The sequence below is a fragment of the Corapipo altera genome, unplaced genomic scaffold (assembly GCF_003945725.1).
Source record: "Corapipo altera isolate COAL_440 unplaced genomic scaffold, ASM394572v1 65, whole genome shotgun sequence".
NCBI classification, from domain to species: Eukaryota; Metazoa; Chordata; class Aves; order Passeriformes; family Pipridae; genus Corapipo; species Corapipo altera.
In genome coordinates this window covers 11,123,973-11,195,094 of record NW_020884891.1, presented here as the reverse complement: position 1 = coordinate 11,195,094, position 71,122 = coordinate 11,123,973, and the positions used below count along the sequence as shown (strand labels likewise).

Sequence of the window (71,122 nt, the reverse complement as noted above, 5' to 3'; positions counted from 1 at the left end):
ATCAGATGGCTTTATGGTCATGAATGGTATCATATATCTCCTACAAAACGTTTTGATCAGAGTTTTAAGTATTTATGACTTGAAGTTAGCTGCTGGCTTGCAAGCCTTATTCCTCAACCCAAATCCAGCTCAAGATCCTCCCCTAGTGGAAAGCTGCTTATGCTGAGTTCCAACCCGTGCTAGAAGGCAGTGCATGCATGGGATGCTCTGTGATACGAACCTTCTGGAGGGGGATCTGCTTTATTACCACTGCCATCTCAAAAAAGATTGTGTTCAGAGTGAGAATACATTTACTGAAGGGCTTGAAAAAATAGTGACACACTGGTTTGCCCTATTAACTTGAGTAGACTTATTGCTCCCCATGTATTTCTTTATTGTCAGGAATCAATTTTTGATATTTTTCTGATCCCCCTCTTTTTCTCGTCAAACATCTAGAAGAGCAAACACTAGTAAACTGAAAGTACATGGACCTGTTGGAGTGAGTCAGAGGGGGGCCATGAAGATTATAAGAGGGCTGGAGCATCTGTCCTGTGAAGACAGGCTGAGAGAGTTGGGGCTGTTCAGCCTGGAGAAGATAAGATTTCTGTAGAGACCTTCGAGCCCCTTCCAGTACCTAATGAGCACTCAGAAAGTCTTTAAAACATCCTCTCTGTTTTATCCCAGTGGTGAATTATGTGGCATTGTTTAGTGTAAGTATTTTATTTTTTAAGAGGAGAAAAAGTAAGGAAAGCAAATATACAATTTTAGAGGCACATTCCTGGGGATTCCTGCACCTTGCATTGCACCTGGGCAGCTGCTGGTTTGTATTTGGAGCTTCCAGTGGCGTGCAGAGTGTTAACTCTGATGCACCACATTGTATGCACCCTCAAAAAGAGGGAGCTGAGTTCCTCCTCCCCAAGCCACTGGCATAGGGATCACTGAGCTACTGTAGCACATGGAAAAAATTGATTCTTGGTCATCACGAGGTCAGAAAATGAATTTACTCTTGTTATGGCAGTTTACCTGCACAGAAGCTGTAGGATCATTTTTCTACCTGATTATGGAAAATGGGAAACTCTTTTATTAGGAAAATTGTATTGAGACAAAGACACCCATTTTGTCTTCAACAGCCAAGTGCACTTTGCTTTTAGATTAGTTTCATTTGAAGGCATCCAGGGCCAAAATTTGCAAAGGAGCATCTACTTTTGCACTTGGGATGATCCTACAGGCTCTGCAGTCTGGGGTGCAGTGTTGGGACACTGCTCTGTTGTTTCTGACCTGTGGAATTACTCACAGATTGCTAGGCTCTATGATGATGTTCGTTTAAGTACCTTGTATATTGAGAGAGCGTGTGAGTGCATTGTGCAAAGCTTGGGACTCAACATGAAAACTTCATAGTGGCCTGTGTAGTAAGATAGTTACCACAGAGTAAACAATATCTAGACTGAAAAACTGGATTTGAAATGGGTTTTGGGTTTTTTTGGGTTTTTTAGTTATGCAGAAGTTCGGGCTGAGAGAAGGCGAGATCTTGGCCTCGAAGAGTCATCAATTGAACTGGCATCCTCTTCTGTAAAGGTACTGTGTCCCTTCACAATTGAGTAAGAAGGTGTTTAAACTAAACCGAGTAATCGCTTACCAATCTTGGGAAAATACGTGTTCTTGCTTCTCCTTTTTCTTTACTCCCATTTTGTTCCAAGCCTTCAGCTGGGTTATGACTCAGGCAGATCCTGAGAAGTTTTCCTCTGCATAGCTCTAAACTGCCCAACTTGGCTCAGGGCAGGCTGGATGAGCTTTGAGCAACCTGGTCTTAGTGGAAGGTGTCCCTGCCCTTAGCAGAGGGATTGGAACTAGATGATCTTTAAGGTCCCTTCCAACTCAGAGCATTCTCTGATTCCATAATAACTGCAAATTCAGCAGTTCAATTTCTCTGTTCTGCTCCCTGTTATCTTCCTGAGACCATTACATAGCTCCACGTCTCTTCCAGGTCATCTCTCTCCATCTCTGCAATGGATAAAACCATTCCCCAGCCAGCCCCTCGGGCTGCCTTCACTCATTTTCCCCTGCCACTACACCCCAGTGTGCCACAGCCAACCAGCTGTGACATTCCTGAAGAAATCCGGCAGAAAGGAGCTGACTATAAAAGCTTATTTCCTTTTGCCCACAGCTCTGTGGGCAGGTAAGCAGGCGGGTGGCACGCTGGAGCACAGGACACAGGCAGCAATCCCCACGGCATTTGCCTGACACGTGGTGTGTCCCTTCCACTGCTGCTCACTGTCATCAGATGGGTGTCCCAGGCTCCACCCCAAGCCAGGGTGCCTCGGGCATAATTCTGAAGGTCGTGTCTACCTGAAGGCTTTAGGGTGAACACAGAGTGAGCGGGATTTGGTGCTGCACACACCCAGCTGGTTGTTTTTCTCTGCAAACAAATGGTCAGGGAGGTGGAGGTCCCCTCCAGTGCCGTCCCCCTCCACTGACGATCTCACTGCTTGTGCTTCTCTCCCCGCAGAGCCACAGCAGCTACCTGGACGTGGGGCAGTGCGGCAGCAGCCAGGACGCCAGCCGGGAGGGAGTGTCACTGTCATCCCACAGCTCCCGGCGCTCCTCGCACACCGCCCTCTCCGACTCCACGTGTAGGTGCCAGCGCGGCCGAGGACAGCCCAGCATGGGGGCAAGGAGTGGGCTGGAGGGCAGAGCAGCCTCCAAAATATTGGGGTTCTGCTGGAGGTGACCGAACCGGGGTGGGAGGGAAATGCTCAGCACTGGGACCAACATACCGTGTAATAAAAAGTTACAGTGCAGCAACAGAGCCACGATGATGTGCTGCCTCCTCCCTCTTAGCCCACTGCTGGTGTGAGAGCAGTTGTCCCCTGGTTTGTCACCAGCTGAGGGTCACGGCTGTTTGCTGTGACTCAGAGGACAGGAGGTGGCTCGCTAGCTTGACTGAGCCCTGAACTTCACTGACAAAAGTTTTATTTTGGGATAATATAATTTTATTATGGGGTGTCTTCTGCTAAATCCCTGCAGAAGGAGCTCAGAAGGATGCCTGCCTCGCTGGCAGCTTCATCCCAGCTCCTGCGAGTGCCACCCCTGCCCTGGGAGTGACAGTGAGGTAACCACAGTGCCCGTGCAGGGAGGGCTGTGTGTAGGAAACTACTGACTCAGGGGCCTTTTCTTGAAATACTTGCCATGGGGAGAGTGGTAATCTCATCTGGAGACACCCATGAAGGACAGACTGAGATGTGGGGTTGGCATCAGAATGGACCCCAATGAGTCAGGCAGGAAGCCAGAGGGACCACAGAGGGGCAGTTTGGGGACCTGCTTTGGCAGCGCTTGGGTCACTGTTCATCTGCATGTGCAGAGCTCAGGCTCAGCCAGGGTACCCAGGCACGGGGCTGCTGTATCATGGTGAACTATCTCTTTTCCAGCCACGTCATCCATGCGGCGCACGGACACCAGCACTCCCACCCGGCCGTCAGTGCCCGGGGGTCAGGCAGAGAAGGCAGCCCTGCGGCTGGCATCAGTCGGAAGCACTCAGGTCAGTGGTCCTGGCAAGGAAAAGCCTTTCTGAGGCTGTTAAAGAAACCTTGATCTCTCCCTCAAAGATGCTGGATCCCCCACTCTGAGTGTGCTGGGATTTCTCAGGGCTGTGGGGAGCAGCACTGGCTGGCAGAGCCAGTGGAGGGATGCCAGAGGCTCCTCTGCTTCCTCCTTTCAGGATTCATTTTGCTCCTCCAGGCTAAATGGCTTCTCACGCCACCAGCCTGTTTTTCCTGGGGTTTGTACTCATGAAATGGCCTTTATCCAAAGTGGATGCTGACACCAAGGACTTGCAATTAGCAGGGGCATGCAGGAGCTTAAATTCTCCCTTCAGAGTGATTCTCAGACCTCCACATGGAGTTGTCTAATTCCCTGCACTTGTTCATCCCTGATATGGGCAGGTACAGCACCAACTCTGTGCTAGAGGTGCTATGGACCTACAGTAAGGCAAAGTTTTCATTTCTAGGCCATAGCCACTCCTCAAGCCCCTGGTGAACACCTCCCTCAGCACCCTGTGGCTCAGCTGGCAGTCCCCTCCCAGCACCCTGTGATGGTACGTGGTTTATCTTTATTAAGTGCAGTGGTGTGACCAGTCACTGGGGCAGCCTTGGTGGCTCTGATTCAGTACCCACCTCCTTGCTTGCTCATCTCAGAGTGGGGACAGTGTTTCTGTGCCCCTTCTGTTGCTGTTACTAAGATTTACCTGCAACCAAATTATTGCAACCACTTATTTCAGTGAGGAGACAGAACAGGTGAGACACCCAAGGAAACAGTGTAGAAGTTTTACACTTGTCAAAAGCATTGGAGGCTGCTGAAGGCTCCTCTCTGAATCTGTAGCAGCTAACTACAGGCTGATACAATGCTGAAGTTTTATTCCCCTGGTAAAGGAAGGGGATGCCATGAAAGATTTGAGTTAGGCCAGGGAAAGAAAAAACAAAAACCGCAAGAAAAATGTGGGAGTCATAAATCATAACAGTGAGATCCGTCCTCACAGAGCTTTGATGTCAGTGTAGTAAATGTTCAGACTATAAAACAGGAATTGAAGATGGCCAGCATAGGTGTGAAGGATGGATCCCAGGTGGGATTGCAGCATAACTTGGGCCTGACATTTGACAAATACCGTTAGCAGCACAACTGAAAACCCAGCCAGGAGGTGTGGCAAGGGTTTGGATGCAGTGGCCCAAAACCAGCAGGGTGTTACAGCAATTTAATAGACCAACACCTGGAGGGAGGTACTGAGTGTGAACCAGCTGTGTTCCTGCTGTGGAACTACAGTGGTACTTTGTTTAAATATGCAATTGACATTTTTTGTCAGCACCATCTTTTCTACGGCAAAAACTGAAAAGCAGTAATTTTTCTGAAGCCAACATCACGTATGAATGTGAGTAGCAGACTGGTCCTACCCTGTGATCCTTTTTAATCTGTTATCTGCAGCCCGTGTACCACTTCCCAACCCAGCTGGGGATGATGCATCAGCTGAAAGAGCAGCTGGAGGAGAGGACTCGCATACTACAAGCTGACATCAAGACTCAGCAAGAAGAACTCCACGTCATCAAGGAGCAGCTCCAGTTAGTGCAGGACTCCAACCTGCAGGTACTTGCTGTCCCAGGGACTCCCAAACTCACCAACCGTTTGCTTTTCCTTTGAGCACACAGATCTGTAACAAAATTGTCTGTGGCAAAAGCATTAGGAAAGGAACTCTGGACAAATTGGTAATTTGGTCTCAGGCATGGGAGTGGTGTCTCCTGAGAGCTGAGTGACGTCAGTACGTGGCTAAGTATTGAATCAGTAATATTCATGATTTACAGAAAAAGAAATCCCAAATTAATCCCAAGTCCTCTCTGTACAAAAAGCTTGGTGCTTCAGTATTTGATCAGTGCTGCTGGATCCCTTGTGCCACTCCTGAAAAACAGAGCAGGCACAATGGATCTGGAACAGTCATGGCTCTGAATAAATATTTAACCCAAGCTAACATCTGATTTTCTGTTACTCATGGTTCACTTTGCCCCTGGATTTAGAGGTGCTGCTGCTGCAGTGTTATTTCTCCCAGGCATTACCACCAACAACTCGTGTGTCTCTTTTACTTAAAGATGCTGATGCAGCAGCCAATCCCTGTCGTCTTTAACAATGTGCAGCACCCAAGCCCCAGGAGGCCACCGCCCCAGGGGACGCCCAGGCAGAGCACAGCCAAGAAGTCACAACAGCCAGGCCTCGTGGGGACAAAGCACTACTGCAGCACCCACCTGCCATCACCGCGCCAGTTCCTCAGGGACCCCCACAGCACGGCCACCCAGGTCACTGCCTGCTTCCTTGTCTTCATCATTCCCATTCCTGGCTTTTAAATATTTGCCTGCCATGTTCCTCCCCCACCGTGGTCCCATACATCCCCTCTGTGTTGGTTTTTCTGCGTTGCTGGCATTACAGAATTTGTGTTGAGAGTCAGTTGTGAATAATGTCGTTCAACAGTAAAGGTAAAAGCCAGGTAGCCGAAAAGCATTTGAACCCAGGGACTGGGACCCTCCTCGTGACCCTGGGGAGGAAGTGAGTGGGAAGTCTGGGCTCTCAGTCACTTGTGTTCATGATTGCAACACAATGCTCCTTTGTAGTCACTGAGAGTTGTGGTTTCATAACAAAGGAACGTAGGCATCATTTGGAAAGATTAGTTTTCCTCTGCCCAAAGAGTCTTGGAAAGCAGGTTTGAAAAACAGTTTTGTCATCACTAGACCTAAATCCACTATTAAGATGGTCACTTCTCCTTGGGAAAGATTTGAGTTCTCCAAAAGCAAAAAAGGCTTTTTGAGCTCTTTTTGCTGGTCTAAAGGACAGATGAGAAGCTTTCCTTGGGGACTTTGGATTTACACTTCCCCTCTTAAGCTGTTCTCCTCCCCCTCAATCCTTTTGTACTCTGATTTCTCAAGGGACTGTCTGTCTCTGCTGCTGGCAATGCCAGCACCTGCCCTGCAGGGACAATAAATGCCAATGGTTTGGCTGTCCTGAAAAGATACACTGTTTCTACTGCTGTGTTCAGGAACAATGTCCTATTGTTCCTTCTCCTTTTTCCACCTGCACACTGTAAGCACTTATTTTAGCCTTCTGTTAGGGAGCTTTAAAACTTACATGGGTATCTCTGTTTCAGGTACAGCAGCAGCAGCAGCACCTAATGAGAGGAAGCCAAGGCCAGCAAACGTGTCTGCCAGGGCAGGCAAGCATTTCAGTGCCCCTCTACAACAACCCCATGGTGTTCTCACAAACACACCCCATTGCAGTGGCTGCACAGATGCCGCCTGACAGCAGCGAGAGGCAACCACAGTCTGAGTACAGCCAGGACAGGACCCTCAGGTACCCACAGCCCTGCCTTCCAAGTAGCTCAGTAAGCTTTGGACATCTGCTGCTGTTAGAGGAGTAAACAGGAAAAACTAGTCTTTCCCAAACCTGTGTCTTGCCTGTTCTGAAACTCTAGAGTGTCTTTTCTCCAGGCAGGACAAGTGCTATGGCAAAGCCTTTTTTTTATACGCTGCTGGAAACGTCATATAAAACATATACAACTGTCCCAAACTATTCAACTGCCTTTCAGAGAGACAGTGCTTGCAAGATCCAGCTGTTCCAAAATATTGTTTAAGGAAACAGGATAAATCATAGAGGTCTCATCATCTATAAAATGTATTTCTCACATGACAAATGTAGCAAATTTCAGCTCACCTCTGCAAGTCCATTAGAATCATATAATCACAGAAAGGTTTGGGTTGGGAGGGATCTTAAAGAGCATGTAGGGACCCTTATGCCATGGCAGGGACACCTTCCACTAGACCAGGTGGCTCAGAGCCCTGTCCAGTCTGGCCTTGAACACTTCCAGGGGTGGGGCAGCCACAGTTTTGCAGGGCTCCACCACTCTCACAGGGAAGAATTTCTTCCTAAGATCTAATCTAACCTTGCCCTTTGTCAATTTAAAGCCATTCTCCCCTTGTCCTGTCACTATATGCCTTTGTAGAAAGCCCCTTCAGGCACTGGAAAGGGCTCAGAAGTCTCCCTGGAACCTTCTCTTCTCCAGGCTGAACAACCCCAACTCTCTCAGCCTGTCTCCATAGGAGAGATGTGATGTGATAAGAAGGATCCTGTTCCATTAGCTAGTTTTCAAGGTGGTGGTTTGCCTGCTTTCATGGAGAATTTTCAGAGATTTGTTTCTAGAGACTGACAGGAGCTTGAACCTCTCCCTTCCCTGACCATCCTCTGTTTTATTCCACTGCAGGATGCTGTTGGATCAATCCATCCAAGCCATGATGCCTGCAGCCAACACCAGTGGCCAGGCTGTGCAGAGCAGTGCCAGCAGGCAGCAAGGAAAGTGAGTCTTTGCTGGCCCTTGTTTTCCTGCAGTGTTTTAGCAGGGCACTTTATGGCACTGAAAATAACTTGGCAAAACTTGTACCTGATCATGCAAACATGAGCAGTCTCAGTCTGAAATGAAGCAAAAGTTCAACTGGTTAGGACAAAAAGTAATGAGAATATTTTTTAACTACAAAGAACTTTATGATAAATAAAGTGCTTTGGAAAAAAAGAATCAACCGTTCTCTGGCTTTTGCAAATCATAAAATGCCTTATCAAGACATGGAGATGTACAGCCTTAAAAACCTTAATTTTCTGCATTTCCAGTCCATGTTTGGTAGGAAGGGGGAAATCTGGGGCCTGTTGTTGCCAGGGTCTGTGTGGTTTGACAATCCCTGCTCCAGTCTGGTTCCTGCACCACCTGGACTCCTCAGTGCCTATTCTAGTGGTGGGTCTGGGTTTGGGTTCTTACACCTGATTTCCCTCCTCGTGGCAGATTCGTTGCGGAGCAGCAGACCCTGCCTCCCCCAGTACAGGTACAGCCAGTCACCTGTAGCACCAGCCGACCTCCAGCCCCATCGCCCATTTTCTCCCCATCTCTGATGATCCCACACACCAGCTTCACATCCCACCAGGCCAACACACCGCTTCATCTGCACCAGTGGCCACAGCAGCAGGTTCCGCAGCACCGTCTCTACCTTCAGGTATTGGAGCACAGGTTTCTGAGGAGGCACAGGGATGGCTTTGGGGTTGGTTGGGGCTTTTTTTTAAGGAATGGGGCTTACTTGCCTGATCAAACTTGATCAGTGCACTTGCACATCCTCCATTCCTGTTGTATCTGCATGTAGCCACGTGCTCAGCCTTTCTAGGCTGACTGCACCTGCTCAAGGCTGTTATTTTCCCACACACTCAGTTATCACCTAAGTGTCCAGGAGAAATATTCAGTTTTTAAAACACAACTTTTCATCCAGAGGAGCTCTGGTGGGAAGCTTACTGTAGACATGAAACATGATAAGAGAGAAGCTCTTTTTAAAACATGCCTCCTACTGTTATGTCTCAACAGAGCAAGGTTTTTACCAGCTGCTGTGATGGCTTTTGTTTTAATAAATGGGTATTTCACAACACAAATCTCTGGAGAAGGTGATTTTGGTTTTTCAACACAGTTTTCATCAGTGCATGCTGAACCAGTGATGCTGCCAAGGAGAGGGGTTGTTGAAACTAGTCATTAATTATTAACACACTCTCCCAGCCTTGCCTGGTTGGCAGAGGTAACTTGCAGTCCTCCAGGCAAAGATGGTAGAAAAGAAAGCAGCAGGAGCTGAAAGCAGCCACACAGCAGGACTGGATTTATAGTAAGAAATGAATTGTTGTTGTCATCAAATGTGGGCATGAGCCATCCCCACTTTGGGTATGTGTCCTCATGGGCTGCACTGAGGTCCAGAGAATCAGCAATAGGGGTGGCAGAATGATGATGCTGGGACAGATAAGTAGCTCCAGGGCAACAGAAAACCAGGCTTTGGTATCACAATGCCTTTCATAGGGGGTTAACCAGTAAGTCCCCATCTTTGGGATACCAGCCACAGGGTGGTACATGGCTGAGGTCACTCTACAACCTCTTCATTGCTTGCCTGAAGGTCCTTCCCATGGAATATGAAAGTTGCACATCCTGCACATTTTACCATGCATCTTAAGTAGCTTTTGAAGGTCTCCATTCCTGCTGGGCCCTCCATGGGGATGGTAGGACAGATGGGTTCTGCTTCCCCTCCATACTCTCTGTCATTGTTAGTTGTACTGACAGCAGCAGCATCCCAAGGGATACAACCCGTACCCTCAGTGGGTAGAGGTTACCTTTAGGACTTGGTACTCACACTCCTGTGTGTGAGTCTCAGCACTGGCCCTGCAGCAAGAGAGGGAGTGGCTGGATGATGGGGCATGTCTGATCTCTCAGATTTGTGTCTCCCAACAGATGCAAGGTCCTGAGCTGGTGCCTGGGGGTCCAACGCAGCGCATCTTCCAGCCACCCCACGCTCCACAGCAGAACCCCCTGAGCTACTTCCTCCACCCACAGCAGCAGAGCCACCACACGCAGGGCCAGCCCTGCAACCTGCCTGACCTGCCTGAGATGCAGCTGCCCTGAATGTTGGCTCTGAGAGGCAGGGACCACGTGGCTGCAGCCGCTCAGCACCCCGGGTGCACACAGGGGAGAGCGCGGTGCCGTCAGAGCACGGGACGGGTGAGGTCGGGCTCCGTGGGAAGGTGGTGGCTGGAGGAACAGTCCCCAATGGGGATGGATGGCTCCAGGAGCACCCCATCTGTTGGGATTTCCATGCAGCCAGTCCGTGATGCTGCTCTGGCAGCTGTTTGTGCCCTGGCCCAGCACCACAGTGCAACTGGAGGCAGTGGCTTTCTGGCTGCAGGGAGGTCAGTTATCAGGTCGCCATGAAGCTTGGTTTGCAATGGAAAAGACCCTTTTCCATTCAGGACTTCAGTGCTGAAAGTCACTGTGAATTTAAGCCCAGCATTTGAAGCACATAGACAGACTGTACCGGTCCACAGGACGCTGTTGGATTACCATGTACATAACTCGTTTTGCTGTAGTAGGTGGATTGTGGATTTTTTGTCCCCTTTTTTCTATACCTCAGTCCCACAGTTTTTTGTTTTCCAGGAGATTGGATAATGCTGCTAATTTACATAACACCACTTTTGCCTGAATTTCTTACTGTTGTTATACCAGCTCACATCGCAGCTAGTACAATATTTGTCATGTTTTATTTTTGGTTAACAAGTGCATAGAAATTTATAGGGTTTTTACTCCCTGTAGCCGAATATTTTTCAGGTTACAGACAAAGAATCCTTACTCCTTCTTTTTCTGGTTTTTTTTGTTTCATTTAGAGTGACGTAGTTGTGTGTGTTTCTATACATAAAAACAAACAAACATGCATAGACTGGCATATGACAGCAAACTTTCTGGTTTTGCTAGGTCATGTTTCAATTTGGCACACCCAAAATGTATGATCAGGACACAAGCGATGTTACAAGCCCGTGGGGTCAGCAATAAATTGTATTTTTGTAAATTGTCACTTTTTAACTATAAGTTTATATTTATGAATTGAAAAACAAGTTTATTCCTCAGTGGGTGTATAGTTAAGTGTCCCTACTGTTTGTGTCTTTCCAAAGGAAAAATGAAAATGTACATTTTTGAGGCGTTAGTAGCTGAGTACTACCTATGGGCGCTGGTAGAGGCCAAAGGCAGGAGATGGGTTTGGCCATTACTTTGCAAAATAATGATTAGTTAGGACCAGGTCCATCTAGCAGTAAAGGTCCACCTGATAGTCAGAGCAAAGTTTAGGGAGGGGTTAGTTTGTAATGTCAAAATCAAGCAAACCGTGCTTTTTTTTTTTTTTTTTGCCTTTTTTTTGGCATTTGTTTCCTTTTTTATCTTGTGCAAGCTGCTTGCTTGGCTCTTTGTAGCACTGCAGCAGGTGGATACTGTGTTACTGGTGTTACTGGTGGAGCAGCCTTTGGCACAAGCAGCCCTGTGTTTCAAGGGGAAAGTGGGAACGTGTCAAAGCAGTAGCTACAGCTAATGGTACCTTGAGCTCTCCAATGCCATAAGCACAGATCTGTCTATAGCTCTATCTATAAATCTGTAGCTGTATCTGTATATCTCTAGCTGGCTCACTTGCTCCCAGCGTTTTCTGTGCTGCAGCACTGGGAGGATTTCGTTAACTTTGGGCCCAGGCTGAGCTTGGGGGGCAGAACAGGATTGTTTCAGCCTGGGTGAACAAGGCTATGGCAGCCAGAGTCTACTGGAGAACTCAGGAGTGAAACAGAAGTGTGACAGCTCTGCCTCAGACAGGATTTTGTCTGCAGCCTCCCTGCTGCCTGGTGGGGTGCAGCAGGGCTCCCCCAGCCTCTGTACACCAGAGGCTGTTCCCCAGCAATTTTTCTTGGGAAGGGAATGTGTTTTTTCTGTGCCACATTGCCTGGGGTGATGATGGTGGGAGGACAGGCTGCTGGAGCAGGGGCCAGCCAGGAGCTTTCAGGGGGCAGGTGCAAGGCACTAACCAGGGTTGTGCCTTGTCAGCTCAGTCCCTGGCTGGGCCCCTGCCCAGCCAGAACATGCAGCCCTGGACACTGGGCAGCAGAGCAGCTGCTCTCAGACACAGCCTGAACCAGCCCCCTCATTTCAAACCACAACAAGAAATTCTGGCTATAGCAGAGCTACAGGCCAGAGCCACGGCACTGCTGGTAATGGGATGTGGAGCACCTGCCTTTGCAGAGCAACCTGGAGCTGAAATAATGACACGTCACCCCTTGGCTCTTAGAGCCCAAGCCCTGGAGAGAGCGTGGGGGATTTCCTGCCCCGGCATTTGTACTGCAACAAGGGCCAGCACAGAACCCTTGGGGTAGATAACTTTTTTTTTTTTTCAAAGCACTATGACTTTTAGGGTCTCCCTCTCCCCAAGACAGTGGGATTGCTCATGAGGCTGTGGGAGTTGTTTGGGGGTTTTTCCCACCATAGCCTTGGAACATAATGTCAGAGGGGAGGCAAACATACATTTGTGTTAGGGGTCCACCACTGTACAGTTTGTGACTCAGGGTGGCTGGCAGGAGGGAAAGGTTGAGCATCTTCCTGACTTGCCCATTAAACCTGCATCATCCCAGTCCACCACCATGGCTGGTGTGCAGTGTCCCATCACTACACAAGAGCCCACCTATGGCAGGTGCCAATCAAGTGTATCTCAGAGGTGGTGGTGGCTGGGGTCAAGGGCTTGGGGAGTGTATTTTTTTAACAATGCTTGGTAGGGAGGCAGCTGAGGCAGAGCAGTTTTCCAGCACTGCTGTGTCTTCGACAGCGAGTGAAAGAAGAGGGTTGGGAAGGGGTTTGGGGGAGGTGGGGGTGGTGGGTGTGCCGGATGGGGCCATGCCATGGGCACAGCCCTTCTGATGGCAGGGAGAGCTGGGGGGGCACTGTGTCCCTGCTTGCAGCCTCTCAGCGAGGAGCAGAGGAGCTTTGTGAGGATGTTTACATGTTAGATCAGCCTTGCTGAAACAAGAGACCTAAAAACGCACTTTATCATGTGCCCCCCCCCTTTTTCCCAGTGCCCACCCCAGCCACTGGCCTCGCTGCTGGTGGGCAGGGGGGCTGCACAGTCCCAGGCACTGCCTCACAGGTAGGGCCTTGTTTTCCAGACATGCTCCAAAGGACAAAATCCCACCATCCCTTTCTGGGGCTTGTTCAGTCCCTGCTCAGTCTGCCTCCAGCTGAGGGAGGGAAGGCTGAGTCAGGGCCATGGGGTTTTTGCCTTATATTGTCACTCACTCTCAAAAAATATATGGATAAATAAATCTCTTTATTCAGGTTGATTTGTATTTGTTTACCTCGGTATTAGCTATGACCTGTGTTTTTAGGACTCATTTGGAATTGAGGGTTGCTGGTGGGTTTGGTTCACACACTCCCAGCTGCAACGAGAAAGCACAAGTGTGACTTGTTGGTGACAAGCAGAGGGCAGGAAAGTGACGGCACCTGCAGTGGGGTCGGGCTCCAGTGTCGGTGTCAACCTATCAGTCATTAATCTTCTGAGGTTTTCTAGTACACAAGTACCTATATACTATATCTCTCTATATATAGATATATGTATTTTTAATATGCATATATATGTATGCACACGTATATCTATATATAAATATATATGGGCCACACAATTCCAGACCTCTGAAAACACAGGCAGCTTTAATTAATAAAGTCTTGCACTTTTAGCGTATTTGTACATATAAGCTAAAGCCTGGTGGGTATAATCAGGCTGGTTTGACAAACACAATGAGAAGTTACTGTACATATTGTATATATTCCATGCAAAAAAAAACAAACAAAAAAAAGAAAATAAGAAAAAGTCTAGAATTGAGTATAAATCTTGGTTTATTTTATATGATGTTGAATATAAATAAATTTATAAATGTTACTATTCTTAAAAGTATTTTGTAATGGGAAAAAGAAAGTGTCTTATGAAGATGAACAGTAAAGATTTTATTCTTGTTTTGAATCTATGTCCCTGCACAGCTCCATTGAATGGGAGCCTGTGCATTTTGACAAGCTTTAAACAGATTGTACATAGTATTTAAAAAAAAAAAAGATAAGAAGAAATAAAATAATACTTGTAAGGCCTCTTACACACTATGTGTTGTTGTTATTCCCTGGGTGCTGTGGGTTCATTGGGGATCAGAATCTGATCCCTGCTGTCCAGGAAAAACAAGAGCAGCAGCGTCATGGATTCATGTGCATGAACTGCTGAAGGGATGGGGCTCAAGAGGGAGACTGGGATTTCCATGACCAGTGCCAGAAGCAATAGGGAGAATGCATCAATTAGAAAGAACAAGGCATCAGGGTCAGTGTGGACACATCTGCACACTGTAAATGTTTCATCTGGATGCAAAAAGCGAGTGACAGTACTGGTCTCACTCACTCACCATCTCAGCACTGAACTCAGCTCAGGCTGTAACAAAGCTTAACTAGTCCCAGACCTCAGAATCTGGGTCTCCATTTTTCCTCCATTGCTGGGAGGCTGGCATCCCAGCTTGGGTTTTGCCTTAGTCCTTGTTTTGGAAAGAACTAAGTGTGGCTTTAACCTGGCCGATCCTCTTGAAGGAACTTCTGCAACAGACCATCACTAGACATAATACTGCCTCAAACACAGATTTGTTTCTTTTTAAAGTGAAACAATACTTTATTTAACACCTCATTTGTCTTACAGTACTTCTTCATACAATACATTGTATAAAAGCCAATCTGTCAACACAAACATGTTGCCTTCTTGGTAAAGTGACAAAGCTATAGCAAAAAAAATAGCCTATTTTTCTGGAAACAAATTGGAATATTTCCTTCTGCTTTAGTCCAGATAACAACTGAAATTGCAATCAAGAACCTTGTATGGTACAACTGGATGAGAAACTTCTAGTAAAATCAACACACAGCTATTTCTTAGTCACTATGGTAGCAAACTCTTCTAAAATTACATTATTATCCAGCCATTAGAGTGATGAACAAGTGGCTTAGTTTAGGAATGGATGGAAACTGAGTAGGCTTTTTGTATCACATGGCAGTGGCCATTTCCATGTCCTGGGAAATGCTACCAGTTGAATTACCATCAGTTCTCCCCCAGGGTGAAAAGAGCTGGTATTTTTATTTGAGCCAATCCCTCCTGTCACGTGCCCAAGCCCTGGGCTCAGTGCACAGTCAGGGCTGCCACCAGTCACCTGGGGCACAGGGAACAGCACCAGGCTCCTGAGCAGCGCATTCCATATTGCAAGACTGAGGGATCATCACAGCCTGCTGGCCATCCCCCTGGGCTGACAACTACATCTGACAGAAGGCATCTTACGTGCACAGCAACAACAGCAACAGCCCAGCCACCAGAAAGGACCGCGCAGCCTCCACTGACAGCCACTGCCAGTGTGTCAGGGTAACCATGACACACACCCTGGTGATGCAAATCTCAAACTGCACAAACAGCACCACTAATTTTAGCAATCTATACCCTACCTACAACTGTCTATTTTGTACTGAATGATGCACCTTCATTTATTCCCTATGACTGAACCAGAAAAATAGAAAGACAGAAAACTTCACAGAAACTTACAGAAAAAAAAAGGAACAGAGATGAGTGAAGTGACGCATCAGAACTCACTTAACCTTGCTGCTTCCTGTTCGTGAATGAACTGTTCAAAGTTCAAACACACACATGAAAATTTCCAAATTACAATTTGAATGGAAAGTCCCCCCTTGGGAAGTAGCTGAGTAATACTGTGTCAGATGCTCTGCAACCACCAGACTCCTCCTGCATAATTCCCAGCTACATGTGGCAGCTGCCCTCCTGCAACACCAATGTGCACACCCCAGCGTCCCCATGTGAGTCTGGGTTCATCTTTGCATCACCAGCTTCATGTGACCAAAAAGCTGTATGGCACAGGGATCTCTGTCCCTGCCTGGGCAGGGCTCTGAAGTCAACGCATCACCCTTTGGGAGTGGAGAGGGAAAGAGCTGCTATTGCTCTAGCTCCACCAAACCCAACTAAACCTGCATTTACTTGTTAGCCAGTCCATCTGGAATAGGGATGGAAGGAGCTAGAACAGGAAAGGGAAGGAAATAAGCTAGACACTAACTCCAGAATTAGTGTCACAAGCAGAGCTCAAGTGTCCCTCAGTATTATGGTGCACTGTGGAAGCAGCCCAGCAAACACACCTCTGGGTCACAATCCTTGGAAATAACTGGCACTTGCTACATCTAGATCTCCCCAAAGGATCAGCCCATGTTCCAGAGATTCCAAAAAGAAGAACCTGCCAGTGGGGCAGCTGCCTGAGTGTTGTCAGCCTGCTGAAAGTGACCTTGCTCCACATGCTCCATCCTGCTGAGACTGGCCACTGTGACTAGTCTTCCTGGATCAGCCTACAGGTTCTCCTGTATTACACAAACAATTTAAAGACATCGCCCTTTGGGGGAAAAATAAAAACAAATTGAACAGAAAATCCATGCAGTTAATAAAAGTTAGTGTTCCCCTACATATCCTAACTTCTTACCTTAAATCTATTTATATATATATGCTGGTAATCTCTCTTTATAGATATAATAGCTGAGAAGAGCTACTGCCTAACTGGCAATGGCTCCACAGTCTCTTGGATTGGCACTAATAGAAAAGGGAATTGTAAAAAGGTGCTCAGTTTGCATAACCAGGTAACAACAGAAGGCTGCTGTACTTTGCAAGTTCCTTCACCGCAGTCTTCTGTACTTGGATCGTAACATCTTGGCTCTCAAACTAAAAAAATGTCCTTGAGTTTTAAGACTTCCATATCTCTGTTACTTTGCTTAGCAAATAGTTCACAGCTTTGACTACTTGGCATAAACAATATCCGTCATAAACCTACAAAAGCTTTTGGGATGGGCAGCTGCATCTGCTTTCATGGGGTTCCACTAATTTTGTCCCCGTTATTTGCAGAATTACTCACTGATCAAAACTTATCTGAGTACATCTTGGACTAGAACTACAGTATCATCTGCTTTGCCTTTCTAAACAACTATGGGAAAAGAGTGAGTAAATGCATTTTAAATTTAGTAACACAGTGTGGCCCTACTTATCCATATCCACATAAATGGATAAATTAGTTCTTATATTTTACGCATAAAAATACAAATCAGCACTATATTTTATCAAGTGCAATTACTTTGTAAAGGTTTTTGAAAAAAGCTTCCTCATTTCTCACATATATGATATAACTTCTGAACTGACTGTTCATTCAATAAAACTTTATTTTACATTAATACCTGAGAGTATGGGAGAGAGTATAGGACAATTCATAAATTCATTTTTCCTGATGAAAACTGTATTTAACACCAATTGTAATGATGGCATTTCACAAAGTGCCTGTAACACAAGCCAGAACTTCATTTTATTCTTCATTCATATTAGTATTGCAAGAAAAGCCTCAGTGAATGATACCATCCCCATTCTGCTTCTTTACAAAAAACATGCACAGTATAAAAATAATGCTGCTCTGCAGAGGAAGATTGTCATACAGGCTTTAGAAATAGACATTTTTAACTAGTTTAGCACAGAATCTCAATTTACTTTGCTGTTGTTTTTAAAAGACAAGCTCTTTCCCTCTTTCTCTAAACCCCTTCTAGCACCAGCTACCAAAGATTCAAGGTCAAATTTCTCACCATTAATGGTGGCAGAGCTTGCCTCCACAGGATTTCTACTATATCATTTTTTATATATTAAAATTTCAAGTCAGATTCAAGGGGATTTTTTTGCTGCCTTGAATCCTGGCTGATGGAAAATATTACAGCAGCAATAATCCAGAGTGCTACAGAAAAGAAATAGTAATTATAAGTTGAGGTATGGACTCAGGGTAGGTAAAGGAGCAATTGCAATCTGTCCCTTCAGCATTCAGCTTAAGATGGTCTGTGCTTGGTCTTTGCAAACACCAGCAAAACTCTATATTTCATCAACATGCTCCTAAGAAGCTCCTCTTGCCAGATAAAGGCATATGGTCAGACTGATTTAGCCACTGCTTTCCCTTGATTTCAACAATCAATATCAGCTTTTGCATCCATGTGCAGTCTGGACGACCAAATAAGATTCCATCCTTTTTACCTGCATTGTAGGAAATGAAATGAAAATGGGAAAGAGAACTCTAGGCTGAGCTAGAAAGCCAGGAAACCAGTTGTTTGTTGCAAAAACAGATGTGGGCTGGGAGAATGCAGTCTGAAAACTGCTGACAAGGGGCTGGAATCTGCAAGAGTCCAGGCCCATGGGTATCATCAAAGCAGAGGAATTGAGAGCAGGGCACTTCCTTCTCTAATCTCATGCTTTTGTGCCTACCACACCCTCTATTTTTAGCCTTCACACTGCTTTGACCCCAGTCCACCTGCAAGTTTGGAAATAACTAATTAAACTAATGTGGATGACAACCTCTAAACTGTTGATACTCCTTTTAAGTGAAAACAGCAGGAAGCCATTCCTCTTATCATAGTAATAGAAATTAACCTGGAAATAGAAATGAACACACTGTAACAGCAGTCATTCAGATAGGTTTGCAACAGGTCACACCCAGTATTTCCAAGCAACATTGCATATTTTACTAACATGGTAAAGACAGTTTATTATCCAGTCCTTTTTTTTTTGGAGTGAAACTTATGAATAATGCAAGAAAGTGATTGTGCTTCAAACTATTTTTATTTACATTACATACCAGTAATCTGATATTTAAAGCTAACTCTGCAAATGTCTTTCTCTATGTAAACACCAGACTTGATTCCCTTAGTGGCAACCTTCATTCGTAAGCGCTTTGTGGTTAATTCAGAGTCAAAGGTAAAGAAAATTACACTCTGGTTCTTGCTTTAAGTTGTAAATTTTTAGCACTCTCTATTTTAACTTTTATGGCATGAGGTTTTTCAAAAAATCTCACAAAGGCTGGCTCATTTAATAAGGATGCCAGAATCTGTTCAAAGGCAAAAGACCATTCATGGTTCCCTCTCAAACTCTGTGCTCTACTGCCTTCAGTCTGCTCAGAGCTGCTTTCCTCCTGCCCTTCCCTGGGGATTTCAGCAGGCACCTCTGTAATGTGAACTGGACTTGGGACTGGTGATGCAGGACTCTGCAGCCTTCTCCCAACTTCTTCCATTTTCAGCAGGAGGCTGGTAACCACCGCAATAGCCCGATATAACAGCTCCTCCTCGGGATCCCCATGGAACAGATTGTACAGAGTTTTTGAGAACTGGATGAACTGAGACTACAGAGAGATATAGAGGAGACTATTCAGAGAACAACAACACAACTGTCCTGTCTGACAGGCTGTGCAATCAGCCCAGTGCCTGCTGCTGCCAGGTACGGCTGCTGCAGTGACAGCACGGGCACGGACCAGCCCTGATAAACCTACCTGGGTCTCAAAGTCCCTCTCTTCATAAGCTACAGCAGTTTTACAAACACATAGTCTAATGATTAATGTGAAGGTCTGAAATTTAAGGGATCCTACAAATCCTTTAGAACTATTGTAACAGGACTTAAAGGATAAACTTTCAAGTCAAAAACAGACTTAAATAAGACTCAGATAGATAGTTTACCTGATTCATTCTTGGCAAATCCTTAATGTTTTCTTCTTTTTTAAGAAGTTCATCTTGCCATTGCTTCAGATATGCCTGAATATCAACCTTCCCCTTTGCTATTTGACAAAAGGGGGAAAAAAAAAGTGAACAAAAAAGAACCAAGAGCTTCCTATGAGGGATGATGAGCAAAAGGAACTGGTATCCTCAATGTCATTCCTTCTCAACAGAGTGGTAAGGCCAAGGACTAAACAGGATCAGAGCTTCCACTACCCTCTCACCCATAGGACATAAAAGTGTATAGAATGTTAGCAGTACACTAAGGACAATGTTACTTAATGTACTTTCTCACCACACACTTTCAATGACTCTACTCCCCCAAAAGACACAGTTACCAAACGTGTCACCAGAATTCTTTACCTTTTTCTGGACTGCTCTTCAAAGAATCACTTCCAAGACTATCCCCAACGGATGAAACTACAGTCGAGGAGAAGAAAAAGAAGAAAGAGTTATTTACTTGATAGAAGAGGACCAGTGGTTCATTTCCTTTATCAAAAATTCCTTCCTTAAGGAGCAAGACCCTCAACAGCCCCTGTGTTCTCAGCATAGATTAGGTCATGAAGAAATCACACGGTAAGATTTGTATGCTTTCAACAAAAATAGAAGCCACTGTGACGTAGGAGATCACGAAAGAAACTGCCATCAGTTATACTAAACAAATAATGTTCATGGTGCACAACTTGAACAGTGATAAGAACAGTACCTGTATATTACAGATAAGGTACTGTGGGTAGATTTCAAAAACCAGAAAGCATCTGTTTTCCAAAGAAGTAAAATCACAGAGTTTTCCAAACAGAGTATTTGAAACAGTATTTTATTAATTCCATAAACTTAGACCCCACAAAACTTTTTTCAGCTCACTTGCTTTAAAATGAAAGCAAAGGAGTTGGAAACACTTGTTTATGTGTCTCAAAATAATTATGGATTTAGGTATTTCATTTCTTGAGGAGGAAAAATATTATCCTTTTATGCCTGGGATGCAAAAGTGAAGGCTGACAAGCTACCCACAAATTCTTTATTAAACTGTAACTACTACAGAAGAACTTTGCAGAGGATTCTGTTAACAGTGATATGATTTACTAGATTTAGCAGTTTTCAGAAGGGAGCTCCCCATTTTTCATGAGATAATTAACAGATTCCTTCTAATATTCTGCAGGCAAAGCCTCACACTCTGGAGCTTACCATTGAGTTGGCTGAAGTGAATCAGTTCATCTTTTGAAAGATCATCCCCTTTGGAAGGGCTTAGAGATTCTATTTCAGTAAAAGCTGCAATAAATAATTGAATAAAGTAGGTTTGGGGCTCCCAAGCATTATTGAAGCAGTGATAAAGACAACAAAGGCCAGAAATAGCTCTCCCCAAATACCACTGCCCCTCACTTACCTGGAGGGATGTGCAACTTAAAAAGAAGCTTGAGTTTGTCAGTGAAGCTTCCATTATACATGGTATCTGTTAGAGGAAAGAGGACAGTGTTCAACTGGACCAAACTTTAAAACACCCTCTTAACCTAAACAAATGCAACCCAGGGAGGTTGGAACTGGACATGTGCCCTACCTTACAGGGAGTATAATTAGAGAGGAAACTTAAGGAAAGCAGTATCACCTGTGCTGAGCCTGGGGTTTGCTGACACTGAGGAAAGGACACTAATAATGTCTATGACTTACTAAAATAAAACCACAGCACCAAAGAAACATAGCACTAATGTCTTCTCAGCATTTCCCTCATATTTTTGTTTCCTGAACAATACCACTTTGAAAGAATGAACAGAACAGAGCAATGAGTCAAGAAAACTTTCAGTTCCCCAGAGATATGAGGCATTGGTCATCTTGCACGATCTGTGTCTGAGATGACTTACTATGAGGAAACATTTATCATCAAGCAAACAAGCTGAGCGATGAGACCACACCATTTCCTAATTTTCAGATTTTGGATGGCAAAGCTGTATTTAAATTTAATCTCGATTGGGATTATTCTGTCACATGATAAAAACAGTGTGTGGAAGATGATACAGCCCAGGACTGCTCCCAAGACAGAGCTCCCCTGTGAATGTGCCAATACACGTGTTGTTCTCGTACCAAGGACACAGGCAAACTGTTTGAAGTTTATAAGGCAATCGGAGCTCTCATCCATCAGTCTGAACGTCCACAGTGCAAGTGAGTCTCTGTTTGCACAGTGTGACCAGGGGCTCAGGAGATGACAGAGAACCCTGAACTGCTGGCAATCAATCCGATACTGCTCAAGATATGGCAGACTGGCATCATGATGTTGCAAGACAGGACTGTTTACGCTCCAGTAACAGGAAAGAAAGTGCTCCTTCTGCAAAGGAAAGACAAAATATTAGTTTTCTAAAACAACAAGTCTCTCTGGATGAAAGATGTGAGAATTTAACTATGTGATTAGATTTAAAGCTGGCACGTAAAACATATGTTGAATCTTTTACCTCAATTTATTAAAATCATTTTACAGTCTACCATTAAGATGGCTATTTGGTATGTGAGGAAAATGGCACATTACCTTGAACAATTCATAAAGCTCTTCAAGATCACTAGGACTGAATCTTACTTCTTGAGACACAACACGTAGCTGAAACAAAATTAAGAAAAAAATTAAAGACTCTTCCCTCTTTGGAATAAGACCATAGAATAAAATTATGGGAGACTTAATGTTATATTAAAAGACACTGTGCACAATCCAGGTTTGGGCATGTCACAATTAGAAGTAAGAACTGCACTTCTTTTTAAAAGCAATCAGAAAATTATAGATCAAAAGAAATAATTTCTCAAAGAAAAAAAGCTAGAAAACTGGTCACATTACTTGCATACATGGAGCCTACACTATGAAACCCAGGAGATAAAACCTCAATTATTTATAATGATATACAGCTTCCTTTAAATGGGCAAATGCATGCTCATCTCTCAACAGTGAAGCTGAATCCTTCTTTTTAAAGCCAAATAAAAAAAAAATTGTTCACAGTTTTTAAAACAAGGCTGCTACAAGAGCAGCTTCCATCTGCATAATATGTATGTTTTGTAAAATGAAATACAACAATTACCATCTTATCATAACCACCAGCATTTAGTATCAGTTGCTACAAGCCACATGTACTACAGAAAGAGGCACTGGTGGTTGAACAGACTAGTATGATCATCAGTTCTTGGAAACAAGCCACTGAAGAGAACAGGCAAACAAAGGAAGCACCTCACAACCTCCACCTTCATTCAGCAGCCTGAACTAAAAAGATGATACAGGCAGATGAAAAGCTGCCACAATGCCAGACATCCACACACATCACAGACAAGAAGTTGAATGTAGTACAATGACCTCTTCAGTGCTGCTTCCCAGAGTAAAAATGCAGGTGAATAATTGTTTTACTGTACAGTGCTCTATGCCTCTAAGAGAAACGCATTTACAATTTAACAACAGCAGATACAAATATCAGACTGTTCCAACCCATGCAAAGTGTGAGAGATACTCCAGCCTTTAGAAGTGGTCAGGGATGGTGTCACTTGCAATGAGACCAGAAGGTCATGCTGTGGCTCAGAGACTGAAAACATCCCAGGCCAAACCTCAGTTAACAGACACCCTGCAGACGGGAGGGGTTTCAGCGTACAAACTTATATATTTGGCCCTGGAAAATGTAGCTCTTTTCAGAACTTTCCGAAAGGGAAGGGTTAAGCTCTTGCAAGTCACTCACCACATTCTGCTTGGTCGTAGCTTCCAAGGTCTGGATCACATAAAGCCTGTTCCTGCAGCGCATGCTCTCAACATCCTCATAGCGAATATCACCGTATCTCTAAGAAGAAAAGCACCATTCCATGCATCAGCTGTTGCTAGACACATCTAGGCAGATGTTTTTGCCTTTCTTGCATCTAAGTACAACACAGGTATGGACACAAAGGAAGATCCCAGAAACTCCAAGAAACAAATAATTTATTAGAGCACTAAGCTTCTCCCTAACCAGTGTAAATTTTAAAAGTGTTTAAAAGGTGTTTCAAACAGTGACAGAGAAACAGGAGAAAAAAAAAAACTGGAGTAGTTCAATGTGTGGGAAGACAAAGGAAGGGATTTTACTGTGTGTTGGCTCTATACCCAACTCTGCTATCACATGGTGACTAATACTGCAGGGCAGCAAAGTCTAAGACGTGCATGTTGTCAGGGTTTGAAGTTCACTCTAATGAAATTTAGAAATAAGCTAAGTAATTTCTGAACTATTCATGGTTGCCTCTGGAATTTCTGAAGTCTGAGCACTAGAGTAGAATAAATACATTTACCGTTAAGAAAAAGTGGGATAGTAGGCAAAAACTAAAAACAAATTCTCAGAGAAATCATGCAACAAATTATTAAAAAATTAAAATCTAAACAGAAACCAATAAATCAAACCAGGCCAATATTCTTTCTCAAGACTTTCACATAATCTCATTTATTTTGTGAACACCCATACAAAGCAACAGTATCACAAAGAATATCTCTGTTCCCTTCTTCATAACTTGTAACTAGACCTATCTGCAGAATGACAACTCTCCATTGCAGCAATCTTCCCATTTTGAAATTTATTTTATTTACATAGTGATATGAAAATAACACCCTTCACCAGACCAGAACTGTGTTGAAATTAACTGTCTGGTCAAAATGGGAAGAAGGAAATTGTCTCTCACTTTGTATCAGCAGTTCTCAAACATGGGGTTGTGGCACTTACCAGCACTGAAGAAACCTAGTTTCACTGAAGATAAAAATTTGCATCTGTAAAAGGGGTTATGAGATAGAAATGGGGATATGGGCCTAAGAACAGGGCTGCCAACTTGGAACTGGGAGATTCAGGTTCAAAGTTCTGCCCAAAACTGTTCAAAAGCCATACCAAATCAGAGACTATTGCTTTGGTGCAGTTCCTTGCCTGCAAATGCAGGGGAAGAAGAAAAGCAGTTTCTTTTGCTTTGTCTGTCAGTCATGATTCCACGCCTGTGAAAGCTTCAGCTTCCACTTCTGAATGCAATACACAGCACTTCATTAGTTACCATCTCTGGTCTCCAATCTGCAAGTATTCATCCTCACTTTGAGAACTCACTATGACAAGAAAGACTCAGAATAGTTTTCAACTTTTCTTTCAAGAATCTTAAAGCGTTTCCCATACATGATTTTCCAGTATAACATTCTTGTAAAACAATACTGACAGCAGAACAGACTTTTATATGATTAGCCCAATGCTAAAAATGCAGTTCAAGTGAAATTGAATTTCTGATTCTTGACACTATTCACCCCATTAAAAGCAATGCCTTCTTCTCAGTAAAAAATCAAAAAAGACAATTTCTAAATTACACAAATTATAGTTAGTTAATCTTTTGTGAGTCAGTCAGGACATTTTTTCAAAAGAAATGAACTGTAGATCTTTTACTAGAAACATATGAATGAGAATCAGAATAGAAAAATTATTATATAGATAAAAGAAACCAGTTAATAGGAAAAAAAATGTGAACAAATCTTTTATCTTGGCTTCCTTCCACTTCCGAGCAGAAGCTCTGGGCTGAGCAGAAACCTATCTACAAACACATTAACACTGACAGAAATCACGCCAAGGGAAAAAATGCCTCATGAAAATCTGGGGAAAAATAGAAGCTAGATGTATTTCCTCCCCAGTTAAGAGCTCCAAAGCTTAACATTGCAGAAACCAAACTTGCAAATTGAAAGAAAGTGCTAAAAGAGCATGACTGGTCTTCTTCACCCAACACATTTCTAAATGGTCATCTAACCCATACAATAAACTACCCAAGTACACAATTTCCTGTACACATTGTTATGTCAAATGTTACCACTGACTGCAATGTGCAGTCTCAAATTAGTAAATACAAAGGTATTTGTATATACCAATAATATACTAACATATATACTAATAATGTCAATGAGGGATGGTAATACATGACCTCTGATGAATACAGGGAACTCCTAGATTCAGGAGGAGACTAAAAAGTACAGACTAGAAAGCACATTCCAAGCAGTTAAAACCCCGAAACAACACAAAACCAAACCTATCCCATAACCTATAAGGTTTTCAGTGAGGTTGAACAAAATACAGAGCCTCTTTTCTACCAATCTAGGCAGATTTTTCTACCCTAGTTTGTACAATGCAGCTGCAGTATTTTTAAAGTTGCCCATGAAACAAACACTGCATGGGATGCAAAAACATACCCACAAGAACACATACTTCATTTGACTCTCGGATCAAATCAGTGATGTCCACTTTGGGGTGGTCACTCTTTGTATCGCTGAGGTTGGAGCCTTGCTGCACAGCTGGAGGCAAAGGACTGTCTTTGTTAGTGACACTGTCAAAAAATCTGCACAAAGCAAACACATGAGAAATCAGCAGGAACCAGTTTATCACCAGATAACAACAGCATTGGCATCTACTGAAGAAAAAGTGTACAGAGAATGGGAAATAGCAAAGAATATGAGAATCAGTAGCAAAAATGTGCTGTAATAGTAACAACGATACACAAACTTGGGAACTGCTCACTCAGAGAAGGTTCCAGCCTTGGGAGGTTTTAGTCAATACATTAGTGATGTATTGGCTGATGTGATCGAGTCTGAGCAGCAACCATTTTTGGAGTGGGAAGTTAAACTAGACTCTTGCCAAAGTCCCTTCCACTCGGCATTTCCCTGGTTCTCTAATCTATCTAGCAGGGTTAAACTATATGACTGGGAGAGAGAAAAAAGCTTGTCCTGAACTGTGAAGGAGGCAATCTTAATTCCCCCAGATGCAAAAGCCAAAGACATGCCTGATCCACGCCTGCTTAGCAGACCTGCATCACCAGCCTAAAGAGATCCATCAGGGAGGCTAGAATTTACAATAAACACCAAGCTGCATGGTCTTTTATATACATCTTTCTCAATGATTCTGTAAATCCCAGACAAACATGTAACATTTAAAAGCCTCACACTTACAGCAGCTGCTACCAGCCCAAAAGAATAACAGTTACACTGATACCTGTTGAGAACAGTGACTGCTTCCGCATCATCCTTACAAGTGAGCAACTTCTCCATGTTGTATTCCAGCACTGCGAGGCCCAGCTGCAAGATTGCCTTTATTCCATCATAGAAGAAACAGTCCACCACATTGACTGCACTTTCAATAGGCAACACACTGATAAAAAGGGTAAGGAACCAGGAGAGAGAGACCGAGGAGAAAAAAGTCATGTCCGTCATGTGGTCTGTCAACTGAGGCAGGTGAACCCTGATGAGCTCCTCAAACACTGCCTGATCTACCAAGGCACCTGCAGGGAAAGGATAACAAAACCACCACCCAAATCTTAATACAGAGAAGTACACTTTACTCAGAGCACCAGCCAGAAATAAAGGCCCTGTCCTAGAGCAGCTCTGTTATAAAAGCACACACAGGCCCAGCAGCACGGAATCACTGGCTCCCTTCCCTCAGCTGGAAGCTGTGCACTCCATGCATGGTCCAGAGCCTTGCTGCATCCTTAAAGGGTGTTAGCACTCCGGTGAGTGCATGGCTGCTTCCAGTGGCTCCTCTGACAGCCAGCACACCCTCTCTGCAATGACAGAGAAACTTCATATCCAACGTGCTTCCAGCATATATACACCTGTAAGAACTGCATAGGAGATCAAAGGCTAAGTCTGGAGCTGGAGTAACTCTCTTTTTCCTTTATTTAAGCTGGCTGAGTTTAAAATAAATAGTACGAATTGCAGTTATAATTCCAAAAGAACAGTATAATAGTCTAATTGACTACTTCCTGAGTAGTTATGCCTAGAGTAATGACAATATCTGAAAATCACATCCACTCTTATTTAAGGAGGAGCCATGGGATGTTCTCTGTAACCTCCATTTCCTACTCCACAATACTGAACCAAATTCAACAGTTTCTCTCCACTGGTCAGTCTTTATCTCATTCCTTACATTTGTTCTTAATGAATGACCATTTACATTCAACTCTAGATAGATAAAAAGACAGATGGATGTTACCAATGATTCGACGATTGAAGTAATCGGGGAGCATCCTTTCACACACAGCAACCAAAAGCCAGAAGGCTTCCTCCTCTTTAGCATACAGCAGAAGCACTGATGTCAGAATATTCATTGCCTGTAGCATTTAAACAGGAAAGGAAACATTTACAAGGAAAGATGGCTAAAACACAACTGTTATCATTAGTCAGAATTTTCTGAAAGCACTTTGCAGCACGTTTTTATAGTGCTGGGAAACCTACAGCCATATCCAGTATAAGACTTTTACTTCTATATTATTAAAAACAGAACATAGTACTTGAACTATGTAAAAATATTTTTAAATGATAAATGGCTAGTTAGAACACAAACACATACATGAAGTGGCCATGACAGCATTTATCAACAAATTCAAGTACAAGTAAAAACCCATGTTACACAGCAAGATGAAATAAGCAAAGTATGTGAACCATTGAGTAAAAAACAATTACACATTTCTATGACTGATTTTATGCAGTTCTACTGTACTGCCATCATGAGCTAATACTTAGACAACCAACACTAAGACTCTCAAAACTGCTGTACCTGACAATATCCAATCTGAGGATTCCTGTATGCATAAGCTGTAAGAACTCTCCTGAGTGCAGAAATTCCTGTGTCACTTTGAAAAGCAGGATGCTCGGGTAAGGAGCGCCGCAAATCCCGTTCTATTTCATCAGTAGCCAAAGTGCACGTTCCTAAGGACTTTTCCACCAACTCAGTGTAATAACCAGGGTTGGATGCCATGTCATTTACAGCACCTGCCAATACACAGGATTGTATGGTATTAGAGAACAATAGTAAAGCAACTGTGTGATTGTCTGCAATTTATATAAAAACTTCTGGTGACTACTGAGGTACCTCATGAATCTCCAGATTTTACTGTAGTAATGTATTAGAGCAATCCTACTGAAATTAATGGAATTACTCTGAAATGAAAACAGAAAAGCTAAATAAAATAAGGCTTGGAGGAAATCTAAGTTACTTTCCATTATAAAGTTGATTCTGACTTACTTTTTTGTTTGTTTGGGGAGGGGGGCTTTCTTTCACCTACAATTTTGCCCGACTTTTCTGAGGAACACAATACCTTTTCATTTGTAGAGCTGAGAACAGATTGGGAAAACCAGGCAAAAGACTAATATTTATCTAATTATGTCAGCACCTCCTAAGGCAGAGATATTGGGCTGGTAACAGGAGTATAAATGCCTGTGTAAACCTCAAAGAACACTGGCAAAGATAGATCCATGTTCACACATGCTCAAAAGGAACAACCATACAGTAGGCTGAATGAGGAGGATAAAATGCATTTGTTACAATAAACAGATCCTCTAGAAAAGGAGAAAGCTCTGCCCAAGAACACACAGTGAGCACAGCTAGCACATAAAGTCCTGGGTGGCTCCTCCAAATCTTCAGTTTGTTTTCTGAATCTGACACAGGCTTCCTGTGTGACCCTGATCAATCCAGTGGCTGCTGCTTTTCTGAGTGTTTCAATGAACAGGAACAGAAGTGCTGCAGAGCAGGGTCTTAATTCCCTGGGCCTCTATTTCCTCAAGTTACATGCTCTGACACAGGTGTGTTCTACAGAAGGAGGTGACAAAAGCACACTCAGAGCTTGGAGAAGAGATCTCATATGTGTAAGACAATCCACACTTCCTGTATATCTCACTCTTTAAACCAAGAAAAAGCACATAGCAAACAGCTGCTTGTAACTGGGGCCAAATTCTCTGCCAGGAAAACATTTTCTGTGTGTCTGGTAACACTATCATCTCCGAAAGCTTAAACCAAAACAACACAGTCCCACAAACATGCTTTTCTTTTTAGCAAGTAAAGAAGCTTTGCTGAAACTGACTGTTCCCTGGAACAGCATGTATTACTATTACTATGTTTCAATGGAGTTTGTTGTAAAATAAGCAAATTCTTGTTCATGATTTTGAAATGTCTTTCTTCAGAAAGATTTGGACAAAATGCCAGAGGTAAGAGCACTTTTTGTTAGACTAGAAGTCAATAACTAGACTATTGTCAGTAACTAGAACATCCATACAGTACAGTTCCAAAAAGAGTCAATTAGACTTGTTATGCAATACCTGAGAAGAGCAGCCAGAGCTCTCCTCTTAAGGCCTCTGGGATCCCTCTTACAACCAGATCTCGAGTCTTCTTTGTTCGAAACATACTGACACCATGTCCCCGCTCGGCAAAGAGGATGTTCCATGACTGTTCCTTCATTTTTTCTTTCAACTGTGAAAAGCAGAAGACAACAAGCATTAAATATACTGGTAGATTCTCCTCAGGTTTCAGAGAAAAAAAGTAAATTTTGCTCCCAGTTTTATTTATATAAACTGGAAATTACAGTGTTAGCATCTGTATTGATGTGTGAAATGATGCTGAAGCAAATCAGAGCAAAATCCAGCCTATGCATAGCACAAGTTTGGCATAAAATGCCATCCCCTACACGACCTATTATTCTTTAAAGTATATGATTACAAGAAAGTCTACACCAGATTGGACAAAAGGTAAATCTAATCCTGCCACAAACCAACAACTGCCACAGCACAGTAAGGTCAAACAAACATTTCTCTGAAGTAAAGCAACTGTTGATAAGGTGCTCCAGCTCATGAGAGGCTCCAGGGCTGAGAGAGGGTGAACATTTCTGTGCATGCAGCACTAAGATTTAACATTGTTAAAACAATTTAAGTTGCCAAAAAGGAAAAGTAGATTTTGTCCACTTTTGCTCAAAATACCATAAAAAGCAGAATTTTAAAATCTGGACTCCCTTTTGTCCTGGCCAAAGGACAGGACATTTATTTTCTGATATTTCTAATATAAAAAAAAATTCATATCTTAGTTTACCCAGTTCTGCTGAAAGACTTATTTTCAAATAAAATCTGTCTTCTTGCATACACTATGGAGAAGCAAAAATTGGATGTCTTACAGCAAAAACAATTAAATAAACATTCTCCAGAGCATAACTTTGTTAGACAGCAGTGCAAAAGAATCAAGCAAGGAAGAAATTAATTCAATTTTTTATAACATGTTCCTTGCTCCCAAAGAGTTTGTAGTGACTTTGTATCGTGACAATTCAGATAGAAATGAAACATGCTCACTATCATAAAACAAACAGCCAACTCTTCCCTGAGGGGTGGAAGAGCAGGAGAAATTAGCTCCATGAAGATAAGGCACATCATTATTACACAAGAGGAGTAGAAAATCGAATGGAGCCATGAAGAAGCACCCTGTGGACTCCAAATACAGAAAATGAAGATGAAAGAAGACTGGCAAAGCCCCAGAGGAAATCAGCAGCCTTGCTGGAATACATTTTGATAAACCTCAGTCCTTTGCAATGAGATTCCCCAAACTGTTGGCCATTTTATCCCTTACCATTTTAGAGTCAAGATTCTCAGCATCCTGAGGATGGTAGACAGTCATTAAAGCTTCTGTACCAACTGTTTTGCTGTTATCTCTCTGACCCATCTTTGATGGTCCTGCATCAAAATCCTTCGTATGATCAGAGGCAGAACCAGCAACCTTGAAAAAAATTTAGCAGTGGTAGTTACATACTGCAAATATAATAAATCATGCTTCTTAGGGATGTGTTGTCATTGGTTTCTTATTTTTCATGCCTGAAACCACACATACAGACTTCTTTGTATCTAGAAACAACCTTACAATCATTCTTCAACTTCCTCAGTCAAATAAGAGGCTGACAAAAACTGACAGAGCTACACGTAATTTTACATCACACTGGTGGAATTTTGTTTTAATGTAAATGGTCTGAAGGCAAGAGATGGGAACACGTATTTTCAAAAGAGAAAATTAAAAAAATTTAGACAACATGAAATCTAGAGGTACAGTAGACACTGTATTATCTTGTGTCTAGAGTCAGGCTTAACTATAAGAATATTGCATTACACAGCAAAGCACTGACAATGATACATAAACTCTTAGTAAGACCACACCACCTGATTCCTAGAAACAGGTTTTAAGAAATTAGAATTAGCAGAGCAGTTACCTCTGTAGTTATCATGTGCTGTGGACTTGAAGTTGCATTGCATTTCATTCTGAGCTTTGCCACAAGCTGTTCGAAATCTCTAAGCTCTGTGAAACGAAAAGCTGTTTTTCCTTTGGTACTAATGCTGACTCCTCTGCTGGCGGGATCTGCCTTATCCACCCCTGTGACCTACGGAACCAAGGACACATAAATTAGGCAAGATATTTTACCAGCTTACTTCTAAAAGAGCAAACTAGTTAAAAATACACATGTAAACGAAACAGTAGGTATGAAGCACCACACAAACAGATTAGTAACACAAGTTTCAAGTTGAAAGGTTAGTGGCCTGGAGCTATTTTAGCACAAGGTACTAAGAATTATGCAATAGATTTTTGTCAGAGTACTAGAAATCTTAAAAAAGGTTTTCCCAGTTGCGAGTTCTCAGTTTGAAAATCTTGTCTCCTTACACCTGCTGAAGCTGTTGCCTTTTTTCTACCCTCCAAAAGCAGACAAAACATGACTTTTGCAAGTAATCAAATGAAACAAGTTTTACAAGACTGAATTTCTGCTGGGAATACCCTGTCAAAGACAGCTGTCATAACACATGACAGCAGGAGCTGACTTTAATTGCCATGATGGAACAGTCACAGATTAGAGCAGTTAATACACTTTAATCATGCAAGTACAAGTATGACAATCATGAAGATCTAGGCTGACTGGCATCGCTGATGCATTCACATTGTTAAAGGTAAAGCATGGAAAACCACTGAAATGAGGTAACTCTGCAGTACTGTAGAACAAACAGTGAGGGACTGACAGTCCACAAGAATAAATTTAGAGTCAGCTCCTCTAAAGCAGCCTCTTCTTGTTTTTCACAGCTTATGAAAGTCTTTATTGTTTGCAGGACTATTTACAGATAATCAAAAAAATTGCTTTATCTAGGTGGGAAACACGAAGTGTTGCTGAAATTAGTACAGCTCACCCTCTATTTCAGGTGTTTTATGTCAGGCAGTGTGTGCACAGAGCATGTAAAGCAATTACAGAGCAATTATAGAACCTGGTTAATTTGTAGGCTATTGTAATCTGGATGTTGATGAAAAGCTTTTAACAGTGGAAGACTGAAATGGGCCACTGCCCCAGACCACATGAAGTCAAGACAGTGATGGAGAGTTGTTTGGTTTTTTTCTCCCAAGTCATTCTGCAGTCTGCTATAGTACTCTATAGAAATACCAATGCTGTGTCCTTCACTATATGGTCCTTATTCAGGCTGGTGAGACTATCAGCTGTAATGGCATTGCTACTTGCTCACTTGACAGCTGGATTTTCCTACTGACTTTTGAAGAGACAGCACTGCTCAACTGCTGCAAAAAGAACTGCACTACTGAGCCAAGAAACACAGCACAGTGATTATTAATCTTCAAGATCCTCTACCCTCTACAATTCTTTACTTTTTATCTCAAGAATTAATTTATCTCTCATTAACTCAACTTCAAGAACTAAGTAATTTTTTTTAAAGTATTAAAAAATTTGGATTCTGTGCCCAGCAAAACTGCCGGTGTAACTGGCAGACTTGCAGTTCACATTACCTCTCTTAGTGGAATGATTACACTGCACAGGCTGCCATCCTGGCTAGCAAAGCAGATGTAGTTTTCTGAAATGCACATTTTTCCATGAGTATTGTAATGAATGAAAGGAACCCATAAGAAGCACTCATGAACTTCCTTCAAGGTCTCTTCTTTAGGTAGCCTGAAGAATGCAGTAAACTGCTCACTGTGGGCACGGCTCTCTAGGCCTCTGGATTAAAACAAAACAGAACGGCAGGAAAGAGAAAAGAAAAATTAAATGAGTTTTAAATGCCTTCACAAATACAAAAGTAAAAAATATCTTGGGAAAAGATACTAAAACATCATGCTTTCCCATAATCCATGGGGTCAGTCTGGAGGGTTCAATGTTTTGCTGAAAGAGGCAACAAAGGGTTGGACCACATCTACCTGTACAGCCACTTAACAAAATACTTAAATACGTCACTGAACAGGAATAAATTCAATCATGTCCTTCCACAGTAAAGCACTGTGCTGAATCAGGGCCTATAGGTAGTGCAGAAGAAGATACTAATAGGCTAATCTGCTCTATCTCTCCACACATCAGAGTAATCTCTTTAAAACAAGTTTTGGCTTGACAGAGGGTTAATTAGGTAGAAATGCAGCACATGTTGTAAACATCTGCGATACCCTAATTCTCTACAGATAACTGCAGCCAGAAACAATGTTTTGGTTGTAGAGCAACATCCCTCTCCAGCACTGCTACCAAATTTAGAGATCAATTACCCAGGAAATATAAACTAAACCAGGCTTTATTACTTGTGTATTATAAACCAAAATAGCTTTTTTTTTTCTTAAGTCATGGGTGCATGCAGCTTTAAGTAGAAACATTTCTTAGAAAAATGCTTTATCATAATTTCTAAATTGCAGATAGGTAACATTTTTCCAACAGAGTCCCCTTCCATTTTCTAATTTAGTCCCTTTACGTGACTTAAAATCACCTAACAACAGACTTTCTTTTCCTGGTTACTTTTCACAATAAATAGTGTGGTCCACAGATCAAACCCAGAACATTTGAGCGAGAATTTGAACAGCTCTTTGAGAAAAGGCAGTATTTTCTTCAACAGAAACCAGAACTGAAAAGAAACCATAAAATTACTACAAGGAATAATTACACACCTTTCTCGAGAAGGAAGGACCCTGACCATCAGCTTACTTACATTCACGGGTTTCCTACAGCCCAAAATGCTCTTGCAAATAAGGAAAGCCATGAATCCACCTGCAACTCATCAGTTTTATCACCCACCTCCAGGGGCAGAAAAGCCATGCAGTTATCATTTACATGTTTATTAAATGATTTCTTCTCCACCTTATCCTTCCTCATCAGGTCTCTCTGGAGACGGTATAGCTCCATTTTGAATTTTCTAATTCTAAATGCTGCAAGAACATCTTTTCAAAATTCAAACTACTATAAAAATTATAGTTGGAAGAACAGCTCTCAAGGTTTGATCACCTGCTGTCTTCATACAGACTTTGGATCCTGCAAAGTAACAATAAATTACAATGCCTCACATGGCTTTGGTCCTACATTTTAATGAGACACTTGGTTAAGAGAACACCACCTTTGCTGACATTTACAGATCTCCTGGAGACAAGGATTCTCTTCTCCTTTGCCTAAACAAGTACTGGGCCCTGAGCAGAGAAACTCTAAGTAATAAATTACCTCTTGGTGATTTGCAGAGGGTCATGAAGGACTAGATCATTCTCAAATGTTTCCTTGTCAAAAAGTCTCCTAACAGCATAGTTTGCCAGCTGCTCCATAAGAAGGAATGTTTCACTAATGTGCAAAAACATGGAAAAATAATGATCTTCCCCACGGGAGCATACATGAATGCTCTCTGTCAGAATCACATTGGAAGTCTTCTCAAGTCTTGATATTTCATCCCAGGAGATAATAAGTTTTACTGAAAATACAAATATAAGGAGATATGAGTCACTTCTCAGCAGCTACTACCCTTGTATTAAAAAAAGCAAAGCAGTAGTCAGCAGCACTAATAAATTATAATTAAGCAACATAGTTAAATGATAGCACACTTGGAAAGGGTTACAAACTAACAAGCATAAAACCCATTCTCCTCACATTTCCTAAAACATAATTCGATAAGAAAGAGTTTTATAGAAAGAAAAACCTTAAAAGACACACCATGTATGACAACACAAGCTTACACCACCTTTTCTTTGCTCCTATGTGAAACTACAAATGGCAAACACACACCATCATATGAGCCAAACCCCTTCAACAGCTCACCAACAGGGCTGCTTAAATTAAATCAACCATGTATTGGCATGCAGAGGAATTGTGACCATTAGCTATGGCATTTCCCAGTACAGATAAAAACTAGCTTTGAAAGCATCCTCTTTTTTTCATGCTTTCCATTTTTCACATAAATACAGTTACAGTTCACACTATTTGAGGCATTTGTTTGGGCATTTCAAGCTAATGTTTGAAAACAGGAAAAAAAAAGGTATGTGCAATTATCACCAATGTGTAGTGCACCCATGTGACAAATTAAGCCTGTGTGTGAAGACATAACTGTAATCCTCACAGACTGAGTTAATAATGCACATGAACTAAAGATGAGGGACAGCTTTTAGCTACAGTCAACTGCAACTGTCTGTCTTCTTTCTGAAGTTTGTATGGAGGAAGCAAACTAATGAATATTGTGTAGTAAGTTACACAAATGTATTCATTTCCATAAATTATGTTATGTTGGCAGTTTTTTCTCTCCTGTGTAGACATCTGCTCACATGGCAAAATAGCTCCCTTGGGAAAAATTCTTCTTAATCTGAAAGACAGCAGTAAAGCATGAAGGGACTAGGCTTAGCATCCAGACTAACTTACCTTCTGCTCCAAGCAAAAATGAGTAAAAGCTAAGGAAGTTGGTACTAAGATAAAGCCATCCTTGACAGGGCACTCTGCCCTTCCAGTAACTGCACGAGTAATAAGTTATCAACTTCTCCTGCTCTGGCAATCCAAAACACTTCTCAAACTTCATAAGACCTTCACGAAACTTCTCAGGATCATCTTCTTTTACAAAAGAACTTTTTCCTTCTTCAGCAATCAAACCCTAAAACAAAAAAATCCTGTTAGTTTATATATGCATCTATGTGAGTGGGTGTCATATATGCACCTGCCTACACACAAAACAGCATTCTCTGAAGAGGAAAGTAAGTTTCACAACAGGAAGAATAGTCTGAGGATCAAAACACAGGTCACAAATCAAATGTGCTATTTCAAACTCATCCACCAAGCTTCCCACACAACTAAGGCAAGACACACATTCCTGGGTCTCCTCTTCTGAAACAAACATATTTTCCTCACTTAATCCCAAGAGTTTCTGGGTTAAATATTTAGCATATACAGAGTAAACTGTTGCACTTTCACAAAGAGAGACCATACACTTCCCAGGCACTGTTAAAATTATGATGAAATAATTTATCAACAGTTTTAGACCACTGTCTAAAGGCACTGATCATTTACCAAGAGAAGTTTATGTCAAACAACCTTGTAGGGCAGAGAAACATGAACAATGGAGTGTGTTGAAGTTAACAGTCACATATTATTCAACCAGAATTAGGCAGCATTACAATACTGTACTTGGATATTCTACAGAGGACATATTATGCATGTATAGTTAGAGGAAAAAAATACTTAGCTTAGTCATGTGCCTGTTACTTACTCTTATCTTTCCCTGGACAAAGCTCGTAATATCTTCATTTGAATCAAACACAGATAAAGTCTTCATAACATTGTGTTCTAACCACTCCCAGTGTTCTGTTATTTCTTCTCTGCTGGATCCTGATTAAAAGAGAAAGTTAGTATTGCTTAAAATCAGAAGAGACTTTCACTAAAAGTATTAATCAAGAGAATACTTAGCAAATTCCTGATTTGCAGAGTACTTTAGTTACACAAGTCCAAATCATAAGTCTCAAATTTCTTGTTACCTCTTGTGTACACTGCAAAGGTACTCAGTGTACATTAAACATGTGCAATGCTGTGGTTTTATCTTTCAAGCCCTTTATGCAGCTCTATTTCTGGCCTTTAGATCCAGAAGCATCACAGCTTTGTCAGCATTGTGTGGGCTCGGTGCTAAAGCCTGACTTGGACTGACAGTTCCTTCCTCTCTGCAGCACCTCCCCAGCACAGACTCAGCATTGCCACAACACTCCCACTCTAATAGTCTAGAATGTGGGAAATGTGAGACCAAACACATGAGGCTCAGAAGAAAATGAAATCTAGGCCTTTGATATCCTCAGCTCTTTGATCACTGGCCCATAACAGCTTCCAAAGCAGAACTCCAAGACTGGGACCTGCTGTGCAAACCCCCTTCTAACATGTGAGGACATAAAGCAAACATCACCAGGAGGCAGCAAAGATTGAGATGACACGAGTGAAACAGTAGAGTTCCAGCAAATTCACTACTGAGTTAGTGCTTTAAAGGCAGGTGACTCCCCAGCACATGCTGGGGGACAGGGAGAGGGAAAGAGAGAGAGAGAGAATTCATATAGGTTTGAATAAAGGCATTCTAGAATATAAATTAATTGGCAGCTCCATCCTCTAGAAGAATGCTCACAAATCAAATCAGTCAGTGTAATTACATACTTCCAGTACCCCCAAGCAAGAACACACCTTTAACAACTGCTTTTTTCTCAGCTTACTTTGTAAAGGCTAATTAAAAAACTTTCAACTGACTCCACAGAATTAATTAAAGCAGCCTTGGGAATGAACAGAAATTGCCCTAAATACAGTTAAATAGTCAGACTGTATTACACTGGGTAGATTTGCAACATCACTTAAAAAATTATATCAAGAGTAATTAACATAGCAATTAAAGAGCAAAAGTAATTCTTTTTCTCAGACTACACATGTAGACCAATTATTTGAGTCACAGTGTAAATCAGAAGCACAGAAGGGAAACAGTAAAGATGAAACTGTTTAAAAATTGTTTAAATGGTTTAGGAGCACTGTTTCAGACCCTTAATATATAAAGCAAGAACAAAGTGTCATCCCATCAATTTCTTCACGGGAACAAACTGTTTTCTAGTAAAAAGTACAACTACATATGTAGCCTTTTGGTGTAAATTATGTTTGTGCAGCATAGAATTTATATAAATTTAGCCCTAAAATGAAGACTATCCTTTGTATTTTCCCAAGGGCTGACCTGATGGCAGTAGGATTCCCCAGGGTATACTTCCAACAGATGTATCCAAGTACCTTTTAGACAGCCTGTCACCACCAGTTCTGATGATGTCAGAAGTGGTCCTGAAATGTATTTACTGCCAATTCACAGACTGTTCAAATTCCATCCACTTTATAAGGCTGCCCTTTTCAAGTGACATGCAACAAATTACATCAAATTAAAGCTACAAGAACAAATCTGTATTTCCAAAACAGCTAACTGCATAGAGAAGACAGCAAGAGGCACAAGTTTTCATTTAAGGTGATGCACTGCAAATTCCTAATAAAGAGAGAACTGCAAAAGCCAATGTAACAACAGTGTAACAGTTCCTGGGGCAATTACTCGTGCAGGTGTGTTTGCAAAATGGTAGATTTCCTGAAAAGCTCATCTTTTGCCACAGGCAACAAAAAGGAAGGCTGAGAGCCCAGAGAAGTCTAGATGGAGTCCTGCTTCCTTAAAGAACACTATTAATTAAAATACATCAAAGCAAGGAAAATTAACTAAAATACATGATTCTCTTTCCCTGTACTATAGATGCATTCAGAGTTTTCAAAAAAACTAAGAAATAGATTAATTCCACAACAATGACTCTTTAGCATTAAACCAGATGACAATATTAATTGATTTCAATATGAAGACAAGACTGTGCCTCAGAAGAAAAAACAATGATGCATGCAAAGAATAACAGGCTCCTCTCAGCTTTGGGGATGGAGGCCTCTTTGGACACCCAGTAATTAAGTAGCCTGTATAAAGCGATTAAGACTTCATTTTCAGGAGAAGCTACAAAACTTAAAGTGAAAATAAAAAACTTAAAAAAAAAAAGAAACCAAAACAACCAACCAACCCCTCCCTCAAAAAACACAACAAAATAAACCCTGTCTGCCACTCTATCAAAAAACATGGTCTAGGAAAAAACCACATACTCTACCCTTAAGGTTAATTTACTTTCCTATTCCTACTGATTAATAACACAACACGAGAAAGAGAGAGAACCTTTTATACTATGAGAGCAACAGATATGAGGAATAATTCAGCTCTGACCATGACTGGGAACCTGGCTTGTTTTAACATGCAAAGACAAACCAGATAAAAGTATTAGGATAAGCAGCTACTGTTATTCCTATCTACAGCACACTTCAGGATAAGTTGACCCTTAGGAGTCCATCCTGAACTGTGTCAAGTTATACCTGCAGCTTACAGAAGAAAAGACTGTGCCTCTGTCACTCAATGAGCACCCAAAGGCCTTGGTACCTGATGGACCCCTGCAGAAGGCAGGAGATCAGAAGGTGTAATAGGAAGAGCCCAGAGACCTACTCCGAACAGCTGGAACCACTGCTGTCAATCTCAGGTTCACAAATGATTTTAAAACAATTAGAGGTGATGAGAATGAATAATGATAAAAGAGGACTAATCCAAAAATGGACCCCATACTTTGCACCCTCCTTTTTTTCCCTGTGTAAGCCCAGGACGTACCGCACGCGATGGACCAGTAGACCTGAGAGTCTGGAGTCTGGTGCAGGATGCGAAACGGGGCCACTTTTGATGTAGAGTCCAGCACTGCATCTAATGTTCCCACGAGAAGACCTGTTGGGTTCAAGAAAACGTACACAGCACAGTGAAACTGAAGTTTGGAAATGTACACTCCCCTCTGTCTCTTTTCTTAAGGAACAGGAATGCTGCCCAAGTGAGGACTATTGAACTCTGAGAAAACACAAAGCACAACTGAGCACAAAATACTCCCAGAGGAACTTCTTTGGGAGGTGATCATGTTTAGATCCAGTAAAAGCCATTACAGACACACAATGAGGGTGAAGAAGTTTTTTGATATGACCCCATGGAAGAGACAGCCATGCAGTGTGGGAAACCAGGGGACAACTGGAAACGTAACAGGGCAGCAGCTCCCAGCCTTCAGTGAGCACAAGCAGTCATTGAACAATCTCTTAATTAGTCATTGACTGTTGTTCTGTTTTCCAGTCACAGGAAAGAGCCCTTGGAAGACCGTAATTGGCTATGTCACCTCCCTGCCACTAAGTGTTGAATTAGCTTCCATTAAACAGAATACAGAACACAATACACTAATTTCATTAAGGAGATAATTTCATCTCTCCAGAACTGGGAGTAAAATTTTTCCTGGGAAAATTAGTGTGTATTTTATATTGGCCAGCAAACTCTCTCGCTGCACAGTAATAAAAATATTAGCCCAGATATCTTAACAGTTCCTTTAAAATCTAAGAATCAGGGAATTCTAAAAGAAAAATCCATGCTGAAGAAAAAAACACAAGTTTTTAGTTCCTGATGCACAATAAAACCTTTTCTTGTTACAACACAAACAAAAATACAAGCAACAGGATCTTATGCTTCTTTCCTGTATTTCCTGTGTTTGCACCCTTCTAGCATGGTCACAGAATCAGAAAGTTCAACTGAAGCAAAGCTAATGAAGCAAGCACACAAGGCTCTTATTCTCCTACCAAAGAACAGCAAAACAAGAGATGACATTACCCAAAAAAGCAAGATACAACTACCCAGAGATGCTGTAAAGTCTGTTCCACAAATCTGCTGAGGTCACGGATGCAAGGTATTCCCCCAAAGTGCTATCTGGGGAGAGAGCTGGCATGTAAAGTTAATATACCCCTTACAGAACCTTTAAATCTTTAAATACTCTTCCCTGTTTAATGGAAAATGATCTTTTGGTTCTGGCTTTTAATATACTATAGAAGCACTAGATTTAGACAATTTCAAATGCATCCCTGAAAAGTTATTTCAGAAATTTTAGGTTGGCTTCTTGTACTTTGTGTTCCACTTTCTTTCCATTAACCCCTCTCGAATTCTGAAAAATAGTAACTGTAAAAGAATACAAGAAAGTAAAATATGGCAAAATTGAGACGTCTAGACACTCATCCTCAGAGCATGCATTTCCTAAGGATACACCTTCGGCATAGAGCCTGTGGGACTATCTTACTGTGATTATTCAAGTTCCAGAATGCTTTTGCTTCTCTTCAAAAACATGGAAGTAAATAAATACAAAAAACACACACACAAACCCAAACAAAGAAACAAAAACAACAACAAACCAAAACAGACCAGTACTTTACATCAAACAAAAACACTCTCTGCTCTCTCTGCAATTCATAGATTGAAAGTTGCTGTTGGAAAGTAAAATTATTTTGTAGTTCCTGACGGAAGAAAGACATTGAATAAGTAACAACACTTATGTCTGTTTAAAGAGCTTTGGCTTACTGAATGAGTCATGACACTGAGTTGATCTCAAAGTTGGCTTTGCTTCAGCATTATTTCATTCACAATTCTCCTAATAACATTTTCTGTTATAATATACAGTGCAAGAACATTATTGAGCATTTATAAGGCTAATGCAACTCGGCTTGAGCCAAGGGTTACCACAGCACACTAGAAAGCAGCACTCCTCAAAATGCCATCACAGCTTCCACCTGCTTGGAAGGACATTAGATTTTAGACACACTAAACTGTACCAGGTCACTTCAGCAGTCCCACCAGTCAGTGCTGCTGTGTCCAGGAATGGTATCTTGGACTACAGGTTTGTGCTTAAGCCAATCAACACTCCCTTAGGACAGTACAAACTAATTCCACGGCTATGGTCACTGGCACGACTGTGAGGAACATGCAAGAATCACTCACCTTCTTACCCTAGTCCTGAAAGTGCTCCATGAGCTGCCAATGTTTGGAATACTTTATTATTAGTCAGGGTTTCTGTACCCTCAAGTTCTTGGGGGATTCTCAGAAAGCACTCTGTTGGATTGCTATTTCCCAAAGGGAACCAATTTTAGGGACAACCTACAGAGGGTCACCTACTTTCATCTCTGCTCAAAGTGAGACCCCACAGTCTCTCCTGGGGATTCCACCTAAATCATCCTCCTGCCTTGCTCAGGGAATGACTTCAGCTGTACCTACAGAAGGTGACACACATTTATGGAGAAAGGGTTCTGCTTTCAGAAAACATTTCCAGTTTCACAGCTGCCTGAGTAAAACTACCAGGAAATATCTTAGATACTTCAGTAAAAGGGGTAAAATACCCTAGAAAAAAAAAATAGAGGGGATTCAGAATAGGTTTGAAATACAGATGTGTTCTTCACAGGAGTTTATAAAAGCCTTGGTTAGCAAAATACCAACATTAGCTCAGAGACATGCCCCAAAAACATATTAGCAATGAATTTTGCTCTCAGTGGTGGTAAGTTAGGGCAATAAAGTCAGTATGTTACACATCAATAACTGCCCAGCATTTTGCCATTTGGAAGTAACACCACTTTGTTCTTCAATATTTATTTCACCAAGTACACCCAGAGAGTACTAATACTGGCAGAGTTTGGGGTCCTTTTCAACCCACAATCTCAAAGATTTCTTTCTCCTGAAATAGCATCAGTTACAGCTTTTTTATTGCTAAGGGTCTGCTTTATTTACAGCAATTTGATTCCTTCCTATCCTTTGTGGGAGTAGTGTAATGCAAACACTAATATCAGTTTCCTTTTACTGATGAAGAATCAGAAGCAAACATGCTTCTGTCTTTTTTTTAAAAGAGCACTGTTCTTCTGAAGCAAAGTTAGCACAGGCCTGGTCTCTCCTCTAATGAATAACAGTGCCTTTGAGGTCAGTAATTAATTAAAGTAAAAATCAAGGGTTTTCCCTACCTTTCTAAGCACAGCACATGCAACAAGCATGGAAGACTAGTTCCATCAATATATATCACTTTTAAGTTTTTCTGCTCTCACAGTTGCATTTTACTTGTCTTTCTCAAGCAGAAAGAGGCAAATTGAAACTGTGGAAGCAGAAAACAATTTGTTTGCTCACATTGCAGTAAAAGACTGCAATTTTATGACACCAAATGCTCATTCACATCATTACTCCTGAAATACCCATCTCCTAATCAAGGTCCTGCCTACACTAGAACCAAACCAAGAGCTTTGTGGCCAGCATGCTTAATCTCACTAGACTTTGGTTACAGCACATGCATTCATGACTGTATTCTTTGCCACACACTCTGGAAAACCTGAGCACCTCTCCCAGAGTGGCCCTGCAGAAGGCAGAACAAGCAGAGGACACAGTCACACAGTTGCACTGCCAGACACACAGCCACACTTTGGGACAGCCCATCATATGATAATTATCCAGTGGAGAACCAGTCAGACAGGTTACAGCACCTGTATCCTTAGGGGAGGTCTAAAATGGAAAGACAATGAAATGTAAAGTTAAGCAGGTGCACATCTGCAGGAAGAGAGCTGAGGCTGAGCACAACCAGTACAAGGTGTTACTGTTCAGTGTTACCCACAGGAGCCAACTCAGCACTGTGCTGGGTGTGCACACAGGCCACAACAGCTCCCTGTATCACCTACAGATTACAAACTGGCCCTGCTGTAACTGTCAGTCCAAAGGGGTCAACCAAACAAATCCAACTGCAGCCTTCATTCTACACCTAGGGCTGCACCAGAATTCCCTGCCTTCCTTCAGGTAAGTGTCTCTGCTGTCATTTATCTTTTGCTCCTTGGTCTGTACCTTTCTCCAGGTACTGTCTACTTCCTCAAAACTCAAATCTCCCCTCCTTAAAGCCTGTCTAGCCAAGTGCATCCCTGCATTTTTGCAAATCTTTTGCTGCTGCCTCCCCAGTCAGTCCCCATTACTGCTATTCAAACCTTGCAGCACTGCCCATCCTTCTCCCCATTCCTGTCTTGAGGCATTGCACCTCTCTTCCCTCACAACAGTCTTGCACTGCTGCCTGCCTCCTTCACTCATAACCCCCCACTCCCTCAGTGCTGCCAGTCACCTCCAGCCTTGTCTCACCAGCTGCAAAATGCTCTTCAGGACAGCAAGATTTTACTGGTACATTTGTGATGAGTTCCTTAGACAACAGCTGTGTTTTTCTTTTTCCTAAAGGAAGCTCTAATTTTCTTGAGTGACACACAGCAACACCAAGTTAAACTTAGGCATAGCAAATCATGCTGGCTTATATCTAGCAAGTTTGAATATTTCAAAACCTGCAAACACAAATGTAACTGCATTTTTATCCAACTGTCCTGTTAATCTTAAGAATACCTCACTCTTTTGGTTTCTGTCCAGTGAAAAACTTAACTTGCTCAGATTAAATCTATTGAGAGTCTATAAGAAAAGCTAGAGCAATAAAACATGCAATGTCAACACAAAAAAAAAGCACAGTACAGCAACTACCCCATCCAATTGTTTTCCCACACTATGAAGAGCCATCAAGGATAGGAGAGCAGTGATAGAAGCCTCACCTTCACCAAAATCCAAAGGGCACCAGGAAGGCCCAGCTGTCTGCCAGCTGTGAGCCTATGAAGAGGTTTTCAGGTGAACAACTATTTCCAGTTTTCGTTGTTTCATTTCAATTACAGTCCTTAAATGAATTTTATCAAACAAAAAGACAACCTTCATACCAAATCCATTTCCTTGGCTTCCAAATATATCAAGGCAGAGAAGAGGCCATCGAGCCTGATCCTCACAAGACTTCCAAGCCTGCAATATATCATCCTTGGTCCTAAGCCAAAGCCTGACATTAGCTATCTATCTATAATACTATTATATGCCAAGAAGACAACCTCAGGTTTTGGGATGCTTTCTTTTCACACATTCCATGCGCCCTGCCAGTGGTTCAGATGCCAGTGAAGAACGTCCCACCTCCAGCTGTGAGGGCCATTTCTACATCTGAATGTCATCAGCCAGAAGTTTGGACTTTGTGGTTTCATCCAGCAGAACTGATAAATGTTTCCACGGGACAACATGTCTCATGTTTAACATAGCTTGCTTTAGGATGACACAATTAGAGAGAGCCTCGAGAGATGCAAAACACTCGAGAACCACATCCCACCGCAGAAAAATTTTGGGCTGATTCCCTGCAGCTCTTTTCTCCTTGACGGGGTCAATGGCAGACACCACCAGACTATGAAGGAGTCGGTTCTAGTCAGAATAGTCACCACCACCGACACCGAGGTCTCAGCAGTAGCTGGGGCCCCTGCAGTGCCCAAAGATACAAACAGACAAGAATTGGAAACTCGGCTCCATACCTCGAAGTTCTCGTGGAATAAAGTTTATTATACAGTGGTCAATGCCCTGTCACTTTCCTGACCCACCCTTTCCAACAAGCTCCATCAAATCACAATCTTTGCTTTTAAAATAAGAGACCAGAAATGCCTGAGCAGGAGCTCATCTCAAGCAGCCCCAGATGCACACAGGAAAAGGGCTTTAGAAATGAGCATTTTGCCAAAGCAAGCCCGATCCGTCCTTCTCCAGCCGTGTCCCCTTCCACCGAGCTGCCCGTGGAGCGGCGCGGGGCTGCGCTGGGGCAGAGGCTGCTCGGAGCCCCGGCCCTGCCCGGTGCCCGTCCCCGCCGGGCTCTGCTGCACCTGGGGCCGAAAGGAGGGACAGAAGAGCCCCGGGAGAAACCCACGAAGCTCCAGGACTCTCGAACTCGGACGGGCGCCCTGCCTGCCCCGCTGGCCGGGGGTCCCGGGGCCGGCAGACCGCCCTCCTCCCGCCCCAGCCCTGCCCCTGGCAGTACCTGCCAGCCCGCCTCCGCCCTCCTCGCCGTAGCCCCGCCGCCTCTGCAGCACGAAGTACTGGTTGGAGCGCTCCTGCACCCACAGCTTGAGGGCATTTTTCAGCAGCACCTCCTCGGGCTTCAGCCACATCGCGCAGCCCCTCACGGCGCTTCTCCCCGGCCCCGGCCCCGCTCCGCGCTCGCAGCTGCGGTGCCAGGCAGGGGAGACCGGGGGGGGCTGTGGGAGGGGGCCGCCCCCAGGCACGATGGGAGCTGTAGTCCTCGCCGCCGAAAGGGCTTCTCAGCGCTGCTGCCTCAGGACTACAGCTCCCGTCGGGCCCTGCGCGGCCGGGGACGCGTGGCGGCACTGCCGGTGCGGGGGGGCCCCGCTCGCAGCCCCCACGGCCCGCTGGGGATCGGGGGGTCCCGGCACTGCTGTGCCCCGGGCGTAGGGAGAAGCTCTTGTGCCGCTCCCGCACACGGCCCCTCCCCTGCTCCTGCCCCGGGCGGGGCGGAGGTTGCTGTGGCCGCTCTGCCCGTGGCACAAGTCCCGTGTTCAGTTCTGGCCCAGCCCGCAGGACGGACAGACAGACAGACGTCACCACGGGCGGTGTTTGGCTCCCAGGTGTGTGTTCCTGGCAGCGCTCAGCCTTGCGCTGCCGCGGAGGCTGGGGCAAGGAGAGAAACGGGGAAAACCCGCAGCCGGCAGGGATCTGTGAGCACCACCCAGCACGGCACCCCAGACCCCCCAGCTCCAGGAGCAGACATATGGTCGGCGTTGCCTGTTTACCTTCCACATTACATAACGACAATCTGCCTCACTGCTTCCATCACACAGCACAATTCAATGCTAATTTGCCTTAACAGCAGCTTGACTCGTGGTCTCAGTGTTTTCATGATTTGCCTGCAAGACTTTTCAGCATTTGTCCTCAGCGACTGGCTCTTCAGATTATCTGCAGACTGACTTTACCAGTTGTTCTGCACTAGAATAAATCAATTTATCATGTTAAGGAACAAGACAGTGGCTTTCATACTCGTCAGGACTGCACTTGCATATCAGCTCTTACTACAGTCCTCTGTATTGGTGTCTTCTCTTGATTTCACTGAATCATCATAAAATGGTTTAGAGTAGAAGGGACCTTAAAGATCATCCAGTTCCAAACCCCCTGCCATGGGCAGGGACACCTCCCAGTAGACCAAGTTGCTCAGAGCCCCATCCAGCCTGGTCCCAAACACTTCCAGGGATGGGGCATCCACAGCTTCTCTGGGCAACCTGTGCCAGTGCCTCACCACCCTCACCAAGAAGAGTTTCTTCTTAGTATCTAATGTATATCTGCTCTCTGTCAGTTTAAAGCCATTCCCCCTTGTCCTTTAAGAAGTTCCTCTTCACCTTTCTTGTAGGCTCCCTTCAAGTACTGGAAGGCCCCAGTTATGTCACCCTGAAGCCAGGCTGAACCAGTTTTTTCAGCCCTTCCTTCTAGGAGAGGTGCTCTGTCCCTCTAATCATCTTGCTGGCCTCCTCCTCCAGCAGGTCAATGTCCTTCCTGTGCTGGAGATCCCAGGGCTGCAGCACTCCAGGTGGGGTCTCACCAGAGCAGAGTAGAGGGGCAGAACCCCTGCCTTGACCTGCTGCCCACAGTGCTTTGGATGCAGCCCAGGACAGATTTGGCTTTCTGAGCTCCAAGTGCACATTGCTGGATCATGTCCAGCCACTCATCCACCAGCAAAAAGAGCAGATTTAAAGAGTAGTTCCCTCACATCCTGGTTTCAAAAAATCAGGTGCTAGGACTATTCTGCCATACATACCTGGCAGCCAAGGACTTCCCAAGGCTGTGGGATGACCTCAGGACTTGCTTTGTATGGACACTGGTCAGCACAGCATAATCCCCAAAAAGTCAGGATCACAACCATGCAGCTGCTCAGTCTGCCTGTCACTGAGCCCCTGCTCTTGCTGGTTCTTCTCCAACCTCTTCACTATGTCCCACGGAGCTCCAAATGTCTCCCTGCAGGCTTACACTTGAAAGCACTATACTTCCTAAATAGTATCTTTTGGAGCTGACAAAAAGCACAAACAAAAGCTTTGCAGGGGTGGAAGCCCCACTGTCTCCTCTGACCCAGGTTGCTGATGCTGGACACTTCCCAGAGTTATTGTCTTTTCCTACCTCCATGCAAGATTCACTCCTGGTCCTGACAGAACCTGTCATTTGCTACAACTGAATTGAGTAGATCTTCCTGTTTCCCAGGAACTTCCCTGCAGTTTCCTTCCCTTAGCACTCTCTTTCCAGCATAATTGACCTTCCTAAGATTTCAAGGATAGTGCCTTATTGATTGTGTATCATACAAAAAATCCAGCACACAATTGTTTAAACTCAGCCTTAAATTTGAGCTCTTTCTAAAAAAAATTGTGCACATCATGCACGAACTACATGTTGCAATCTTGGCACTTTTGCTTTATCCTGCCTTCCTTCATGCCTTTCAATAGTACTTCACTACCAAAACAGCTGGTGCCAGCACTGGTCTGTTTGTGAGCACAGGCACAGCAAGGTTTTGCCAGGCACTCACAGAAACTGTTTGGCAATGCCTGTCCAGTTCCAGCTGTGTAACAACCACCTACTCAAAGGCCCCAGTGTGAAAGCAGACCTGAGCGTGCAGCTACATTTAACTCATGGGGAGGCTTCAAAACTGGGTGAATTGTACTGGCATGAAACTTTTTTTTCTTTTCTTCCAATCACTCATTGCATCACAGCAAGAAAAGCTGTAGTATTAAAAAGTTTCACCTTTGAGACTGAATGTAGGTTTAGCTAATACTGTTCTCTTACCTGTTTTTGTAACAGAATAGGAAGCTACAAATTTCTGGTGCTCTACCTTTACTAGAAAGGAAAAATTAAATAGAAGTCATTAGCCAGCATGTGGTAACTAACACAGATCAAACATTAATGAGACAAGGCAAACAACTCCCACATGTACTGGCACACAGCTCTTGGTGAGGCAGTTTCTTCCATCCCCCACCTGAGTAACAGACATTGCTGCAGATTTACCAGCTGAACCAACAGAACAGTTCCTGCCCAGATCCTGCTCTTCTAAGAGCATTCTCAGAGAGAGTGTTTACCATTTCATTGTCCACAATTAGACAAGCCCTTGGATATAAGAAATTAAGGACTTAACACAGATTTTTCTGAGATGCCCTTGGCATTTCCTACCCTTTTAGCTTGCCTTTTGGTGACTCGCACATGTTGGACATGTTAGGACATACACTGCTTGCTTATGTAAGACTCAAACTTTGTTAACTGGATAAATATTTAACAGTAAAATGCTACTGCTTGGAAAATGCCTGTTTTGTTTTCCTCTCCTTGTTTCAAGGTCTTGGATGTCTTCCTTTTTTCCATTCCCTCAGGCATTTGATTCTTAATCAAATAGTGCTAAGATGCAAAGAGTGCCCTTCTATCAGCTTGGAGGAATTTATTTATAGCCACTTGAAAACTTTCTTAATCAGTGCATAATCATGCTACAGTCTAATCAATGCATTCTACAGCAACAAAGATCCATTTAGTACTGCAGAATTTTTATTTCACTTATTAAAGACCTCCTAGAAATTGTAAATTACTTCCCTCAAATAACCATAGTCAAGATCATATAAATAAATAGCTATATAAATAAGTGTTGGCTGCATTCTGCATATTTAACAGTTGAACAACCAGTGCATGAATGCTACAATTTAGTTTCAAGTTTCTCTTGAAACCAAAATTAAATTGCCAAAGCCAGTAGATTTTCTTTGGTCTCTTCCAACCTGCCAGCCATTACACTGCTGCAGGAGTGCAACCTCATTCAAATCTGCACAGGAAAAACACCAGTTTAGACCTGGGTGAAAAGACAGGGCTACCTTCTGTGCTGGTGTGTGTTAAACATGCAAGGATATTACGTTAAATCACACAGCCGAGGTATCCTGTCCAACTGTTACTAAGTCACTTGAGACAGACTAAGCCTCTCCATTTTATGGGAAGAGTCCAACTGCCCTTGTGACTCAAACTGCTTTTATTGTTTGCAGCCCCATCATAAGTCCTGCATTTTCCCTTAAGCAATAATCTCAGCTGAAACTATATTTCTATAGGCCTGAAAGTTTTCCTCAATATTAGAAATTGGTATTATTTTGCTTTGGGATTTAAAATGAAGTCCTGCTGTTGTAAAGCCTGGTTTACAAGACAGCACAGTAATCCAACCCCAGGTGACAAAGCTTCCACTCCTGCAGGGATAAAAAAAAAAATCTTTCCCAGCCCTCCTTTGAGAGCATACAAATGTTCAAGTGGAGTGTCTAGATCAGAGCTTTCCTGGGGGAAGAGAGGTGACAGCAGTGAGTAAACACTTCTAGATGATGCTGGAGCCTGTTCGGTTTGCTCTTTGGGGGCAGAAGAATTGACATGTCTGTGTGACTCAACAGGAATATTAACTGAGTCAACAGGCTGACATTTTAGCAACTGTTAAAACTCAAAGGTACATAATTTCCATTATCTTACACACAAAGTTAGTGTATCTGTAGCAAACCCCAAAACTACTGCACAATAACAACAGGTTTGTACTGCATTTCAGGAACCCTCAGGCACATTCCTGTTGGCCTCTTGCTTAGAGGAAAGAGTCTGTTGTGGGACAGTGCTCATATATATGTATATATACATAACCCAGAGCCATTCAAGCCATTCAAGCCCGTAGCATCACCAAAAACAAATGAAAAATCTGCTGCACAGCCCCCTAAGTGGGGTCAGAAAGACAGCTGCTATCCATGGAAACTTGGAAGTACAAAGTGGGAGTGGAGCTTTGAAATTTCTTTAAAGCAGCCTGACAGCAACAGACCCAAGGTCAGTATCACAGATGGTGTTCATGAAAGTTACACTTTCATTTTTAAACAAAGCCCCTTGCATAGCTACTAGTTACAAACAAATCTGCACAGATAAGAACATGGCAGACTCACAAGTTGAGCTGCAAAACTAGAGAACCATTAAGTTCTGCCTAGTTCAAATACAGATACAAATGCTGCATTTGTTCCTTTAGCAGTAGGTCACATTTGATATAAGAGTCTCTGAAAATCAGCATAAGTGCCCTGAGCTCCAAGCAAGCCCATGTCTTGACGGAACACATACACATCATCTGATCCTACAGCAGTACAGGTTCATCAATGCGAGCTGCTGCAGCCCCTACTACTCCACTAGAGCATTCCTTGTGCATCCACATTACCCTTAGAAATACGAGCACTGGGAAAAAGGCAAGTTTGTTGCTCTTAAAAGACAGTAAATATAAAGCTTGAATTACATAAACGAAGCAACACAAATGATTGGAACAAAACAAAAAAAGTGCCTTTCAATGCACTGAATTTATCTGAATTCCCTCCCCCCTTTTTTTTCTTGAACATCAAATCTTGCCCCCAGTTGAACATAAGACTGGCATGAACACATGGCAAGTGTATCCTCATGAGATTCTACTACATTACAGCATACACACCACAATAAATTTATAGAAACTTTGTGAAAATGAAATTAAGTGCTCAGGGGTTGCACATTTACTGCTTGGCTGTTGCTTTCTCTGCTCTGCACTTCAGAGGGAGAATAGAAAGGCAAATTACAGCTTCAGAGTGGAGTCTGACTATAGTCAGCTTTGCAATTAGAGTTTTCTAGACTAGACTTAGAACTGAGCTACAAAGAAACACAAGACTTAATTGCTACCAAAATCGGCCAGGAGAGCGACAAGCCTTTACTACATCTCATAGTACAGCACAGAACAAAGGACGTGTAGTAATTTTTAAAATGCTCTTTCTTCAAAGCAAGCATAGCCTGTGGAGTAAGGAAGGGATGCTGAGCAACCTGACAGAGGAAAAGTGAGATGCAGCCTGTCTGATCTGAAGAGTTCACGGCAGACTGCCTCGTGCTGAACATGCCTCCAAGAACAATTCAGAGGTACATCAAGCAGCTCACTGAACACACCTTAAACTGCTTGGCTTTCTTTTATATTGAGTACAGTTACTAGCTTTGAGCTCTCAACACAATTTCAATCCATGTAACAGTAGCATCCTGCACATAATTAGCACTCCTTAGTCCAATTACTTTGAGCAAACACTGCTGATTTTTGAGTTTCAGGGTTGTGGGACAGGGAAAATTCAACATCTGCTTCCATATGAGAGTTGGTAATATTTCAAGTCAGTCAGGATCATCAAAAATAGAGTTTTATTTACATTTTCATATTCAAATTCAATACAAATTATGAAATATTTACAACCATTTAATTTGTACTATAACTAATAAAATGCATTGCTTTTCCCCTCCAGATTCTGAAGTTCTTTACTGCAGGCTTTAAGGCAAAGTCCTGCTAATATTAGAAACTAGTCAGAGAGACAGAGGTAAAAAAATAAAGTGCATTTGTAAGACGTCCTTAGTTACCTTTGCTGGGCAAGGCCAAGTCACTTACTATTGAGGCACCCAGTGTTCCTCCTTGACCCCATCCCAACTCCACACAGGTGGCAGACAGCTTCTCCAACCCTCTGTCACACTCACAGGACGTCAGCTCTCCCTGCAGCTTGTGCACTTGAGCAAGACAACACACAGCAACAGTGCAGCATCTTTCAGAGGCTGCATCACTTTCTGAACAAAACACAGCAGATCCTTTGGGAAGAATCTATCGTTTCATCTTCAGTTTACTCTTTCTGAAGTCATCCCAGATTCCCACAAAGCCAGGACTCTGGCATATTGCTGGTGCTAGAGATGGTTATAACTCCCCAAGTCACTTGAGGATCTTTCAGACTGTTTAACAAGGCTTGAAAAGTTCCTGCAGTTGTTCCCTTTACGGTACTGTGCAAGTCAGATTTGGCCTGTCAGCTTGCAGCTTTCTTTTCTTCCCCTTTAGGAATGTGTGGTTGGCAGGTTGGAGTTGAGAGGTAGAGAATCAGTTGGTTTCCTAGAGAACCAAAAGACACTGTGGACGAAATCCAGTTTTACAAGCATTAGTTCGCACTTTTCTCCTATCAAATTAGTGCACTGAAACATTAAATACAGTGTTGTTCAAAAAAACCTCGTGTGTTGTAAATAAGCATTACACCAGATCAAAAATTAATTTGTTTACAATGAAAATCCACTTGAATTAAAACAAGAAACAACAAAAAAACCCCAACTCAAAACGATTCCCAGTAGAGACAGCTACAACATAAAGAATCTTCTCATTTAAACAACTCAAACACTGAAGAGAAGCTTTGTTGAAGATGGAACTTTTGTTTTAGTGTTAGAATCTGCTGGTTTTCTTTATATTTAAGACAGCTTTATCTGAAGAGTGCTAAAACTCACGTGGGAAATGCAGTTTTAAGAAAGGCAAACCATACAATTGTGATTTGAACAAGTCTATTTATCTAAACATTGCCAACGCAGTATTTTCTGCAGCAGTCTTGCAATTTTTGGTATATATGGAATGGCAGTAGGCAGCTCCTTGCAGAAGGCTTGCACCATGTTGCTGGGCACGTCCTTAGAGCGTGACTTCACAAACGACCCTGCCCTCAGAAGCTGGCGTTTCATCTCCCTCAAAACCTGGGTTGTCACCCTGCGACAGGGCAGTCACAGTGGAGGGCTGGGATTCTTCATTTACAGGAGGTGTGTTGTCATCTGTCCAGAACAAAACCAAGTCAAGACAAGTTAAGAAGTGTCACAGGCCAGCTTTACTACCATAAAGAGAACTGTGCTCACTTGATTTCCAGAAGCTCACTGCAGTGGTCCTTTCCCCAGCACTTCTCCTGCAGATTTGGAAATCCAAGGCCATGCTCCAACTACCACTCTTCTGTTGCCCCTCCTTAGTTTGTGAGCCCATTCTTGACACCACCTGTCATTTCTAGAGATACTTGTTCAGCTCAGTAGTGCTGAGCAAGCAGAGGCTGTGTGCTCAAGCCACAGAAGGCCCTATGAGGCTATGAAATCCAACTAGGAGATCGTCCGTTCTTGTATCTTTAGGGCTGCTGAAGGCATCAGGACCAACTCCTAGAGACCAGGTTCAGGATGAACTGTGGGGGCCACATTGGTTCATAGAGGATGGCCTTCTCCCTACAGATTGACCTTGTTCAGGTGATGTTCCTGTGTGTCCTTCCCACTCCAAGTGAGGATACACGAGAGCCTGAGTCATGTAACTAATCCAGCATCACTCTAATTGCCTGTAGGGATGCAATTTCAACTTCTGGTGCTTAGCTCATAGCAAGTGTCCTCTGCTCTACTGAGGTGCTGAACAGGGCACTCCCATACACACATCACTTGCTATATAACACATCAACACAGGAGGCAGGGAGCAAATGCCATTTTCCTATCAAGTAGGCTTCCCCCAGGAAAGAGAGCATCCCTTTCACCTCCAAAAGCTTGCCCCTTACTCCTCTTCCCTACACCATGCCACAGTCCAGGGGATAGCTACTTTTGTTTGTTTACCTGGAAGCTTTCCATTTTTAACACCAACAGCAACACTGAGCATGTGTTGGCAAAGTTAAGCACATAAAAGACATTTTCAATTAGTTTGCTATTGTTCAAAAAGATTAAGTATTTAGAAAAGCTGACAGTCTTTTCAAATTAACTGAATTTCAAATTCTCTGAAAGTGTTCAAGGATGACTCAGCCCTGGTAAAATCTGAAATTTAGTTGAAGTACCTGTCATCTCTCTCCTGCACCATCTAAACTAGAGCAGGACAGACTCCCCATAAGTTTTCTGTAAATAAGTAACTACTTAAAGCAGATAGATCTGGTGGCAAAGCAACACTCACTCATCCAAATGAAATCTCCACAAAGAGATGAGGGACATCTTTGGAAAAATCTCTTTGCCCTTGAAGCAGTAAGCCTCTGATTTTTTAACTACTCTTTTCACAGGCTCCGTCTTTTAATTCACGCTAAGGTTGTGTTTCATTTGAAAACAAAGATCAAGTGTCAGATCGAGTGTAAAACAAAAGGGAAGATCAAGCCCTGTGAGATGTTATTATGGCAAACCCCCCTAATTCACAGCCTAAGCAACTAAGTGCAGTGCAGTCCAGCAAGACAGAAGAAAAAGTAGACATACTTTCTGATGGTGCATGTGCTTCCTGAGCAGATTCCTCTGGGCCCTGTACGGAATCATATCCAGATGACGCTGTCTCGCTGAGATTATCATCTTCATTAACCATAGTGACAGTGGATAGAGGTCTTTGCCCACTGGATCCTGAGGCTTGCACAGACTCAGACCGTGTTTCTACATCCATCTTTGTGGAAAAAAAAAAGAGAAAATGGTTTAAGTTACAACTTGATAGGAGGCTGCATCTTTCCAGGAGACCAATACTTGCAAGGACTGAGTCCAGGGCACTTTTACCCAGAGATAAAAAAAATAAAATGTCATCAAAGTTCTGCTGTTAACCTCCAACATCATAGGGGAAAACCAGTTATAGATAGCCTAATTGAGTGGGAAGTTCAGACATAGCTTCTGCATTCTTCACTCATTTACTGCCCAGTACCACAAAAAGAGAGTCTTCCTTCCACTCAATGCAGATATGACTCCCCCAGGCAAATTCTGGCATACATTTTAGCTGGTCCGGGCAGTGTCAGGCATTGGCAAAAGCAGTTTCCCCTGGCACTTGCAGCAATGAGCAATTAAAGAACACAGAACACATCAGAAATTCCTGATGTATCCTAGGAAATCACGTGGCTCCAGGAATGATGTCCATGCTAACACATTCACTTTTCAAGGACTCTGGGTACTGAGGAACTGAACAGAGGTTTCAGGGACAGTATGAGCTGTTGAAGTCTTCCTGAAGCTTTGATAAACACCCTTAGCTGCAAGCACAAGAGTTAAGAGCGATTCTTCCATGCATGATAGTCAGCTTTGGCTGACGTTCTGCCCAAGGCTTTAGGTGATACCAACTCAGACCAGGTCAGCTGCAGGTTTCCCTAAAAGGGACACAGCAGTCCTGTAGCATCTGGCCACTGACATGGCAACACCTGGGCTTACCACCAGTGCTCTAGAGGCAGCAAGAAATAGCTCAAGATGTTGTTACATCAGTGTAGTGCTGACAATGGCAGCTGCCACTGTGACAGAATGCTGGCTTACCTCAACACCCAAAACTTTGAGGATGTCACATTTGCACAGTGGACACGTCCCGTGTTCCAGAAGCCAGGGGTCAATACAGGTCTTGTGGAAGACATGGCTGGTGGAAGAAGGCAGCCAACAGGTTAGGTTTCATACCAGGAAGACTGCTTATATGCCACCTGTGAAGAACTCTTTGGTAACACTGAGAATTTATTCCTTTTAGAGTGGACGACCTTATTTTGCCTCAAGTTTCAGTTGAAAGTTATGGATAGTTGATCTCTCAGCCTGTAGCTGGTTTGTGCTTATTAGTATCTTGATATAACTTGCTAGAAAATTCAGCATTATCATTTTTGTTACACCAATCTAAAGCTTTTGTTCTTCCAAATGCATTTTCAAATACATTCCCAGCTGATAATTTAACTAAATACGATTACTGACGTCTCAGCCTCAGCTTTAAGGTTAACCTCTGTCCTGCAGATGCAGATGACTAAATAGCACTTATTTCTGTTAGAACTACATAGACAAATCATCTCACAGAGTAATGTCCTCGAGATAAACTGTACTCCCACCCATTTGCTTTGTCTATGCAATCACTGTGTATTCCAAGTGGATATTTGGCAGGCTGTGCACCCAAGAAAGTAAATATAGTTCAGCCACCACAGATGCAAATGTGTGCTTCTATTAAGACATTCACTTCCACAATGGGTCTAAATTAGGCCACAGATTTAGGAGGATGACTTGAAATCCTGTAATCTGCCTGTTCCCTCAGCCTGAATAGAAACAGCAAGGCAGACAGGCACTGCTCAATACTAATCAGCTCTATTATGAGACAAGTGCAGAGATCACCACATCCAGTGCTCAGTAGCCCATGGCCCAGTAGGATCCAAGGATTCTCCAGTTCAGCCCACATCACCAGCACTTCCTTCCAGCTTAATGTTTAGAGTACAACCTGAAACTTCCTGGATGCCTGACTATTTTAAGTCCTTGGATTTACCACTGGTTTTGTGTATCTGCAACTATAAATGCCTTCAGTTTGACTCTCTGGACAAGAATGCCCTTGGCAAACACCCACACCCCAGGGACTCAGATACCACCAGTGTGACTCATTTGATTGCTTGCTTCTTTCATAAATACAGTTAAATGCTTTCAACAAGTAAAGTCTCAGTGTTGAGGTCAACCATCAAAATCAAGTGTGTTCTTGCAGTAAATATCAGTTTATCTCTCATGTGAGAGAGAATTTAATATGGCTGATACTGGCAGAGATCACCACTGGTGAAGATTACTAAGTCCATCCAGTCATCTTAAGCATGTGCCTCATAGAGCTGCATTTGGGCCCAGGAGGAATGAAACATCACAAATGTATGGAAAGCAATCTCAGAGCAAAGCATAATGCAGCAAAGTTCAGAAGAAGTTACTCCACTCTTACCTCAATAAGTAATGCTTTGTTTGCAAGTTCATATCAAGATTATCAGGGTTTATAGGGAAATAATGAGAAGTCAGGTCTCCTATCAGCCAGAAGTATCTGGAGCTTGTCTAAAAGTTTCTGTACTCATGGCACTTAGTTCATTACTAAGCAAGACTACTCATGAGCATAAACGTGACAAGACAACTGATTAAGCATTCATCCATGCCTGAAAGCTCATTCAGTTTTGGTTTTTTCTAAAGTATTAAGCATTAGATCAAGGAATTTGGTTGATAACATCCTAGCAGCCCAACTTTGTGTTATAAAACAGCTTAAGAGGTCCTACTGCTTGGGAGCAGAGAAAGCCTTTGCAAAACTGTAACCTGGTGCAAAGGGAACTCCAGCTCAGATTTGACAGTGTTTGACAGATAGCACTGCTCACCACACACCAGCTACAGATTTTGCTATTCTACAGAACTTTTCGTACATCAAAATTTTTCCAAGTGCTTTTTGTAACCCTCCCCAAAGGTTATGAAACCTCTTCCAGTACACAATTTGTGCAATTCACATGACAGCTTTTAGATGCTTGGCCAGAGCAGTCCTATTCAGCAGGCACAGGGGGAGTCCCACAGAATAAGTTTCCTTAAGTCCTGAAGGAGCTTAATTCCTCACCTTAGGAGTAATCCCAGTCTTTGTGCTACACTATTGGGCTTCCACAGCAGTAAGATACAACAGGGGAGAATTCTAGAAAAATAAACTGCTATAGTTCTATTTTGGTCTCTATTTCAGAGGATGCATACAAGAAGAGAAATGCCTTCTTCTAAACTACAAAAGTCAGTATGGTTTAACAAGTTCAGCAGAAGCACAACCCCCTTAGTAAGCAGTAAATTAAGGGACAAGAAATGGGCAACGTTTTGCCAGTTACTCACAATTTAGTGGTAACATACTTATATATCAGCAAGAGAATAAATCTTTTAGAAGCCCTGGCATGCCCTTGAGGGGCACTGTGGTCTGCCAAGTGATGCCTCTCAGTCCACTCATGGGGAAGTTACGAACACAGGCCATTGGGGCACACTAAAAGAGCATATTTACACAGTTTCTGTTGTTCAAAACATTGTTTTGACAGATTCAAGAATGCTTGCTGTGTAACTACTTGATTAAAGTTTGATGAGCTTTGTTAACACAGCAGAAGGAACAGCCAAGTAACAGCCACGCTTACAGATTTTGGGTAAAGGGGCAGTTTGGAAGACAACTTACTTGCAAGTCAGAACACGCATTACGTCATTTGGCTTGTACTGTTCAAAGCACACAACACAGGAATCCCCATCTGGACCAGTCTCCTAAAACAGTGAAATGAATTTATACCATTAACAGACTTTGAAAGCTTCCTCTGAACTCCAGTCAGATTTACTGCAGACAAAGGGGTCTAGCTAAAGTCATCCAAGATGCTCCCACATATAATCTTATATAAACATTGTGTGGATTACTCACAGTCAAGCTGACACTTCAACAGAAGCATTTAAAGTTTAAACCCATGGTTTACAATTTCAGCTTGGATTACTGGAGGCAGTACTGTAGAGGTTTAGAAACTGCTAGCTCCAGTTTTAGTTTCAAACAGAAAAGCCAGGGAAGCTGATTAGATATACTAGTTTACCTTTAAGCATCCATGCCAGCAAAATTAGGACCTCTCACCTCAGCAAGACTACAAGCAAGCAGCTAACAAAATAACCTGACTCATAAGAATATAAGGAAGTCTTGCAGCCTGGAAAAGGACATGGTCTGAAAGAGGAACTGTCTTTGCCACCAACAGTTACGGGCTCAAAGAAACTTCTGCATCCTGCTCCAGTACTGTGGACCACTCTCCAGGCTCTGTGCAAAGGCTGTGCCATAACAAACATGAGGTCATAGGATCAGTCCTACCTTGTCCCCTTCCTTCAAGGTGCGCAGCTGCATCTCTTCAATGGCCTTCTTAGCCCTGGCCCGTAGTCGTCGCTGTGACAGAAAGCAGCCCTGGTTAATTAAACACGGTCATTTTTCTATTAAGTTACTAATACTTACCCGGGTGCCTACCAGCAAGCAGGCAACAGTTTTAGAACCCAGATGTTATCACAACAAGCCAAGTAAGCATGACCATGCTATTTCAAGACACCATGAAACAGAGTTTCAGGACATACTGATGTGGTTATTGACTAGATGATTCACCAACAAGGCACTAGCATCTGCTTTGCTTTTACCCAACCTTTTCACAAACACAGGAATTCCAAGGGTTTCTTCTTGATCAGATTAGACCCAACCAAAACAAACAGAAGCCTTCAAACTGACTTGGTACAGAAGACCGAACACTGAGTCCAACAGTCAATAGTTTTACTCACTTTATGGCACTTTCCTGCCACACACTCAGGTCCTGATGAACAGTGAGAGATTCTGCACCGATCAGCCCACTCACCTCCAACGCACCCTCAACTACTCCTCTGTCCCCACCGATTTACAGCTTGCCTGGCAACTGTTGGTGTCCAGCTGTGAATGCAGCACTGGAATTAGCCCAGGAGCCAACTCCTCTGCTTAAAGGTCACAGGTTGCGGCTGTTCCACCAACACAAAGAATAGGACTGTCCTCTCCCTCGCCGGTGCACTTACTGCCTCAGGACACGGAGGCATATCAGGCAGCTCTGAAAGTGCTGTCCCAGCACAACACCTACCTCAGGGACAGACCAGTCTTCAGTTTTGCAGCTAACCAAAAAGCCTCTTTCCAATACAGCTGCTCTGTGCAGGAGCCCCGCACTGTTAGCTTTCCAGCATTCCATCTCCTTAGGCATTTTAGCCCAGTCACATGAATCTTTTCCAAGTGCAGTGCTGGTGGCACAAGTACAAAAGGACAAGTGGGTGGAAGGCTGCTGCTGACACGTAATAAACTCACAAGGACTGGCTATTCAAGTCTGCACAAGATTCCCTGTGCTGAAGCACTTAATGGCAAACAACTTGATTTATACGGTCACCTGAGAGACTGTCAAGCAATCTTGGTGCAAAATGAGCTATTTGTGTATCAGTATTATTTTGGTGACCTAGGATAGAGCATCCATGTGCAGGTTTTTGAGAGTTTAACAGCTGATAATTATTAACAACTATCAAGGAAGAGACAGATAGAATCCAAAGGTAGAGGATGCAAACACATTTTCAGGCAGATTTTTGTAGGAACAAGAAGTAGATGAGTTTTCTTGGAAGCTTTTGCTGAAGACATGAATGTATGTTTCCGTATGTCACTTATGGTTAACTTTGGAATGATGTTCCCCTTGTCAGTGTTTGAGAGAGCAGCCATGTACTGCTTTTTACTGAGGCCCCTAGAAGTCTGAGCAGCAAATGTGGTAAAAATCAACATGTGGTAACATCAACAGAGGAAGAATGCAGCAATATTAGTCCTTCTCATACATAGCCAGAACTGTCGCCACTACTTGTTATTAAATGAAAACTGAACTTTCTAGGAATGTACTCCCTCATTTGGTATCTCATCTACACATCTCGTGTCAGGCCAAGCATATTAGACAGGACCCAACTGGCTGCATTGTTAATAATTTACCGAAACAATATTTTAAGTTTTGCATAGGCACCAGTTTAATTGCTCTTCATTAAATGCACCAATGGCAAAGTCACCTTTAACATTGATTTTGGCAAGTACAGCAGAACACCCCTCCAGGGGATGGAGAAAGGAAGCAAGAGGAAGATTTTTATTGAATAGTCTACCAGGATACTTGAGCTTGGAATGTCAAAGCATTTTGCAAAGCCAAGTTTTTCAAGCAAATGTTAAATGTTAATTATGTGAGAAGTCTAAAAGTCCCAACCCAGCAACTCTAGAAAAAAAGAGCTAAGTTGAGGAAAAAGAATCAAGACATTACAAAACAGGTCAGGTCCCAGCTCCTATCCAGGCTCTGGTATGTTGAAGTAGTGAGGTACCTAACTGGGAAAATTAGGTTTGCAGTCGCTTAGTCCTCAGCCTTCCCCACTCCAACACTGCTGATTTTACCTCCAGCCCTTTCTGAATAAAGGGGGCAGAGTGCCTTCCTGGCACCCTGTGAGCATGGTCATAGCAACGCAGACAAGAAAGATCTAAGGAAGTCAGGAACTCCTGCTTTTCTCCTGTAAGCTAAGGAAGTTCTTCCCCACAGGTAGCTACTGCCATGGACACAGTTTTGAACTGTGGAAAGTTGAGCAACTCACCTCCTCCAAAGCCATTAGTTAGGTAATTTCTCAGCTGCAACATCTAATCTTTATGAAATCAATGGAAGCAAAGATTTGAGCTGAAATTAGAAACCAGGTCACTGATAATATCATGGGCCATTTTGCATTATTAAGAAAGGTTACTATATTGAGGAACTGAATTTGTCAGTACTCTGCTGACTAAAAAGGTAGCAAGCCATCCTACCACACTTGTCTTTGCTCACTAACCACATGATGTAGCAAGAGACTGCAGAGCTGGGGACTTAAATTTCAAGCCCAGAAGAAAAGATGCATTCAAGAAGGAACTAGCAGGTTGCAAACAGTTTACCTAGGTAGCTCATGAGGAAAGAGCCACTCTGTTTTAACTAACTGTGGTAGGGACACATGTGCTACTAAACTTATCTTTTTGCTTGGACCAGAAGACAATGTGACTGGTTCTTCTCAATAGTCACTCAATTTTTAAAGAAACCCTTCACAAGCTGCAGCACATCATTATCACATATCACTGTTAGCTCATTGTACCACTCCAGAGAGTCATTCAAAAGTGTTTCTTTGGTTCCAGTGGTTGACTGACCCTTTAAAAGATTCCTCACACAACAGCAAGACAATCCAACAGGGAAGGTCATAAAAGCAGACAGAGACTTTGAAGAGCAGTAAAGGGATGCATTCAGAGCAACACTGAAGTGCTGAAACAACATGATTTTCAGTGCACTTTGAAAAGAGGGAGAATCTGTAACACTTCATTATCAATACACTTGACTGTTCCCTAAAGACACTTCCCAAAAGAACATGTAACCCTTCCACATGTGTGCAAGAAAGGAGACAAAACACACTCTTTTACTCCACCAACTAACAGACTGAAATCCAGGCAATCTGAGTTTCCAAAGGGCTGAATGATGACAGGAAAGCTACCCACGTACCATGGAAGCTGGTAAATTGAAGCTGGTAAATTGTTTGACTAACATGCAGTACTTCCTGGAGCCAAAGCAGCTAAAAGTCTCAAACTTTGGTCTACACTGAAAATCCAATCAGCTGGCTAGCAGGGCACACTGTAGCACCACCTTTTAGTAGTTCACCTTCACTAACAAGCACTTTCTTATTACTTTTTGCTTAGCTGTGAGGTCAGTCTGAGATACCAGGGCATAAAAACAATTGAAAACAATTCTGGATTGTCTATGAGTTTCACTTTGATAGAATAGTACATTTTCACCCCCAACAGCAGACAAGCTTTCTCCTATTCTTACACTTTTTATAAAGCACTTCCTAAGGCTCCCTGATTTCAGTTCAGCTGAAATCATGTGGAACTGGCATGTCATTTATCAATGTTATTTTTCAATCTACAGTAAATTCTTTCTGCACACGAAGCCCAAGACTGAAATAGTTTGTGAAGGTGCTAGGCAAGCAGACTGGATTTTCCCAGTAGCAGCTACCACTGAGGCATTAATAACATCTGTAGCTTCTTGAAAGCCCGATAGCTCAGAATAAAGCTGGGCTTCCACAACTGCACTGTAAAATACCTTCAAAGGAGGAAACATTTCAACTGGATTTAATAAAGAGTGTGTAGGGCACCCAGTTTTCCCTGGCCAGCTTCGTTTAGCATTAAACTTTGAAGACAAAGCTATGAGCTTTAGTCCTACGAGCTGATCATATTATTGGACAGAAGAAAGTTACTTGGATACATAACATTAGCATCTCCCTTCCATGAGTTTAAAGAGTACTTTAACAGTGCTTTTTTTTAACTTTTCTTTGAGGTTGTTACTGCAATTCTCAGAAAGCTTTCAGTCAGAAAGCAGCTTTCAACAGGCAGCAGTCTCCCAACCTGTGGCCAAAGTCATGCCCCATTTTGCAGACACACTTCCATCATGTTTCTTGTTATAGCAGGCACATGGGCAGTGCTATGTGGGAAGAGTGAGGGTCAGCTAAGAGCAGTTTAGCTCTCTCACAGCCTCCAATACATCAGCATTAGGGCTGCACTGCAGTTCAGGGCATAAGATTTGTAGAAGACACAGTTAACTAGTCAACTGTTTTCTCCAGACAGTTTACTTTTTGCTGTTCTTCAGGAAAGTTTTAAGCTGCTCAAAGGTGTATCTCTTAGTATTTTAAAGATCACATGCCTTCCTGTGGAACAAATTCAGTCGTTTTGGAGCTTAACCAGCATTTTGCCCTTAAGATGCACACCACGTAGGCCTGGGGGTATAAAAAAGTGATGGCACTGACTCACCTGCTCCCTGGACTGGGCCCTTGCAACAATGAGTCTCCGAGCAGAGTAAGACACATAGCAGCCCAAGGTTGCTGCTGCAACAACGAAAAACGACACCGAGATGAAGAGGATGGTGAAGATATTCATGGAGAGGCTGCGCTTCTTCCCCACTTCGATGACCATTGTCACTTTCATGCCGCTCTGAATGCGCCGCAGGATCTCCATGCCCTTCAGGTTGCCAATCATAATTGCAACAATCTTTTCAGCACCTGCAAAGGAGAAGGGGAATCCATGTACAGTTATCAGGTGTTATATCAGTGTCTTAGATGTTCCAGTTCAAGTAAAGACTGTGGGAAGTTTCTAATTGGTATTTGTACATTCAGCATGAGCTGATGGAGCAAGTGTCATCACCATATGCTTGGCCAGTTGAAAGGTATGTCCAGTTACCTGTGAGCTGCATATTTAGAGCATATTTAGAGTATGTTTAGAATTCACTCATCTCCATAGCACTCCTCACTCATATATAGGACACTCACTGTCCTATTTAGACACAACACTTTGGTGATTTACATTTTAACATGCCTTTGAACTACACGAAGTTAAAAATAATCCTCTACAGACTGAGGTCACTGAGGATTGCAGTATCTGTGTGGGAATTGCTTCCTGTAATGAATCCGACTCCCTTCCTGTTCCATTGTCAATTCTTAACACCTCTTTTCTAAATTTAACAGTACTGTTGAGTACTTCCCCAGACACTGAGCAGTCAAAGCCATAGATCAGCCTTTGCTTCTGTATTCTCAGCAGCAGTTGAGAAATGATTTGAGTGAAATTTGGTTGTGAACTATAAATGTTTTTGTGAATTTCTAATGCAAATTCAGAGGGAAGCAAATATGGAGGGAGGTATGCTCAGCTTTTAAACAGTTGGTGGCAAGATGGCAAACACCATCCTGATTTTAACAACAGGTTTTATTCACTCAGTTTAACACCATAACAAATCAAAGGAACAAAAAGTTCTATGGTAGGAAGAAATTTCAACCAACTCCAGTCCCCAAGCACAGACCAGAAGAAACTGCTTTCCTTTCAGTGACATGCAAGGACTTGAGGACATTTGATACCATTTGCAGGAACTTCAGACAGTCCCAATATAACAGAGAGGCTCTTAAGAGGTAAAGATAAAAAACAAACAAACAAACAAAAAAGAACATGGAGAAAGGGAGATGAGTAAATTACCACCGGTATCTCTCTAAACTAAATACAAGAAAAATAGATTTGAAGACCAGCTGATCAGGAGTCCTGCTGCATTAAACCATCACCTGCACAATATTCATAATAGACATTGCATGGTGGAGGAACAAAAGACTGTTACAGAAGTGCTATTTTTACGTAACCTCCCAGCCAAACACTTTTATGGGGAGACCAATTGTTTGTCCCTCTCCTAAGAGAAACCTTATGCAACTTTCAGATACCAAAAAATTAGAACTGGTGCTAAATCACAAAGGCTGTCATTGGAGAAAGCGCTCATTAGTTTTCCAGCTTGTTCACATGTCTGTGATCCAGCATGGCAAGCAACCCTCTTTAGTGGGACTAAACTTTAATGAGAAGGACATCACACAGAAAAGAGGAAAAAGTAATTTAAAAAATAAAAACCAGCCAAGCTGCAACTACTGTCCTTTAGGATTAACTAGGGCTTATACATCAGTTAGAAAATGAGCCGGAGTCAGGTGTTAGGAGCAAGCAAAGAATTAAGCATGGGTCAAGTCAGATGCTGAGACATGCTTTCATAAGCATGGAAGAAAGTGTGAAAGAGCAGGCTACAACCATGAGAAAATAAAAAGCCTACCAAAAAAAAAAATAAAAATCAAAAAAGGCTTGTTCTGCCTTATGTCCCTTTGCTTCTGCACGTCTCACAGCAAATATAGCTTGTGGTTATGCACAACACAAGATGCAGTGTGGGGACTCCTGTTAACGAAACGTCACCATCAGCCTGCAAAAAACCACTCCAGCTACTAAGCCATCTGCTGTGGATGAGTTTTACCCTTAAAGAAAAAAACATCTTCCATTTAAGTCTCAAGCTGATCAGTTCACAAAGATGTCTTTAGATGACAGCTTTAATTCCTCCTGACTCTTTTCACCCCCAGAGATTTCTCTTGCAATTTCAGCTCTGCTTTGGATAAGCACATGCAAGCACCAGCTGGTGGCTTTGACACTGGCTCAACAAGGGCAGAAGAGTGGCCATTTCCATCAGCACCACGTTTTGGACAACTGCTGTGCTTCTAGAATAAAAGCATAAGGATCACCCCCACCCAACACTCCCTGAGCTGCTGGGTGGGTCCCACCTTGATAGGTACTGAAACGTGTTACAGTGGCCTTGAAACAAGGACCTGGACAGAGACTCAAGCATCACACTGGAAACAAGGTATTTGAGGGGACATCTGCAGAGGTGTCTCAAACACAGCAGTTGCCCTCAACTGTCAGCTTTCTAACCGCCCAGACTGCAGCAAAGCAAAAGAAAAGTCAGTTAGTTGTGCATGGCAAAAACCTCACAGAAACCCAAGTTCATCACCCAGATGTTCTCAGCTTTTGTGGTTCAGGTAAAGTTTCTCTAACAGGTTTAAAGGACACTAGAAGGTGAAATTAAGCTGCTGGTGTTTAGCTAATAATGGGTTCACTGCTAAACAGAAGCAAGACCTGTTTAGTTAAACATTTCCCATCCTCCTTCCTTTCCCATTCCTTGTGAAACTGGAGAGGGAAAGTTATTCAAGTCTTTAGAGAAACACAGCCTGCCTCTAGATTTGGAGTTTTGCAGGAGGTACCTGCTGGTCAAAATCTGGAGGAAATGGGTTAGCACAGATGAAGCACAAGAACCTCAATGGTGCATTGTGGCAGGGAAGAGCTGGGGCACAAGCAGATTGGGCACACAAGGACAGTGCATGACTGGGATCAAAGTCTTACCTTCCTGTATCAGGTTGACTTAAATGCAGACTGGAGTTTGCACCTATTTATACCAATATCAATACCTATATTAAACACTGCCCTGCAAAGACTTCACTTGTTCTGCCATTACACTTCTGCTCCCTGTAAACATGAAGCTGGGGGTTTGGCAATTCAGGAGAGAAATGCGATGTGTAAGGGTAGCATAGAGCTGGGAGCATTAACTTTTGCATAGTAAACACCTGTCTTTTCATATTCATTTAGGAAGATTATTATAATCCAGTACTAATCTTGTGTGTGCTACAGATAAATCTATCATGAACCAAGAAAATTCTAGGTCCTGGAGAACATTCACCCCACAATATTCAGCAGACTGCAGTGGAACCTAATCCATGCTTAAGAGCAGTCACTTTTAGCAATAAAAATCACAATCTGCTCATGCATTAAAGCACATCAAGGCAAGGTTCAGATCTCAGGGCCAAAAAATCCCCTGACCAAAGACAACTCAAGGACTCCAGCTCTAAGTCAGCTCCTCTACCCCAACTCAAAAGTAGTTTCTCAGCTTGTTCAGGCATTGGAACCATTTTGCATTGTTTAAACCAAGTAAATTCTGCTTCAATTAAGACATGAAAGACCCCTTCATTTTGCTTTAAAGGCTTCAGTGTAGCTTTGAGCAAATTCCATAGACTGTTCTTTTCTTGGATAGCAAAAGCCAAACCCCTATAATGTCTCTATCACCATTTACAATGAACAGGATGTAATATTGTTATAGGACCTTTTCCTCTTTGGGAGCAGACCAAGCTGCAACACTGGTGAAAACATTTGAGGAAGGCAACAATTCTGAGGGCATTTTTAAGAAAGAAGGTATAAAAGATGATAAGTTGGCAAGTTATTTCAGAACAAGGAAAAGCTAGCATGCCATACACAAACTCCAACGTTTTTGATTCTGTAATTTCCCCCCCCCCTTTCTGAAATTCCAAAGTTTTGCATCATCTTTAAGTGGAGTGAAATTAAGTTTTGCCAGTATTCTTTCACTTTGTCCAGAGAGTGCCTGTGCCTCTGCCGTGGTACAGCTGTGTTGTTTCTCTCCAGAACCAAAGCAGCTCACCCCAACACTTCACTCAGGAATACCCCCACACAGCCCTCGGTCCTGTGGAACCTGCAATCCATTTCAACAGCCCCAGCTGACCACCATGTGAGCCACTCACTCAGAAAGTGTAGAATGGAAGAAATTACTTCTGATTTTGAATGTTCACATAAAAAAAAAAAAAAAAAAGGCAAAAAGCAGACTTTGGAGTTTGAATTCTCAAAGAAAGGTCAGGTTCTCCTTAACCAGAGCAGAATCAATATCTGAAGGCTCTTTCAAGAGATTAAATACAAACTCTCAACTTGATGGCTGTATCTTTGCTTTTATCTACATGATATGGTACTTTCAGCACACAAAATCAGCACTCGCTGTGTCTTCAACCTTAGTCAAAGAGGTAGAGGTATTCCCCTGGTACCCCTCCAACTCCAGCATCAGCAGAAAGGCATTAGGAGATCAAGTCATCTCCTGTACTTTAACATGAAAGATACTGTCAGTTGACACTCCAACCATTTCCCACCAGATCAGCACACCTGACTCCTCAGGCATGTAAGAGGAGTATCTGATATACCGGCTTCAGGTTTAAAAAAAAAAAAAAAAAAGAAAAACACATCTTAAATATTGCTTATCTCACTGTACTGGGATTTCTGGTGGTTATCAAACAGGTCTGTACAAGCTTAATGTTATCTGTTACAGTAGGAAGGAAAATAAACTATCATTGTACACAGACTGATCTGGTATTACTGACATGATGTAATTCACCTCAGGTGACAGGCGAGCACTGCACACAGAAGCCATCGTGTCTCAGCACTACACCACTCCAGGGACAGGAGGGCTCTCCCTCAGACACTAGGAAACCAGAGCCTGCAGGCCAGCTCTGTTCTCATCCATGGTACACTGTGGACAAAAAAGGGTGCTGACTGCTCTCATCCAGACGCACAAGGCAAAATCTCATCAGGAATGTGCCCATCCCCACAATCATCCTCCATCGCAGACACTGTCAGAGGAAACGCCTTTATTGCCCTGCAATAAGCTCTCCCCTTTGCAAGAGGGGAGGGTGACTGAACTCAGTTCAGGAACAACTTAAGCCTGGATAAGCTGACATGTTCATAGGCTTGTCCCTTCTCCTTCCCCTGCTCTGCCTGTTCTCCACTCCAAACATTACCTGCCACCAAGATAAAAGAATTGCTCACTTCCAGGCTATTTTGCAGTTATTTAAAGTAACAGCCCCTTGTGCCCTCAGCTTTTTGATTAAACTGTCTTCTTCCTCACACTATCTCCTAGGCTTAATTAAATCTACTTTCAGCTTGCTTTACTTGACAGATGGCACTATGCCTGATCTCTTCCTCCTCAACACACAAGCCTTTCAGCACACAGAAGTAAACATTCACACAAAATCATGGAATGGCTGGGGTGGGAAACAACCTCTGGAAATCACCTAGTCCAACCCCCCTGTTAAAGCAGGTTCACCCAGAACGGGTTGCACAGGATCACATCCAGACAACTTTTGAATATCTCCAGTGAGAGAGACTCCACAACCTCTCTGGGCAGCCTGTTCCAGTGTTGTCACCCTCACAGTAGTTTTTCTTCCTATTCAGGTGGAACTTTCTGTGTTTCAGTTTCTGCCTGTTACCCCTTGTTCTGTCACTGGGCACCACTGAAGAGACTTTGGTCCCATCCTCTTGACACCCACCCTTAACATATTTTTTGTTGATAATAAAACATATTTTATTGATGAGGTCCCTCAGTCTTCTCCAGGCTGAACAGGCCCTGCTCCCTCAGCTTTCCTCACAGGAGAAATACTCCAGTCCCTCATCATCTTCGTAGCCCTTCCCTGGGCTCAGTCCAGGCCCTCCATGTCTGTCCTGAACTGAGGAGCTCAGAACTGGACTCAGCACTCCTGGTGAGACACTACATGTTAGTCTAAGGAGACTCCTCGGAGAGGATGGCCTCCAGCTGGGCCACCCTATGTTACTGTGGAGAAGGAAGATTTCCACACTAGGAAGTGCAGGGAAACTTTACCAAACAGGCTGAGTGTCTGAAGGAGCACATCAAGACCAAAGGTAGTTTTACATGATGTGAGTTTCCAGTGGTCCACAGGGGATACTGGAGGTGGAAACAAACCTGCACTCTATTTAGTTTAGACAGTGTTATTATTTGTCGAGTGAATCCAACAATTACTAGCCTTTTTCTTCTCTCCCTCTCCCCTTTCTGAGCCTTTAAGACCTATGTAAATGCTCCCAGGCCCTAAGTCTTAGAATATTTATAACATGAAATCATTGTTTAAAACAGCATCCAAAACAGTAACACTTATTAAGGGCACAGAGATTAATGAGACCTGTAGGATGGCTCTCTTCACGTGCTCTTTGGTCAGTGGCACTTGCAAGAGTAAAATATCACCTTTCAATCTAGCAAACAGCATCTAATACCTCCTGAAGAAACAGAGAGCAACATTCCCTAATGAAAATTCTTCGCTGAATTTACTCAACAGCTTTCAGCAGTTTTGATTTAGTAAATACATTGCTCACCCTCTTTGAATGAGATTGAGCTCACCGCTAAATATCCCTTGCTCTCCACATGCTGGTGGCAGCTAAGTGCTTACTGGGAACAAGTGAGTTTGAGAAAGCTAATGGTAAAATGATGTAAGTCAGCACAGTGTAAGCCAGAAGGCATCTGTCTGTGGAAAGATGACAGCTCACACTGGATACAGTGGGGAACCGTGCTGAGCTGATCACTGTGTGCTCACCAGCACATTCAGGACTGGAGGCAAACAAGCACTGTCATTGTTTTAAGGACATGATGTCCCACACAATGAAGCCTCTGCTACCACAGCTGTCACTTAGGATTTTAATTCATCCTTTCACATTTCAACAGCCCAGTAAACTCAAAGAGCAAGGGCACTTCACAGACCTATTTCAGGCTATCTAAAGGGTGATGCCTTTTCCTGCGGTTTTCCATGGCACAGAGGTACCTAAATTATATCACAAGGAGCAATGGCAGGGATCAGAAGTTGTCAATAGCACTAGTTAGTCTATCCAGCTTCTCAGTGGTCTCCTGCTTGCTCACAGACCTTTGTGCTGTGGGCAGCCCCAACTCACTGTCACACAGTCACACCCCACCTTACCCTGCAGGAGGGCAGATCAGGGTCACCAGCCAGACCCACGTACCAGGGCTGGTTGTCTGAATGCCTCTACAGCTGTGACATTAATTTACTCTAAACCAGGCAGCCAGGAGAACCAAACTGAGCACATAAAGACAAATTTGCAACACATACAAATGGAAGAGTTAATTCTCAGATGCAAAGAGCTATAAACTCCAGACACTACAGACTGCAAATACCATTGAGGCACAGCAGATGCATTCAAGGTCCTTCTCAAAAAGGAGTGCTGGTAGGAAGGGCTAAATAATCTTCAGAGTCTCACCTGGCCATGGCCAGGTAACATGAGACAGCAAGTGTCATCAATTAGACCTTGC

General features: G+C 42.9%; 3 protein-coding genes across 11 annotated transcripts in view; 1 reads left to right on the top strand and 2 right to left on the bottom strand.

Moving 5' to 3' along the window:
- PASD1 (PAS domain containing repressor 1) overlaps positions 1-14,005 on the top strand; it is a 101,849-nt gene extending 87,844 nt beyond the window's left edge. For 6 of the 8 annotated variants that reach the window (XM_027645218.1, XM_027645217.1, XM_027645219.1 and 3 more), the window contains 10 exons: positions 1,473-1,554; positions 2,486-2,609; positions 3,405-3,514; positions 3,983-4,069; positions 4,951-5,109; positions 5,607-5,810; positions 6,653-6,855; positions 7,763-7,855; positions 8,333-8,540; positions 9,803-14,005. In XM_027645218.1, the coding sequence (XP_027501019.1) occupies positions 1,473-1,554; positions 2,486-2,609; positions 3,405-3,514; positions 3,983-4,069; positions 4,951-5,109; positions 5,607-5,810; positions 6,653-6,855; positions 7,763-7,855; positions 8,333-8,540; positions 9,803-9,973 (1,441 nt within the window). In that variant the 3' untranslated portion in view covers positions 9,974-14,005. The remainder of the gene's footprint in view (positions 1-1,472; positions 1,555-2,485; positions 2,610-3,404; positions 3,515-3,982; positions 4,070-4,950; positions 5,110-5,606; positions 5,811-6,652; positions 6,856-7,762; positions 7,856-8,332; positions 8,541-9,802) is intronic. The other 2 variants (XM_027645221.1, XM_027645222.1) reach the window with 2 other exon arrangements.
- A 3,241-nt stretch (positions 14,006-17,246) lies between these two features.
- Positions 17,247-45,996, bottom strand: TBC1D8B (TBC1 domain family member 8B). 2 transcript variants are annotated; one of them, XM_027645214.1, is made up of 21 exons: positions 45,790-45,996; positions 39,723-39,833; positions 36,750-36,868; positions 35,912-36,137; positions 34,733-34,973; positions 33,055-33,262; positions 31,490-31,657; positions 30,859-31,005; positions 29,568-29,718; positions 28,030-28,244; positions 27,466-27,583; positions 26,470-26,755; positions 25,690-25,819; positions 23,188-23,286; positions 22,008-22,076; positions 21,569-21,809; positions 20,877-20,942; positions 20,678-20,761; positions 19,856-19,912; positions 19,457-19,554; positions 17,247-19,125 (listed from the first exon to the last, which is right to left on the bottom strand). In XM_027645214.1, the coding sequence occupies exons 1-21, from the start codon at positions 45,917-45,919 to the stop codon at positions 18,715-18,717; spliced, it is 3,375 nt and encodes a 1,124-aa protein (XP_027501015.1). In that variant the 5' UTR covers positions 45,920-45,996; the 3' UTR covers positions 17,247-18,714. The 2 variants fall into 2 exon arrangements, with proteins under 2 accessions (XP_027501015.1, XP_027501016.1); XM_027645215.1 differs by lacking the exons at positions 17,247-19,125; positions 19,457-19,554; positions 19,856-19,912; ... (2 more) ...; positions 21,569-21,809; positions 22,008-22,076 and having other exon boundaries at positions 25,674-25,819; positions 45,790-45,919.
- Positions 45,997-51,954: 5,958 nt separating this feature from the next.
- Positions 51,955-71,122, bottom strand: part of RNF128 (ring finger protein 128, E3 ubiquitin protein ligase) — a 23,657-nt gene continuing 4,489 nt past the window's right edge. The window contains exons 2-7 of the mRNA XM_027645206.1: positions 63,655-63,902; positions 59,143-59,214; positions 58,480-58,562; positions 55,842-55,938; positions 54,822-54,999; positions 51,955-53,399 (exon numbers count right to left, since the gene is read on the bottom strand). Coding sequence (XP_027501007.1) covers positions 53,263-53,399; positions 54,822-54,999; positions 55,842-55,938; positions 58,480-58,562; positions 59,143-59,214; positions 63,655-63,902 — 815 coding nt within the window. The 3' untranslated portion in view covers positions 51,955-53,262. The remainder of the gene's footprint in view (positions 53,400-54,821; positions 55,000-55,841; positions 55,939-58,479; positions 58,563-59,142; positions 59,215-63,654; positions 63,903-71,122) is intronic.

Excerpts from the sequence above, each read along its gene's own strand:
- TBC1D8B (XM_027645214.1), bottom strand. The coding sequence starts at position 45,919 with ATGTGGCTGAAGCCCGAGGAGGTGCTGCTGAAAAATGCCCTCAAGCTG. Across the intron at positions 31,658-33,054 it reads TAATCATTCCACTAAGAGAG|GTCACAGGGGTGGATAAGGC; the intron begins GTAATGTGAACT and ends TTGGTTCCGTAG. Across the intron at positions 22,077-23,187 it reads CTACGACCAAGCAGAATGTG|CTACGTGTTGTGTCTCAAGA; the intron begins GTGAGTGACTTG and ends ATTTTGTTTCAG.